Source organism: Caretta caretta, chromosome 9 (genome assembly GCF_965140235.1).
Source record: "Caretta caretta isolate rCarCar2 chromosome 9, rCarCar1.hap1, whole genome shotgun sequence".
Taxonomy (NCBI): Eukaryota; Metazoa; Chordata; order Testudines; family Cheloniidae; genus Caretta; species Caretta caretta.
The window spans coordinates 21,291,682-21,363,770 of record NC_134214.1 but is presented as its reverse complement, the minus strand read 5'-3'; the positions used below and the strand labels follow the sequence as shown (position 1 = coordinate 21,363,770).

General features: G+C 42.1%; 1 long non-coding RNA gene across 1 annotated transcript; it reads left to right on the top strand.

Annotated features, from left to right (window-relative positions):
• The first annotated feature begins 20,130 nt into the window (after window positions 1-20,130).
• Window positions 20,131-47,700, top strand: LOC125642057 (uncharacterized). The gene is made up of 3 exons (XR_007358258.2): window positions 20,131-20,317; window positions 22,852-22,923; window positions 47,595-47,700. It is a non-coding gene; the product is annotated as an uncharacterized LOC125642057 (long non-coding RNA).
• Window positions 47,701-72,089: the final 24,389 nt, after the last annotated feature.

Below are 72,089 nucleotides of genomic sequence, written 5' to 3'. Positions count from 1 at the left end.
TCTACTCATTTTTCTGAAAAGATAAATTGAGGCTCAGTTTGGTTCACATGACTTGTCCAAGGTTATACAGCAAGTCAGTGGCAGAGACATTCATAGGGTCTTGAATTACAGGCTTCGAGGCCTATGCTTTAACCACTAGAAACCTCTCTCCTGACCAAGAAAATGTGGGTGATCAGGGTCCAGTGCTTCATTCCCTGGGTCAAATGTTCACTTTATAAGCCCTCAACAACTAGATACTGGACAAATTAACCAATGATTCTGCTGGCTATAATTTCAGCCCTGTCACTTTTCTTGACAAATTCATTTTCTTACAGTTATCAGCCACTGTGGGTAAATCTGTCTAAGATTAAAGAAAGTTGCTATGAGGGGGAGTTCTTGCAGGTCAGACTGCTTTAAGGATACATATTTTCCTGCCAGTTTGCTTGGTAGGGTCAAGACTTTCCTTGGCGCTATAAAAATGTAGAAAGCAATTACGTTAACTTCATGCCATGAACAACTTGACTCCCTTTGTCATTTGGTTGCCTGTAACCATGCTTGTAAAGAGCTGACACTTGTCTGGATTTCTACTAAGAGCTTGCAACATGCAGAGCAGTTTTTTAAACACTCAGCTAGAAAGAATGAAGGTTTTTTTTAATCTTTAACTTTCCCTTTTATTTAAACATTTAAAATTTTGAATATACTTCAATGCTACTCAGATAATAAATTATGGAAGCTACATCAGCAGAAGTGACAGATGAAATAGGTGCTAAAATATTGTGTTAACAGACAGCAAATTAGCTGTGTATTCTCAGAGGCACTTCTAACATCCAGGGCTAGAGATAGAGAAAGGGAGATTTAGTGTGTCTGAGGCTCATCCAGGTACCAGGAAACTGTAGCTGTCTTCAGGGCCGGCTCCAGGCACCAGCGTTCCAAGCAGGTGCTTGGGGCGGCAGTCAGAAAGGGGCAGCAGAGTTTCCGTGGCTGTGGCAATTAAGCAGCAGCTTCTCCGTTCCGGAAAATTCGGCGGCTACAGGTATTTTCACTGCTTGGGGAGGCAAAAACGGTACAGCCGGCCCTGGCTGTCTATGTACAGATTGGAGCTAAACCAACTACCTGAGAGGAGGTTCCAGAGAGGATGGTTCTAGACTATTCTCAGTGGTAGAAGAGGACAGGACAAGGAGTAATGGTCTCAAGTTGCAGTGGGGGAGGTTTAGGTTGGATATTAGGAAAAACTTTTTCACTAGGAGGGTGGTGAAACACTGGAATGCGTTGCCTAGGGAGGTAGTGGAATCTCCTTCCTTAGAAGTTTTTAAGGTCAGGCTTGACAAAGCCCTGGCTGGGATGATTTAATTGGGTATTGGTCCTGCTTTTGAGCAGGGGGTTGGACTAGATGACCTCCTGAGGTCCCTTCCAACCCTGATATTCTATGATTCTATCTGGAGGACCTCAACACCTGAGAAGACCAGGAATAGGAGGCAGGAGGAGGGATTTAGGTGGGGATGGGTGCTGGCCATGGCTTCCCTTCATTGTCTCTTGTGTTTTAATTGGTCAGACTACCATGCTATGTGTTGTGAAGAATGTTCTGAGTCACTTTATAATGCACAACGTGGTGGTGTGCTTAATTCAAACACAACAGTCAACAGAGGGAAGGGGAGCCACTCATATAGCAGGGCCCACCAGAGAATCACAACAAGAAGCAGGGGCAGCAGAACTTCCAATACTTTATCTGAATGGAGAAAAACTATCTCTATCCTCATCTCCCAGTGCCCCATTAGTGCTGGCAATAGTAGGTAAACATAACATGAGCCATTGCCCTCGGAAGACCTTAATCTCTGTTGGAGTCCCGTCTATCTGCAAACTGATTCTGTGAACAGCCTGTCTCAAATATACTTCTTATGAACATTTGGGATCAGATTTTTAAAAGAGCTCAGCTCCCATTTATGCACCGAAATAAGTGGTCAGTTTCTTAAACAAGCAAAAAGTGCCAAGCTCTGTTTGAAAATCTGGCCATGAAGTGTCACAATGGGAGCAGCTGGGTGATGGGCACTTTTGAAAATCTGGCTCTAACTATATGACAATTTTCACTTCGAAATAAAAAACAATGACGAGTGAGTGAGTGCAAACTTATTGATGGTCAAGCTCCTGTTGTATGTTTTAACGGCTTAATGCTATGAATTCAAATATGTTTGTTTTAGCACCCTGGATCATCACATATACTGTTTTGGAAGCTCTCAGAGGCATGTTCCAGGTGTGTGCTCATATCTAAGTCAAAATGATTTTTAATCCATTCCCTGGAAATAGTATTTCTAGTTTAAATTAGTGTTACTGCCAAAAGGCCTTTTAAAATTACCCTCTCTTTCAGTCTTTTGAGAGAATATGTAGCAATGCCTTTGTTTTCATGTTCAGGAATAAATAGGTACTACCTTTTCCCCAGCAATAATATCAGTCACTCAAGCTGAATTTATAGCTCTTTTCCCACTCCCTTTAAAATATACAATGCTTTCAAGGTTCTATTCCACAATGATACAACTTCCTGGATTCTGTTATTTATATGGCACCATGTCATATCACATACTTATAGTGAAAGAGATTAGTTTCCGATCCACATGGAGAGTTCCCACACATTTATTTATTGATCTTATTTGGTCACATTATGTTATACAGCGCTACTAGATATCAGAATGTAATTCTAAAAGGATGAGCTAAGCATTACAAAACCAAGGGTATGTGCTCCAAGAAAAGCAGTATCGGAGGCCATAGAGTTTGAAGTGCAAAGAGGGTGAAATTCATCCCAGTGAAGAGAGCACACAAAAGTCCTATGGCTATCTAAATTCCACTTAAATCATCAAAATAATGCTTAAATTGGGCTTAAGTGCCTTGCAAGTGTTCCCTATGTATGAGTAAATTTCATCCTGGGTGAATATGCTGTTTAGAGAGAAATATCACTTCTGACATATAATTTGTTAATTGGATATATACAAAAACAGGTATATATTATATAGATCCAGGATCCAACTCCATCTCTCTAGCCTCTCAACAGGGCTTTTGGTAGCTGTCAGGGTAGGCGGGGCCAGAGGCTGAGACTTCTTCCTGTAACTGACTGACAGCCAATCCGCACTCTCTCTGCCACCAGCTCCTCATCCTACTCTAGGGAGAGACATGGCAGGAGCTGGGGGATGGTGTGTTGAGCAAGTGCCCTGGGGGAGAGAGAAGCAGCAGCAGCAGCTGAGTGGGAGAGCTGGGAAAGAGAGAAGGAGAGAGAAGCAGCAGCAACTGAGTGGGAGAGCTGAGCCTGTGTGTGAGGGATGAGGGAGAAGAGGTTGGCCTGGAGAGAACGGGTGGTGTTAGACTGGGAGGGGAATAACTAAGTGTAGGGACGGATAATTAATGGAATGTGGGGTTGTCATAAATATAAAGGGAAGGGTAAACCCCTTTAAAATCCCTCCTGGCCAGAGGAAAACTCCTCTCACCTGTAAAGGGTTAAGAAGCTAAAGGTAACCTCGCTGGCACCTGACCAAAATGACCAATGAGGAGACAAGATACTTTCAAAAGCTGGGAGGAGGGAGAGAAACAAAGGGTCTCTGTCTGTCTATATTGCTGCTTTTGTCGGGGATAGACTAGGAATGGAGTCTTAGAACTTTTAGTAAGTAATCTAGCTAGGTATGCATTAGATTATGATTTCTTTAAATGGCTGAGAAAAGAATTGTGCTGAATAGAATAACTATTTCTGTCTGTGTATCTTTTTTGTAACTTAAGGTTTTGCCTAGAGGGGTTCTCTATGTTTTGAATCTAATTACCCTGTAAGGTATCTACCATTCTGATTTTACAGAGGTGATTTCTTTACTTCTCTTTACTTCTATTTCTATTAAAAGTCTTCTTGTAAGAAAACTGAATGCTTTTTAATTGTTCTCAGATCCAAGGGTTTGGGTCTGTAGTCACCTAGGCAAATTGGTGAGGCTTTTTACCAAACCTTGTCGAGGAAGTGGGGTGCAAGGTTTTGGGAAGTATTTGAGGGGAAAGACGTTTCCAAACAGCTCTTCCCCAGTAACCAGTATTTGTTTGGTGGTGGTAGCGGCCAATCCAAGGACAAAGGGTGGAATATTTTGTACCTTGAGGAAGTTTTGACCTAAGCTGGTAAAGATAAGCTTAGGAGGTTTTCATGCAGGTCCCCACATCTGTACCCTAGCGTTCAGAGTGGGGAAGGAACCTTGACAGGGGTGGTTTAGAATTGATGGGGAAAAATTGGGGAGTGGGAAAAAATCAGTGGAACCAACAAGGAAGGCTGATGGGTTTGGGGAGTTTATAATGAGGCACTCACTTTGGGATGTTATGTAGTTTCTGTGCATACTGTCTGCACACTTTCCTCTGGTGTTTTAGTGCACCAGCATAGGCAGGTCTGGACTGCAGCCACTGAACTTCCTAACTCTGGCTGCGATGAGGAGGAGTGGGGCTGTCCTGAGATGAATCGCTTATGGAATGCAGCTGCTTCACACATACACCAGCTGCCCATGGAAGTCCAAGAACTCCCCTGTTTAAGGAGGGAAAAAAACAAACCAACTTAAAATAAAGAGGCAGGCACCAAATTCTAACCAGGATGAGAAGACTGTCAAATATTGTTTCTAAAAATCAAGGTTTTTTTTTTGGCTGCAGCTTGAAAGCAAATTTTTATATGCTATTAAAACAAAGACATTTATTTATTAAAGAAGAAAAGGGAATAAGGAGAAATTATTTTGGCCTGAGAACCATCTGCTATTATTTTAGCCAGATAAGAAGTAAAACTGCCAAGTTATAACCTCCCCCTCCCACCTTCACAAAGAAGAGTTGTCATAATGGCTGAAATAAGCTTGTACCAATAGCAGCACTGTTGGGTGCTGCTATAATAAATACAGCTGTTCAATTTTGACTTCAATGTTTATAATCTCCAGAGTTCTGTTTGCTGCAGTGTAAAGGGGGAGGAGAGGCAGATGCAGTTCAGAGTATAGGCTGGTGGTGTCATCCCATTACCACAGTATTGAGATGGTGCACTGCGTGTTTCTATTTGAGCATTTAATACATTATTCTGTAATTTTTGTCTTGGAAGTAATGAGGCCTGACAGCTTTGGCTTGTGCATGATAACAATCCCACACCGGTATCTTTTAAATTCTTCATTGCCAAATTCATAAAGGAAGAAATGACTTTTTCAAAATGACAGTAAACATGCTTCATTTTATAAGACATTGTGGTTAACAACCTGAAACAATGAAGTGTTTTTGGGCTATCGCTAAACTAATTTGAGCTATATTAAAAGTGCTGATCTGGAAGCTAAGCCACTTTTTGTAAAATGGCAGGAAAACATATAGGGCTTAATTCTCACAGAGTGCAGCTAAAAAAAAAATTGCCTTGATGGTTTTTTCCATGTAGGCCTCTCCTGAAAGGTATGGAACTATCAGGGATGATGATGGTTCAGGAGAGGGGCTGGTGCAGTGTAGTGCCACCATTCAGACAGTGATCATCTGCAGTTGCAGTCTGAGGCCATGAGCCGATGATGAACACAGGTTAGTGGAAATAGCCTGGTTTCAGCATTGCAATAAATTGCTTCATCACAGCAAATAAACCTTTGAAAATAACATTTTTAAATGGCCTGCACACAATTTACTGATGTTTGAGACACAATTAATGGCTCCAATTCACTGGAGCAATATTACTAGGATTTTAGTACAATGGAGTAGGGTGAGAGAACTGAAAACACTAAGGGTCAGTTCTGCTCTCACACCGAAGTAAGTGCTGAATTATATTGCTGAAGACAAATGAGTTACTCTGGACTTACGCTGATGTATGAACACAGTTTGGTTTCTTAGGGTATGTCTACACAGCAATTAAACACCTGCAACTGGCTTGGGTCAGCTGCTCCCAGGGCTTGGGCTGCAGGGCTGTAAAATTGCTGTGTAGATGTTTGGGTTCAGGTTGGAGCCCAGGCTCTGGGATCCTGTGAGGTGGAAGGGTGAAAACTGTAACTTTTGTCAAACAAAGTGGGTGAGGTAATATCTTCTATTGGACAAATCTCCTGTTGTTGAGAGAGACAAGCTTTTGAGCTACACAGAGTTTTTCCTTAAGTCTGGGAAAGGTACTTAGAGTGTCACAGCTAAATACAAGAGGGAACAGATAGTTTAACATAAGTAGTTAGCACAGCATATTTAAAGAAATCTCTAGTGATTTATTGAAAATGTCATATTCATCCCAGACACTCTGCTAGTTCAGGAGTTCTCCGGTGCTATGAATACTACCAACTTGTCCTTCGTCCTGGAACGTTCTGGCTGTGTCACAAAGCTACTGAGTCCATCAGCACCACTGCTTGTGCCATCTGGCCCACAAACTGTGGAGTAGAGGCCAGGCCTGGAACCAAAGGCTCCCTCAGAGCTGGGGCATTCTGTGGCGCTATTTTGTCTTGGCAGCAGAGCCTATCTTTGTGTTCAGTACTGGCATCTGCCAGTGCCTTTCCAAGTTCCAGGTACGCATGTGTTTCATTCAGTGCCAATTCCCCACTCGTCTTTGGCACTGATGCTACCTCCTTATTAGGCTTCAAATGAGTCTGATTGGTTGATTGGCTCCCCCGTTGTTGCTACAGAACCTTCAGGATTCCTCAAGATCCAGGTTGGAGTTATCTTCCCCCTCCTCATTGGATAGCACCAGAAATTGCCCTCAGATTGCTATCGGTACCAAGATCAGCATCTGTTCTGAAGTTGGTACAGGGGCTTGCGGCCCTGTGCCTACTTGCCACCTGGAACCTGGGCTACTCCTGAGGTAGTGGAGTTTATGCACCTAACGGCCCAATCCAGGATATAAAGCCAATTGGCTCTGAGAGAGATCTAACATCTCTTTGATGCTACCAATTTGGTATTCCATGGGAGTGTAGCACAATCAGAGCAGCCACGGAAATTCTTACTGAGCAAGTAAGCCTTCATAGAAGGAGCTTTTCTTGATGCTGAAATTTATTTTGAACCTCAGCTCGCATGCTGTTAAATCCCCATCTATTGCCCATGTTCACATTTTTCCTTGTAAAATTAGCACTCAAATTCAGAAAGTTGTTAATTACCTGCTTATGAATCTCTTTTAGAAATGTTGTGTATTAAATATGGAAGCAGTAGAATTGGGAATATGATGGACTAGGTGTGAAGGATTTGCAGAAACAAATGAAGTGTTTTATTATAAAGAATAAAGCAAAATAAAACTTGATGATTAATAATAACTATAACCATAAAATCATCAATTGGTTAAGAGTCTCTTAGTCTTATGATTAATAGTTCCCTCAGCATCTTAATGGAATGCACTGCAAAATTAATCTTTAGAAAGATTTAATACCACAGATGAACTGTTGAAAAACTGTTGCTGAAATGGCCCTCAGGAAAACTTCTGTGAGCATGTTAAAGGTTTGGGTAAATCAGATATCTTTGAGCCAAGTATTTAAGTATTTTGGCATTTAAATTTAAAACCATAGAATAGGTTGTACTAACCCCCAAAATATATGAATAGTGAATTAATAGTGAATAGTAGCTATTTCCAATCAGTAGATGCATGGATATATGAATGCTGAAAGACATGGTGCAGGTACATTTGTGAAGATCAAACATAAAGGTACACACCAAACACTGGACTGTGTTGGTACAGAAACATAGAATCATAGAAGTGTAGGACTGGAAGGGACCTCAATAGGTCATCTAGTCCAGTCCTCTGCACTCTAGGCAGGACTAAATATCTAACTATACCATTCCTGAGAGGTGTTTATCTAACCTGTTCTTAAAAACCTCCAGTGATGGAGATTCCATAACCTCTCTAGGCAATTCGTTCCGGCACTTAACTACCCTGACAGTACGGAAGTTTTTCCTAACGTCCAACCTGAAGCTCCCTTACTGCAATTTAAACCCATTGTTTCTTGTCCTATCCTCAGAGGTTAAAGAGAACAACTTTCACCCTCCTCTTTGTAACAACCTTTTATGTATTTGAAAACTGTTATCATGCCCCCAATTAGTCGTCTCTACTCCAGACTAAACAAACCCAGTTTTTTTTCAATCTTTCTTCATAGGTCATGTTTTCTAGATCTCTGATCATTTTTTTTTCTCTTCTCTGGACTTTCTCCTATTTGTCCACATCTTTCCTGGAATGTGGCAACCAAAGCTGGACACCATACTCCAGTTGAGGCCTTATCAGCGTGGAATATATTCCTTCCTGTTCCACTGTATGTCCAGATGGTGTCTCTTGCTCTTTTGTAAGGGCCTGTTTCAATTCTCATTGTCTTTACATCTTGATTCATTGATGCTATACCACTCCCGTCATTCTGGGAGTGAAATAATACTTGTTATGGAACTTCTTCATATATGATCTGATTGGTTAACATTTGTAAAACACTTGGAATTTCTCCTAATGAGAAGTGCTGTTGACATGCTAAGTGTTAAGTAGCAGAGGGGTAGCTGTGTTAGTCTAGATCTGTAAAAGTGGCAAAGAGTCCTGTGGCACCTTATAGACTAACAGACGTATTGGAGCATAAAGCTTCTTCAGATGCATGTAGTGGAAATTTCCAGAGGCAGGTATAAATATGCAAGCAAGAATCGGATAACGAGGTTAGTTCAATCAGGGAGGATGAGGCCTTCTTCTAGCAGTTGAAGTGCTAAGTGGTGTTAAATATATCCAAGCATAGGAGCATGTCCTCCAGAATTAGTCTTGGAGCTTTAAGTATCCTTTTCTGTGGAGTTTTAAGTTAGACCTTATATTTTTAATGTTTTTTCCATTCATTTTTTAATTTGTGCTAAAATTAAAATATAATTAAATAGATTTTAGCAGCAACTTTAAAAATCCTATTTGGGGAAAAATATTTTCCATTGACATGGTAGAGACACTTGCATTTATTGTCATTACAGTGTCATTGTGAAAGATGAGATTCTCCCTGTGAAATAAACCTCTTCTACTGACATCAGAATAGATGCTCAGCTCCTTTGGATCCAATAGAGCTCTTAGTGATTTATATGTTATTACTCAGAGTGAAACACACTTCCAATCTTCTCTGGGTCCTGCCATCAAGATATGATGATAATGGTAGTAAGCATTGGGCACTTCCACTGAAATCTTTTGCTGTCTACATTTATTCTAAGCCTGGTATGATACCATTCAAATACTTATGCAACCATCATATGTTAATTCTGTCATTCTCAAAAACCTCAGGAGGAAATAGTTTATATCCATATGCAGTAGCCACTTTTCACAGTTGAAACTCATCCATTTTATAACAAAACCAAATCCCATCCTCCTCCTTCCGCCTTGGACAGACAAACAAAAAACCCCAAGCAAACCCCAAACCAAACCAAAAATCCACTCCTGGAAATACAAATAACAACAAAATGTGTACAGATCCCCAAAGAACAGTGACAATTCAGTATTTAAAATTTAATCTGTGTCTTTGAGAGTTAAATCATTTTTTAAAGGAAAACCAAAGTGCATCCAGTCTGACAAGCCACATGCCAGCTTTGAGCCTGATGTAATTTAGAAAGTCAAGTTATAAAGCCTTGAAAAGAAAATTGGATGTAATGAAATGTAAGGAAGATAGCACTTGTGAGAGCGATGCTATACTTTACGCTTTCTTTCTCCCATTGGATGCTGCATAATTGTACGCTCTGCTTCTGCATTGTACCATGTGGTCTAGCATTTTCTGTAGCTGCTTTTAAGAAAGAAGCATCAGCTTTCTCTTACTCTGCCTGCAGAGCTTTGTAACTGACACACTGGGAAGCTCCCTCTGCTGCATGTGAAACTGACATAACTTAGACAGAAATAGGCTTTTATCAAGCCATTATTCAAAATAAAGCAGCTTTTACCCTTTCAAAGTCAAAGGCTGAACTTGAGGAAGAAATCGCATGTTCTTTCCCCTCCTTCAAACATTAGTTTGTTTTAAAATGCCCAGTTTGGCTAAAGTTGTGACACTTTCAAACTCAGCAGGCAGTGTCTTGGCCTGCCAGTTACAAAGTTTTCGTTGGCAGAGACAGCAATTTCATTACCAGCTTTCAGTTTCATGGAAGTAGTTATAGACCTTGGAATCCTGCTGTGTCATAAGCCTTGTCTATGGTTACGGTTACTGAAATGGTGCTGAACACAATTTGTCCTTGGTTATCCTTGCAGTTCAGCTGTGTTCAACACTGCACCCTGTTGCTGACACCCATTTCTAGTGAAAACAAGGCTGTATAGTCTGCGGTGTTTTAGGATTAACATTGTGTAATAGACTGGTTAGTCACAGTGGTCACAACACAACATTTCATCTGCCTGATGCTCCCAGTCCCAGCTGTATTCACTATTTCAGGTATAACGAATAGTTCTCAAATTGGTGGAATATTTCCAAAATGATAGAATTTTTTAAGTGTGACCATTGAATTACCTTCCTCTATACAAGGTCTGCTGAAGTGTGTGTGATTATGTTGCTCTCTAGTGACTTGGCAATAGAGGGACGTAGGACCCAGTCTTGCAGAGTCTTATTCGCATGAGTAGCTTTGCTCACATGACTAGTCCTGCTGACCTTGGACTTCTTGCCTGAGTGAGCTTTGCTTTCAGAAGCAGGCCCATAAAAGCCTCAATACTGTCATTGCTTGTGGAGAGTCTCATTTTGTTCAAGGGGTAGGGTCCTGTGTTTTTCTAGTAGAAGGTAATCACTTTCGGTTCCTCACGGTGCATAAAGTATTCATAGATTAGCTGATAATTTGCATGTCTGATGGTGGAGTTTTTTCAAACAAACTTGAAGATTTTTTTTTTTTTAAAGGAAATGTCCTCTAGTACCTTGTATTTTGTAGTTTATATATCTGGTTTCTTCATATGCTGCTGATTCTACCATCTTGTTAATTCATTTCACTTCTCAAGGCTTTGCCATCTCTTTTGCTTATATGATGTGATGCTGTTAGCACTGCAGTGTCGCTTATGTTAATCCATTTAGTAACTGTATAAAAAGATCTCGAAGGCTGGACATTTGTTCCAGCAAGCAGAATTCATAAGTCACAGTCTTAAATTATTTTAAGTAATGAAATGATATTAGAAAGCCCAGTATTCTGACTGATTAATAAGTATGGGATGAAACAGCACTTACTTTACTGAGCCACTTCACAAGCAAACTCTAGGTGCACTCTATGACATACCCCAGGTGCAATCCAGACTGAGTAGATGTGTTGCCCTTGTCTGCTAACCTGGAGTGCCCTTTACAATGCTTTGCTGCTGTAACCTCCAGTCTGGACTGGTCACAAACAGCTTCAGCATGCAAGTCACTCCTACCTATGTCTCTGTATGTGTTGCAGGCAGCCAGCCACACCTTGACTCTTACCAGCCTCGTTTATACTACAGGATGATCCCAACACACTCCTAGTCTCAGATTTCCCCCCAGAAATATGTCTGTCTTGTATTGCCCAGACCTCTCCTGGTCAATACAAATTCATATAAAATTAGTATTTCTTTAATAGAAATAGTATGCACACACCTTGTTACCCCAAATGGAGTTTCACAGACACTTCCATTTAAACACACTGGATTAGATAACACAATAAAACAAGTTTATTAACTACGAAGAGAGAGATTTTAAGTGAGTACAAGAAATGAGGCATAAAAGTCAGAAATGGTTACAAGAAAAATAAAGATAAAATGCAACTGATGCCTAACTTAACAATGAGGGGGGATTTGATAGCTGCTTTCAACTACCTGAAAGGGGGTTCCAAAGAGGATGGATCTAGACTGTTCTCAGTGGTAGCAGATGACAGAACAAGGAGTAATGGTCTCAAGTTGCAGTGGGGGAGGTTTAGGTTGGATATTAGGAAAGACTTTTTCATTAGGAGGGTGGTGAAACACTGGAATGCGTTACTTAGGGAGGTGATGGAATCTCCTTCCTTTGAAGTTTTTAAGGTCAGGCTTGACAAAGCCCTGGCTGGGATGATTTAGTTGGGGATTAGTCCTGCTTTGAGCAGGGGGTTGGACTAGATGAACTCCTGAGGTCCCTTCCAACCCTGATATTCTATGATTCATGCCAGTAAAACTCAGCCACAGCCCATACTCCACTGTTTCTCCTCTTTGTTATGTATGTATGCATGCAAGTATAATGCACACACACACTAAAGGTACTTTTCAGCCACACCCAGGCCTTGCTTTCTTTTTGGTCTGCAAAATGCTGGCCAAATATATATAGTAGGAGGGAGTTCAGATGAGAGTTGGTTTAACTGGTACCCACAAAATTTGGCCCCACATTGTGCCTGCAGTAACTCTGTGTGCAATTATTAGTGCCTAGTCAGATGAGTGCCCAATATGCATGATGTGGAAATCCTCACTTGAGGGAGATTGGTGGGTTCTTTGATGAGGCCTGTGAGACTGTGGGGCAGCGGGGAGGCTATGGGTCCTTTTCCTCCAGCAATTTGTTTCTGGTAGGTGAAAGAGATGCAGCCCCTACCTACTTTGATGGAAGGTGGGTAATGGAAAACCCAGCCCCTTAACTCAGGAATGACCAGGAAATGTGGATACAAATATAATAGGCACACATTTTTGTTTCTGCAAAAGGGAAGCAAACCAACCAGTGGAAAATTTGGGCCCACATTTGAAAAATGGCCTCTAGTTTTGTGTGCTTCATTTTCTGGATATCCAGCCAATTTTAACATCTGAGGGATCTCAAGATAGATGCTCAAACATGGAGGTACCCAACTGCAGTGGCCATTTCTGAGAATTCTGGCCACAGCAAAAGAAAAAGGGATTAATTAAAAATATTCAAAATAACATTAACATTGTTTAAAGAACTTTACCTTGCTGTCTTGCCTGATCCTGTTCTGGCTAGCGTCTCCAAGGCCTCCACTTTATGGAGTCACAGACTGTACTGCCACCTCCATTCTTTCACAGGGAGGGAGCATTTTCAGTGGTTGCACTATGCATATAAAAGTGAAAGTGGAATGTGTGTAGTTTTCTTGATTCATTTGGGCTTAGAACAAATCGAAGGGGTAGGAGGAGCTGAGTCCTCAGGGGAGTTCTGCTCAGATGTATTGCAGTGCCACTTAGAATTTATCATTTTAAAACTGTCGCCCACCATTTCCCCCTGAATATGTGTCTAAGGAAAAGGATTTTGTGTGACATATTTTAAAAAGTACTAATTATTGAATATAGTTGCATATTATATTTAAAAATATAATATTAATAAATGGTGAAATTCACTCCTTTGAAAAGGAGCAGTGCAAGGCCTATGCCTATGACTCAGATGCCATTTACGACTTCTTTTGAAGTGGTATTTCAGTGGCACGTGCGTCCTGTACTGGTCCTGTGACCAGGGATGGACATCACCACTGCAAGGTGTTCAAGTGTGTAAATTGGACAGGGATGTATCTCCATTTCTTGGGTAGTTGTGGCACTCCGCCTTTAATTTTGTACTTAATTCATCCAGTGTGTGGTGATACCTTAGCTCAGCACACTGTGTTGAATGTCAGCATTAAGCACTGCCCACTATAATTTATTTAATAGCTTGAACTGCATTCATTTGCATCCTTGGACTGCCGATAAACTTCTTTCTTTAACCCAATCCATCAGAGATTATGAATCCATTCCTCAACTCTGATCAAAGTCCATTTCTCATAGAGTATATATCTGCTCCTTTGAGTGACACAATTCATGTTTCAAGAACTAATGTAGATGCCTGACAGGTGCTAAACCTTCCTTGCAGTCATAAATATTTTTTAGGGTTGAGGATTAGAGCTATCTATGCCCTTGTGGTACAAAGTTTGTTGTGAATAGTGACAGAATTCTCCATGCTTAAACTCAGACTGGACTTGGAAAGCCACAGATGTTTTGACTTGTCCTCCATCAGACTGTTGCTTGGGCTCCAATATTCCTTCTATCCAATTTGACCAGCATAAGTGGTTTTTACTAGCAGGGTATGTGGGGACATGGCACTTCCAGGGTCTGCATCTTAGGTGCTTATATGGTTCCCATTACCATAGTATCTGAGTTCCTCATGATCTTTAATGTATTCCTCACAAAACTCCTGAATGCTATTATCCCCATTTTGCAGATGGGGGACAGAGGCACAGAGAGACTAAGTGGCTTGCATAAGGTCACACAGGTAGATTTGTCAGAACAGGGACTTGAACTCAAGCTGCCAAAGTGCTAAGGTAATACCCTGGCCACTGGGCAGTCCATGTGGAGAGTCTCCTCCATGTGCATCAGATCCTGCTTGGAAGTTGAGCTAAGAGGGTCACCTGCCTCTGCAGCACCTGTAGCTGAACCTACAGAGAGTTCCCTCTAGATCTGGGGATCCATGCATGGCAAATGAGTAGAGTGGGAGCAGAGGGTAAAGACTGGGGATAAAATTATGGCCCTGTTGAATTCCAAAGATTTCAAGGAAGGCAGGATTTATTTAATTTATTTATTTGTATTACTAGAGTGCCTAGGAAACCTACATATGGATCAGGACCCCATTGTCCTAAGTGCTATAGAAACAAAGAACAACAAAGATGGGTCAGGTCCCAGAGAGTTTATAATATAAGACAAGATACAACAGATGGACACAGACAGATGGGAGAGTACAAGGAAATAGGGAGACAATATGGGTCAGTATGACAGACAATAGCCTCAGAGCATCAGCAGCCTAGCCGTGTTTTTTGTAGGCACTGCAGAAAAGGGAGGATTGTGAAGGAGGACAATGAGGTAGCTTTGTGGATGTTTTCAGGGAGCTTTTTCCCAAGCCTGATGGGCACATGGGTGAAAGCCTGAAGGAACTTGTTTGAAAATGTAACAAGTAAGTGTTGGAGGTTGGCACCATGGGCCAACTGAAGGTAGGAGTTAATATGTCGATAGAGAATGAGAGATGATAGGCTGTGAAGGGCACTGATAGTGAAGACAAGTAGATTGGTTGATGTGATAGAGAAGGGGGAGCCAGTGGAGGAATGCAAACAGTGGGGTGACATGGTCAATGTAATGAGGTTGGAAAATGATCTTTGCAGCAGACTTCTGAATGGATATGGGTAGTGGAAGATTGCCTTTGCTAAACCCAGAGGAAAGGAAGATGTGGTGATCAAGACACAAAGTAAGGAGAGCCTGGATGAGAGTATGGATGTATAGCAAAGGTCATATTTTAGAAATGATATTAAGAAACAATCTGCAAGATTTAGCTATAACTTGGATATGAGGATCTGTACAGAGGTTCAAGTCAAAGATGACACCCAGGGTATAGGTGTGAGTGACAGGTATGATGGTAGTGTTGTCCATAGTGAACAAGAAGGAAGTAGCAGGGATGACTTGGGATGAATATTAAGAGCTCTATTTTAGTTACGTTGAGCTTGAGCTGCTGGCTAGACATGCACAAGGAGATGTCAGAAAGACAGTTTGAGATTTCAGTTTGGAGAGGTAGGTCTGTCAGTTGCCAGCAAGAGATGGTAGCTGAATTTGTGTTTGGAGACGAGATTACCCAGAGATCAGGTGTAGAGGGAGAGGAGAAGGGAACCAAGGACAGAACTCTGTGGAACCTCCATAATAATTTGATGGGGGGGATGGGGAATATCCTCCAAACAATACACTGCATGAGCAATTAGCAAGGTAGGAGGGGAACTAGGAGAGAACAGCCTCACAAAGCCAAGGGAGGACAAGATTTCAAGAAAAGGGGCACAGTTAGCTGTGTCATAGGTGGCTGACAGATCAAGGATAATGAGGATGGAGCGTTAGAAGTGGTCATTAGAGACTTCGGGGGGTGACACAGTTTTAGTGGAGTGCAAGGAGCAGAAGCTGGATTGAAGAGGGTCTAGAATAGAATTGGAGGAGAGGAACTCCAGACAGTGATTGTAAACTGTGCATTTAATGAGCTAAGAGGTGAAATAGAGAAGGTAGAATGGGATGGTAGGTGGAGAGGCAAGTGGGGTTTTGAAATGGGAAAGGCTAAAGCATTCTTGTATTGTGTGAAAAAAGACCCAGAGGAGAGCAAGAGGTTAAGGAGAAGAGTAAGTAAATGAATGAGAGTGGGTATGAGGGAGATCAGGAGATGGGTTGTAATTGGGTCACTGGGCAAGTAGAGTGATTATAGGAGAACAGATGAGAAACTTCAGTGTCTGTGACCATGGGGAAGCGGGAGAGAGTTGTAGGAGGGGAAGGGAAGGCAAGTTGGGGCAAGGGAAAGATTGTCATATTTTATGAGTTTTCTCTTGGAAGAGATCAGTGAGATCCTGTGCAGAGAGAGACGTGGAGGAGGGGCGGGTTTGAGGAGAGAATCAAAGGTGATGAAAAGGCAGGTGGGGTTCAATTAAATTGGAGTAGAGTTGCGTAGCTAGGAAGATGGCAGAATTTAAGGAGGAGAGAATTATTTTGTAGTGGAGGAAATCAGCCAGGTCACAAGATTTCCACCAGAGATGCTCTGCATCAGAAGAGCACGAGCAGAGGAAGCAGATGGTGGGAGGTGAACTGGGCTGGGGGGTGGCAGGGCAAACGACCTAGCAGTTGGAGAGAGGGACAACTGAGTCAAGGCTGCAGAAGAGTGAAGCATGGAGAGAATCAACAACTGTACCAATGGAAGACAGTGAGGAGAGGGCAGGGAGCAGATGACTGAGAGCAGATGAAAACTCAGCAATGCCGATTTCACCCAGAGATTCTGTAAAGGCCTAAGGATTCATCTTCAGAGATCCAATCGAGCACTGGTGCTATCGGACCCAATCCTGCATTTACACATGCTTAACTTTAGTCCATGGGATTATTCATGTGCTTGAAGTTAGGCACATCATAAGTGTTTGCAGGGCTGGGGCTAAAGTAAATAAATTTATTCAGGTTTGTAAATTTAAGCCTTTTCTTTAGTATCAGTATAAGTATTTTGCATCAGTTTACTCTGCTTTTCCCTCAACATTGATACATGTATTACATTTTAGCTCCTAACTTTTCATTTCACATTTTAAATTTTTTAACTGAGAGAGAGCATAGATAAAGGAATTTTTAAATATTTTCCTCTGGAGATCTCAGGAGTGTATGTGTAGCATTTGGGACTTAAGTTACGGATAGGAAAGCATTCAGATGATGAAATCAATTCATATGCAAAATGATGACTAATTTATCAATACAGGTGACTATAACTATATCATAGTGATGTATTTTGTAATAATAGGCTGAGAAAATTAATTTTAAAGTAATAGTTATGAGAGATGTATCAAACCTGTTTGGAAAAGTTTAGACACATCTGATTTTCTTCAGTATTCTCAGCCTCACTTTATATTAAAGTTTCATTTATAAATATTTTATAAAGGGCTAATAAAAGATTAATAGTTATTTTAATAAACATGTCTGACTGTTCTTAGTAGGACCACTCGCCCACCTAGTATATCTCTTGTCCCGGTTCACAAAATATCCCCTTGAGCTAAGCTCTGATACAGCAAAATATATAAGTATATGCTTAACTATAAACATGTGAGTGTTCCTGTTGACTTCAACTCAGACACTTAATATGAAGTATGTGCTTAAGTGTTTTCTTAAAATGGGACCTCTGGCAATGGCCTATACGTGATTCTTCAGTAAAAGGCAAAAAGCCTTTATAGCTCATCTAGGCAGTAATCTGATCCTCATAGGTAATCAGTTTATCCCTTGAAGCATTATGTGATTTGGCCACCCTTATCAGTATCTTAACTTCTGCTCTATTTTCTTTAGGTACTTCTACCATGATTAAATGCTTTGCTGAATTATGGTCTCACTTACAACCGTGCAAAGAGATCCTCTGTACCTTCAATTGTTTTCCTAGGATCTGATAGGGATAGGGAGTGAATTTACAGAAAGTAATGCTGAGCTTTTTATGGTGTAAGATAATTATAATTACTGACGTTTGAGGTGTATATCATTATGATTCTGTTTTATGTTTACAGCATCTTTAAACACAAGAGTTTGCCTGCCTGCTAGGGGACTGAACTGTGATTACTTTCAGGATGATTGTGAGTGAGAAGGACACATTCAAGTAGGTACCGCTGCACACTGATGGGGTGGAAAATGTAAAATGGAGCCCAGCTGGGGTCACTGCTCTCAGTCAGCACCTTCCAAACACAGAACAGTGCAGGAGAGATTTCCCCTCCCCAAACTCTAGGACCCCCTGGCATGGTCCCCACCCCTCAGCCTAAATAACAAAAATGTATCAAAAAAGTGTAGAACTAACATGATATATACCACCCTCACATTGTTCACTCTGCTTGTGTGTTCTATCCCTTTCCTCTTCTCTGTGTCTGTCTTGATTATTTAGATGTAAACTCTTTAGAAGGAGGGACTCTCTCTTAATCTATTGTTTTACAACAGTGGTCACCAACCGATAGATTGTGATTGACCGGTTGATCCTAGAGCCTCTGCCAGTCGATTGCAATCTCCAGCCGCTAAAAGTCCAGTGGGGCAGCGGAGCTAAGGCAGGCTTCCTGTCTGCCTTGGCCCCGTGCCATTCCCAGAAGTGGGCAGCACACCCCTGTACTGCAGCCCCTGGGGGGGGCAGCGGTAGAGGTCTCTGTGCCCTGCTCCTGCCTGCAAGAACTGCCCCCACAGCTCCCATTGGCCAGGAATGCTCCCATTGGCTGGGGAACTGCGGCCAATGAGAGTTGTGGGGGTGTGTGTGCCTGCAGGGAGGGGCAGCGTGCAGAGCCTTGTGCCCCCGCCAAGGGCTGCAGGGGCGTGCTGGCCGCTTCCGGTAGCGGCGTGGGGCTGGGGCAGGCAGGGAGCCTGCCTTAGCCTCGCTGCAGCATCGACTGGGAGCCGCCCAAAGTAAGTGCCGCCTAGTGGGAGGCTGCACCCCAATGCCCAGCCCTGAGTCCCCTCCTGGAGCCAGCACCCCATATCCCCTCTGCCCCCCTGCCCCAGCCCTGAGCCTCCTCCCAGAGCCAGCACCCCGCACCCTTCCTGCACCCCACACCCCTACTTCACCCCTGAGCCTCCTCCTAGAGCCAGCACCCCGCACCCCAACACTCTGCCCCAGCCCGGAGCCCACTCCTGCACCCAAACTCCCTCCCACAGCTTGCACCTCTCACCTCCTCCTGCACCCCAACTCTCTGCCCTGGCCCAGTGAAAGTGAGTGAGGGTGGGGGAAAGCAAGGAACAGAGGGACGGGGGATGGAGTGAGCGGGGAGGGCCAGGGTAGATCCTGGGTTGCACTTACATTCAAAAAGTGATCTTGTGCGTAAAAAGGTTGGAGACCATTGTTTTACAGTGACTAGCACAGTGGTTCTTAACCTATTTACCATTGTGGGCTACATATGCAGCTCTTTGTGTTACGTGGTCTACATCCGCACAATATATATACTACCTGTATGGCCCTGAAGATGTCTCATGGGCCACAGCTGTGTGATGATTGGGCTGCAAGTGGGCTGCAGGTTGAGAACCACTGGTACAATGAGGGCCCATTCTCAGTTGGTCCCTAGGGGCTACCTTAATAAACACAATAATATTCTACTTTCTCTCTTTCCTAGAGATTCATTTTCTTTAAAGAAAAACTCATATAGATTGAAAGTACATGTGTATGGAAACACCATATGAGTGAGCTGTAGCTCACGAAAGCTCATGCTCAAATAAATTGGTTAGTCTCTAAGGTGCCACAAGTCCTCCTTTTCTTTTTGCGAATACAGACTAACACGGCTGTTCCTCTGAAACCTGTCATATGAGATGGTATTTCATAAAAACCTAACAGCACTCTATCTGCACAATTCTTTCTCAGTTCAAGAACACAGGAAATTCTCCCCCTTTTCCACAAAAAATATAACTGTTGTTGGCTAGATAAAATGAAATCTGTGTGTGCTAGACCTGCAGTTGTTTTTACCTACTCCCTGTGCCCTGATGCTGATATATCTGTAATCTATACCACGTATGAGCTTGCTTAATTAGGTAGGACTAAGACTTCAGTAGAGAATTCATTATAAGTCCACATCTCTACAAACATTGTGGCAGACAATATTTCTAGCACAGTACAATAAATATAGTATATGCAGTAGAGGCTAGTGGCACTATGTAGACAATACTGAGCTTTTTGTATGGCTTAAACCTGCTCATTAGTGACTTGCTTATGTTTTACCATAACACAGAAACTACCAATGATTTCATATTTCCTCCAGTTACAGCTACTGCACATGGCTGGATAGATGTTCCTATAAACAAAAACCAATGCCATTAGCACCTGCCCTCTGTCTCCACAGCACAGTTGAGAAAGATGTCTTTCTGTCCTTGGTCTACATTCATCTTTCCTCCTTCTCACCTCTGTGTTTCTGATCCTCTCCATTATGCTACAACAATGGTGCTGAATGCCAACGAGAAGGAGACTTAATGAAACCCAAGACTCATTTTTAGGCACTTACCTGAGATACTGACCATCCAACCTGCAATCTTTGGGTGAGCAAAGAGTTTTGGGTCTGGAAGGAATTTTCCCATGCATTTGAGTTGAGGTTTAATGTGCTTCTGTCAGGGACTGGACACTGCTGGAGGAAGGATACTAGCCTAGATAGATCAATGTTCTGATCTGGTATAGCAAATCCTGTGTTTCCTGTATTAGTTGCTGGTATGTTATTGGTACCCACAAACTCTGGCCACTGTCAGTGTCAGTCTATCTCCATACCCTGTTTTCAGAGAATGGGAGCACCCACATATTTCTGGAAAACAATGATCTATTTGGATTGTCCCAACCTTATTTATTTTCATGAGATATTAGCACCTGAATTTATGTCAGTAGAAAAATCTCTAGCTATACTTGGTGTTAATCCATAATTAAAGTTTTCAGTGGGTCTTTTTTACTAAATCCAATGAGATTAGTGATTCTTCACTTGCTTGCTTTGGTTTCTATAAATATTTTTTAGTTTGTTTGTTAGCTAATTAACACCAAATGCAAGTATTGTGGAATTAGATATTTCAAAGGTGGATTTTAATTAAGCAGAATGGTAAATGGGACATTTCACTGTTGAGATGCTTTGATGAGCCACATGTAAAGTAGTTATTCTAATATATGGGGATTCATTTCTTAAAAAGCATTTCCTTAGGAAAAAACATTGGAAACCTGCAGTCTTCTGAATACTAGCCAGGCAACATCTAGTCTGCTGTACATGCCTCTCAGAGCTAATTAAGCAACTAGATTTTTGTCTATACAAACATCATAATAGCTTTGTGTAAACAGATTCTCAATATGTGTAATACTTTTGTAGCTGAAACAGCTGTTAACTTCTGGATCCCCATTTTTTAAAAAGAAAATTTGAAAAATGTAGATGATAATCACACGGGCAAAGGGTTAGCTGCTTGGGATGCACAATTTTACTGTTAAGATCTGTTCTTAATGAAGTGTGTGGAACATTATTTGAATGGACACCTACAAAAATAATGTTTTAAAAGCTCGTGAGGAGGATACATGTTAATAGTCTACCCTTCCAACTGCTCCAAACTGAAACATTAAAGCCATTATGCAAGGAAAGAAAAATCCCACAGAATTGAGGGGCTAAAAATTCAGCAAAGGAAATGTCAATTAATCAACTTCTCTAAGGCTGAGACAGGTTGATTTCCTGTACAAGTGCCTGCACTTAAATCAAAGCTGAAACATGTAGCCGCATATATCAAAATAAAATGTACTCTCTTATCAATAGAAATTGAGTTTTTGAAGCACTGTGCTGGGATTATGCACAAAAATAGTAAATATGAAAAACTCATCTCTCTTGCACCCTGGAAAGCTGCTTTGTTGTTTAGTCCTTCACAAAGTACTGCTGAAAACCAGCGCTAGACTGACCTTTTCACTGAACATTCTAGCATGTCAAAAGTAGAACTGGTTGGAAATTTTCAAGCTGAATGGCTTTTCACTGGAAAATTCAATTCATCAAAACAGAAATGTTCAGTGGGAATGTGATGATTTTGATGAATCTTTCAATGGAAACCATGAAGGTTCCCATCAGAAACCTGCCAGGTTTCCTGCTAGCTCATGTCCCTGCCTACCTGGCTCATTGGCAGCCTACAGAACTGAGAAGCTTCAGCTCCCCAGCGGCCTGCCAGGTGGGCTTCCATGGAGTCCAGAAGCTTGGGGACTCCTGAGCTTTATTTTGTTTTGGATACATATTCCTAGGGTGGGAATGTTTGGATGTTTCCAAAATTAAATATTGTGGATTTCCGTGTCTGTGACCATTCTGAAATATTGGATTTTGCCTCAATTTGGCACAAAAGGATTCCAAAAGCTTGAAATTTTTTTCCTGGACTTGAAAATCTATTTCTTGGCTAACACTAGTCAAAAGATCTTCTTGGCTACATCATCAACTGCTGTAAATCAGCATAGCTCCATAAGAGTCAGTGGGGCGACACTGACTTATACCAGCTGGGGATTTGAACCTGTCCCAGCTTGGGTGGCCTTTTAGGTTAAGCTTAGCTACCACCTAAGTTTAATCTTTTATTGCTACCCACATGACTATTACATAACAAGAGCAGAAAGACTATAATCAAGGTTTTGTACAGCTAGACAGGAGTGAGAGGAACCCGGCTCAGAAATTTACAGACTAAACTTCAAACACAAAGATAAAAATTCCCAAATCTTCCTGAAATGCTGAGATGACCATGTCAGATAATATAGAATCTGCACAGCTGTTACCAGTGCTACACCTGCACTGATGAGCACAAGACACGATGGCCCTCTAAGGGATGTAGTCTTAACCCTACCTGTAACTGATTAGCCGCCTCCCAAGTGATGGGTTTGGGGCCAGGAATTGGATGATAATCTTCAGGTCACTTGATCCTCAGATAATAAACCAGCAAGCAGCTCTGTGTGTGGGGGTGGGATGGGGTGGGGTGGTGGGAGAGTGGTTTTTAAAGAAAGCTGGGTTAGGAGAAAGGATCTGGAAAACTGCCAGGTAGCAGGAGCTGGTTTATTTGTTTGACTAATGTTGGACTGTTTTGATTGTCAGAAATCAACATATCCCTGAAGAAACAAACTGAATTTCTGCTGCTGATGGGAGATTCATTTCATGCCCTGGCTGGTGAGTTGGCCCACTGGTTCACAGAACCCTTATCCATGGGACACTATGGGTCAAGTGTTTAGCACTCCACTAATTCATCCACAGTAACCTGCAAAAATGAGCATTTACACAAGGAAAACATGTTATTGTACCTTGGTCCTTTTGTGTGCCTGTGTAATTATGCAGTTGTGTTCATGAAGGTGGGTTGTTTGCTCCATAAAATGTTTTGGGTTTACTTGCATAGTCCCAGTGAAAATTTAACCCTATATAATATGCTGAAACTTAATACAAAATGGATGTAAAATACAGTATTGTTAAAAACTATGTTTAAATAGATTTGGCTTCAAAACACACACACCACCAACTTCTGTGTAAAATTTTCTGCTGGTATGTATATAAAACTAAATGCCCTCTCGTCACAACATTCTGAGTAATGGCTTATGTAGTTGGGGTTACTGTCACTGTTTGAAAGGATGAAAACAGCTATTGTAAAGTATTAATGCCACAGCAGAGTAACTTGGGTGCAAAATCTCTGATGATCAAAAAGAAATAACAGAACTGAAAATATTGCACAAGTTTCTTCAGCTTGCTACTGTACTAATAAAAGCCAGCATTATAATGCACCATTGCCTCCAATACCCATAGCAGCTGCATACTGTATTATTCTGGGCCTTATTCTGGAGCCTGTGCTTGCACTGAATAGACTTGAATGTGAATTCTCAGAATGGTACTCAGTATAAGTGGTGTGAAATCTAGCCCTTTGTTAATAAAGTGAAATCTGAGGTGTCAGTAACATCATGCAAGCCAAGGGGCCGGAAGGGAGGAATACAACAAAATAAACTAACAGGAGCCTGTGAGAATGTGAAAATTAAACTAGGCAATTTCTTGCCTTCTTCCAGCTCTTTGGCATGTACGTTACACTAACTTAGGCTGCCTTACACTACACATTGCTAAGTGGGAGTGTACAGCTCTGAGCAAGTGTAAGGAGTTTTAATTCATATCACATCACACATTGCCTTTGCCTAGTGTCTCCAGAGTGTAATTGTGTACCTAACATCATCTGCTACCTGTTAATATTCTGCAGCTGCAGCCATCCTCATTTTATACCCTGTATTAGCATGAAAAACAAAGGAAATATTAAATAAAAGAAAATAATGTGTGCCACAGCTTTCTGACCACTAGTTGTCCTTCAGGAGAGAACCTGAGCTATGAGGAAAGAATTACAAGGCCAGATCTGCTATCCTTACTCAAGCAAAACTAAAATGGGAAGAAGGCCTAAAAGCTGAGAGAATCACAGGATCTGATGGTTTCCTCATATAAGCTGGCTTCATAATGTTGTAACTACATTCACTTCATTAGAAACACCACTGATTTACACTGATGGAAGTGACAGCTGAATCAGTGTGACATGCTTTGTTTTCTGTTTGCAATTTGAGTTGCAGGTAAACCCTTTGTTCCCCAGTTCAGTGTGTATTTTGGTACCTGTTGCACACTTATTTGCTTCAGGTAACTTGGGTAGAATTTTGCACAAGTCTTCATAGAGGAAATACACTTGAAATGCTTCTGAATGTTCCTCTTGTTTTAAGGTAGGGGAGTCTTCTCATTTGAGGAGACCCCAAACAAACAGTAACCTAAAAGCTCATTCTATCATATTTATCATTCTCTGCCAGCGTGCTCTTCTCTCAGGAAAATGAGAAACTGATGACATGTTTAATTCAGGTATTGCCCTTGGTTCATCTATTTCATTTTTTGATGGAAGATTCCTTTTTCAAAACAAAGAAGATCTAACTGATGAAACATTGGCCAAAAACATCATTCTCAGCTCTAAGCAGTTTAGTAAAACTCTGTGCTAATGTCAGCATTTACATTAAAACAGTTAATCATTTTTTCCCCAAAGAAGCCTCAAAGGACCTTCACCCTTGCTTCTCATTAAGTGTACGTTCAGCTTGACACTGCATATGAACAGCTTTGTCTTGAGGTATCCTATGGCTGTTCTCTACTGTTGTTGTGCATTTTAATATGCTTTCGCAATGACCTTTTCCAACACAAAATAATCCTCTCTTATCCCTTTACCTCTTGATTCTCTATTCGTTTGCCACACTTTATGTTCAGCTGCTTTCCTGCATCTGCTAAATCTCCAAAGAAATCACCTTTGAACTGTAGCCTACAGCAAATATTGCTGGAGAAGACTAGGGCCAGTGTACAGTAGCTGTAAGTTTTTCCTCAAGACTATAAATATGTCTAGCCTAAGCAGCTATCAAATTGGCTATATCTGTCCCCAGGGGAATTATATGTAAGAAGTACAGAAAACTTTCAGTCTGGAAACAGCTTAGCATTACTATGTGGCTTATTGTAGCTCATTCAACGGAATCACATTAGCAAAACACATTAAAAAAAACTTAATTAAGAACCCCTTGGGCCTGATTTTTCTCTCACTAGCACCTGTGTATATCAGGGATAGCTCCTATTGTCAAATAAGTAACCTTGGTGTATAGCCAATGTGAGTGTGAAATGATCACCCTTTATTTTGCCTGAAGGTATTTTAAACTATGTGGCATATTTCATATGCTCTTGTTCTGAGCTGTAGTCTAATTGGAGCTAAGTCATCCCTTTTTATCAGTCAAGGAATAATGCCACATTATTTTTCACAGTTGTTCATCCACAAGGCAGCACAGGTGCCCCTGAATGTTAGAAGAGTTCAGTTCTTTTACCTTCCCTTTGGATTCCAGGAATCTGCAATGGGGCTGGTAATCTTCACCCACTGCAAAATCTTCAGACGCTCCCCAGGGATGCTTCATGTGAAAATTAGTGAAGTAAAATACATGGAGTTTTCTTGTTTCTGTCTTCCGGATTCTGTATGATAAAGTTGATCTGGGCCCCTGGTAAGCATCAGAAAGTACTAAATCCCATTACTGGAAATTTAAAAAAATATTTTCCCATCGCCCCAATGATGAATTTGTCAAAATATCAGTGGAATAAAATGTTTCCAGTTGGTCTCTCTTGCCGCAAGATACATGATGAAGAAAAAACCAAGCCATTTATTTTCTAAGATGGGAACAGAGTTCCTGTGAGAAAGATTAAAACAACTGAATTGTATTATGACAAAACATTGATATAGATGCAACTCAATCATTTATTATTGTGGGCATACGTGAGTAGGTGGTGTTCACCTTCACAATTATTGAGTTGCTATGCTTAGGTGGTTTAGGAAGCGGGATTGTTTTGGTCTGCCAACATAGATGACTCTGTCTATAGAAAAACCAAACAAACCCAGAATTGTTTGTAAAAAAATATAGTATAGTATTGGGCCTGATCCAAAGCCCTCGGAAATCAATTGGAGTGTCTCCATTGACTTAAAGAGATTTGGATTGGACCATTATGAATAGTGTGGTTGTTCACAAGCTGAAGTTTTACTATTTGAAGATGATCAGTAAAGAAGGGTTAGCTGTACAGCAACCTGACCACCTGGCAGATTTTAATGTGGTTCTCATCAAAATGGATATAATTTAAATAGTAATTTAAAAATCACCTTTTTGGCAGAGACCACATGTAAAAAGTTTCAGGCCACAAGGAGAATTTGAGCTTATGAAATGGAAGTTATAATGGATATTGAGTTGGAGCCACAACTATGGGACAGATTCTATTTTATCTAATAGAGCCCCATTGTTGGAGGTTTTTAAGAATAGGTTAGACAAATATCTGTCAGGGATGGTCTAGGTATAGTTAATCCTGCCTCAATGCAGGGGGATGGACTAGATGATCTATTGAGATCCCTTCTAGCCCTAAATTTCTATGATTCTATTTTAGGGGTTTATACTGTTGTCCACCATCATAAGTATCTGAGCACCTTCCATGCAAGAACAATCGCATCAGTGAAGTCCCTAGTGGGCTCCATGAAGTCTTTGGCACTTCTTCCTTTTGGGGTTCAAAACTCTGCTTGGGGTAGGTTTTTTCTGTATTATTTTTTTTGGGGGGGAGATGGGATTAGTAGTGGAGGGGATGGTGAATGGGGAGGGAATTGGAAATAAAAGAGGGTGCTGGAATTCTGAGCTTTCTCAAAGAGGAAGGTTTTTGTAACATTTCCTAAAGACAGACTCTGGGTTCATCTTTATCTCCTCTGGAAGATCATTCCATAGTTGGGTCCCCTCAACAGAATTATTTGTCCCAAGCGCTCTCATACCTCATCCTGGGCTTTGTGATCTGCATTGTCCCCAAGGAACTGAGTTGTCAGGGTGGTTCATATATTGAAATTTACTCTTTGATGTAGCTGGGGCTTGATCCATCAGTTGCATGGGTCCCCAGTACAGGGCTGTGCTAAATCCCACAACCTAGCCATGTGTCTCACTGATCCAGATGCTTATCACTGATATGAATGCTGTGATGATACACACGTGTCATAAGAGTCTGAAAAAAACAAACAATTTTCTTTGAGAAACCCTAGAAAAGTTTATGGTTAAAAGAAGCTAGTGATGCTTCCCCTTGAATGAAGTGGTTAATTGCACTCTATTTTGTATAACTAGTAAATTGTAATTCTTCTATTATGCTTCCCTTCACCGGAATACGTGTGTGTGTGTGTGTGTATGTCAGTTTTTGAGGCAAATTGTGCATCTTGGTGTTCTTAAATTAATCATATTTTCTCCACTAGGATAATGTCTATGGAATAGAACGTTGTCACAGGGTAATGGTCCTGCTGCCAGACACCTACTGAGGCAAAGCTGGTATGCTTATCAAAAATAAGCATCAGGGTGAAGCAGACACATTTATTTTCAAAGCAGGAGGCATTTATCCTGTCATAACCTTCTATTCCTTTAGCTTTCCCCCCACTCCTTCTAAACCAAATGATTAATGACATGGAATTGGATGGGTTTTTTTTCACTATGGATGCTAATGCAGTTGGTACAACCCTTTCCTATATGTTATTGAAAAGCTGCATTCTGATTGGATTAAGAGGATAGAAACGTTCTACAGCATGGAAGGTGATAAATACAAGTTATTTAGATCTTCTAGATAGTGAGTACCTGGTGGGTTTTGCCATCTACTAGTGAAAGTCATGATGTCATGATGATCTGATACTTTTCATGAGCTTGAGCTAAGGTCATAACTCATGGAGACCATCAACCCATCATATTGTGTACATACAGTAGAGTATATACTGTACTTTGTTTATGCACATTGTTTATACTTTGTGTTTGTTATTATTGGTATGTCCTTTTATAGGACAAGAGTCTCCTTTTGGTGCCCTCAGGCATGCTGCGGAGAGTGCTGAGGGGCTGTGTTATGGGTGGCGCCATCAGCACAAATTGTACATGAATCATCCAGAAATCCTCCTAGGGAATGATGCCAGAAAGTAGCTCTACTATCCTTGAAAAGAGTCCAGCTTGCTGCTCTTTCTGTGCCTAGACCTTTCTGCATCCATCCTCTTCCCAGGACAGCTAGTGCCCAGAGGGGTGCTAAGCAGGAGTGGGGACTGCATTCCCCAGTGGGATCCTGACCAAGATCCTGCAAGATGGGGAGAAGCTCCTTGTTCCTCCTCGCATCATGTGCACCTAAGCAGGGGCTGCCCTGAATCTGGCAAACTGATGATCAATTTGAGGTATGGCCATGTTTTAAAAACTTATTCCAAATACTGCAGACCAGTATTTTCAAGTTAAAGGTAGGCACCTAAATCAAAGTGACCTACTTTTCAGTGAGGCTGAGCACCCAGTGCTTCAGGGAGAGTTTTGCGTGCTCAGCCTTTCTGGTTACCAGGCCACTTTGATTCAGTGTCTAAATATGGATCTAGCTGTCTAACTTGGAAATTTTGACCTAAGCTAGGAAGGGCAGAAGAATGGCCTAGTGCTTTAGGCATTTGATTGGGACTTAGTTGATCTGAGTTCAAGGATTCCCATGTAACCTTGACAAATCACTTTGGGCTAAATTTTGATCTTCATATCAGGTATGGAAATGGAAATTTGTAGAGGAAGATGCTACTCACTGTTATAAGAGAATTAGAATCGGCCTTTAAGGCCTGATTATTGTTTACTGAGAATGAGTAGTACATTACTCCACGAGTAATTCCTGTCAAGGAAGACACTATTCAACATGAATAAGGGTAGCAGTAGAGGCCACAATCTGTGCCTTTGGCCCTTCCTGTAAAATGAGGATTACAATAGTTCCCTAACTCATGGGGGTTTTGTGTGACTAACTTTTGTAAAAACTGGGAGATGCTCAGGCAGTAGGGCACATATAAAATACACAGAACTCTCGTCTTAGTGACATGGGTGTAAATCCTATGTTTAATCGTTATTCACATTTTTCCAGATTGAGATTTCACCATTCTAAATCCTTCTTGTAAAAGTAGATACACATACAAATTATATCAAAATCAGACATAATAGAAATGCAATAAAACCCCCTGACTGCCAATCAGAAAGCATGATAACAGTATATATTTAAAAAAAAATTAGTTCTTTTATGAATATACTACTTGCTGATTGGCTGAAGATTTTTAAAAAATAAAACAAAACAACAAACCTTTTCTTCATATGGAAAGGTTCTGTCTTGAAACCTGACAAACCTTTTCACTTGGTCAGAATAAATATCTCAAACTTCTGAAGTTTCACCAGAAACTGATCAACTGAGAAGTCTCTGCTTATGAAACAAGTAGCTCTCAAGACATATGTTTTATTTTCCACCTGTGATGAAGAAAGTAGGAACTTTCCCCCCCGTACCTCCATGTTGTGGATTAGGCTACTTAATCCCTTGGTCGAGGAGTTAGGATTTCCCAAAGATAAGTATTAATGCATTATTCATTATGCAGTGTCAAATCTATGTAAATTTGCTCTTTATTCAGTGCTTTTTCCTCTTTATTTTTAATAAAAAATTCAATGAAAATAACTAATATTTTTTCCTCATCTCTAAGCAGTTGAAATGAAAATAAGCATTCATGTGATACAGGAATTTTCAGCATGTTGCAGTATATAAATTGTATACAGTGAACCATGCATTAGGTATGTCCTAAACTTTTCCAGATTTAGATTTTCTACCATCTTTTAAAATCAGAACTGTGGACAGCCTTATTTCAACCTAAACAGTTTTTTCCTAGCAATAACAGGAGCTAGGTTTTCAAAATTAGTTGGGCAAATGGCCAGATGCATTTGAAAATGTGCATGAATATGTCTGGCAGCAAATGATTAATTTCAAGTGTTTGCTGTATTTCAGGTTCAATCTTCTTTCAGATTTGCATTCACGGTTTGGGTCCATTTCAGAAATGAGCAGGCCTGTCTTTATTTTGATTTGGATTTTGACTGTCTCTGTTGAATGTGAGGCACACTGCACACAGCAAAAGCACAGACCAAGATTTTCAAAAGTGACCAGGGATTTTGCATGCCTCATTTTGGGGTGCCAAATTTGGGACACATTAAAGATATTTTCAGAAAGTGCTAAGCACCCACCTCCTGCGAATCAAGCCCATGTAAGAAGTCTCATGCTGGCCATGCAAAATCAATAGTCGTGTTTGAAACTCTTGTCAATCCTCAGTAAAATACAAAGGATTACTGATAAACCATAATAACCAGACACCCTAATAACACACAGCATGATCTCTTTAATAGCCTCCATCATAACCTCTCTTACAATTCCCTATTCACTTGCCCATAATGCATACCTGACTTAATGATTCTTATACTACATCTACAGAGTATCTAGTCCTATAAATCCTGTTAGAAAGATAAACCTTTCTACATCGACTCTGCTGGCATTATCACAGCAGTATTTCTCCTAGTGTCCCAAGGTGTGCTCTGTCTTTTAAGCCCAAAATGGGGCAAATCAAATCAAACTAATAATTGCTAAGCTTTGTCTAGTAATGAGAACGCATTTTGGTAATTACCCTCATGAGTTCTCAGTAACAAAAACCAAATGTAACTGTATATGCGGTGAATTCTTCATTCCACCCCCCCCCCTTTTTTTTTTGCTGGTGCACAAAATTTAATGCAAATTTACCACCTAGTTTGAAACCAGCATGTATATCTAAGTTCTGTGTGTGACTGTCAGAGCATCCACTTATGTGCTTGTTTCCTGGGGTTTTGTTTGTTTTTAAATTGTTTCATGTGAATTTCCAGCTCAAACTAGAGAGTTTGTATTCTGGATTGACAGCTGCGGAGACTTAAATCCTTTGTTTATCCACAGAACAGACACTCCACAGGCAGCAGCGCTGCAAGTTCCCCATGTTACTCTGCCAGTGTGCCTCACTTTTAATCTAGAGGGACCATCTCTAGGGGCCAGAAGATAGCTTATTCACCATGCCCCTTCACCCTGACAGGCATGGTGAGGCAACTGAACCATTAAAACCAAAATATCCCCCATTTCTTGACACATATTTAGCACACTGTTTTTGGAAAAAGACACCACCCATGTCTTTTTTTTTTTTAATGTAACTTGTGTGCAAGCTGGACTGCCGGATTTAGTCCAGTGCCTTGGAATGGGAGTGATGCAGAGGTGCCCAGACCTCCCTGATGATGTATAGCAGCACAATCTGCTACATCCTTTTACAGGAAGTAGCATATTTACTCCCCTCCAAGCAGCAGGCATTAAGGTGTAGGTAAGGTCTATTTGAAAAATACCAATTGCTCTCTGATGACACAAAGAAGCTTAGTGCCTCAATTTTTTGAAGCCTTTTTCTAATTAGAATATCCAGACTGTGTGAAAGCTTCACCTATGTACTTAATCAAAAGTAATTTGCGCCTAAAAGATGTACAACAGTATAGATATGATATGCTGTCACTAGCTTCAGAATAATGGCACCACTGAAAATCGGCACACCAGAATGAGCAGGGAGAATGGCCTTGTCTTCCAAAGTTACACACATGGAAAAACTTAGTGTCATGGTTGATGAGATGTCTCAGAAATACTTACAGTATCAGGCAAATAGCATTCAGTTCCTGTGGTGGGTAATGATGGAGACAACTCAGTGCTGCAACAGCAGAAGTTGGTCCATTTGTTGTTGGAAGTTCAGTTTCCTTCTTTTTAACCAGCCATGTTTTAAGTTATTTCATTTTAGCACCTTGAAAATATACACTTAGGTTTTGTGCTTCACTTAGTCAGGAAGGGCATAAAATGGCAGACTTAAAACCCTCACTCTATACTTTTTAACAAACTGAAACATTTAGCTGGCCTTTAGTTTACTATAGTCATGGCATTATTTGTAGAACAGTCTAGGATGTGACAGAATGAAGAAAGGGAACAGGTTATACCTGATCTGTTGATTGTACTAGAAAACAATTTTTTTTTGTTTTGCTTATGTAACTGCCTAGGTTTCTCTCTCATCCAGAGACTCTGACATGGAAAAGACTACAAATAAGATGACAGCTGGAGGCCCTTTGACCTTCTGCCCCCAGACATAATGGGAATGAGATTAGAGGCTATAGAAGGACAGCAAAGAAACAAGGGATCTAGGATGTCTGACCTCCCCCTGTCCTTTGTGAAAAGAGGACATGCAACTTGGGAGGTGATGGGTGTGGTTGGGGGGAGGGGAGGAGGAAGAGAGAGCGAATCAGAAGGCTTGGGGAATCAGTCCAGGAAAGTCACAGCTGGCTGGATCTATCCCAGAGAGAGGTATGTCTACACTAGAGCTGGAGGTGTAAATTCCAGCTTGAGGAGAGATATGATCGCTAACTCTGATTGAGCTAGCATGCTAAAAACAGAGCAGCAGGAAGGGCTAGCTGCCCTGAGTATGTACCTAGCATCTTGGATGGGTACGGGCTTGGAGTGGCTAGCTCATGCTGCCTCAGCTATGCTATTTTTATTGAGGTAGCTCATACTCAGAAAGAGGATCAGTAGTCCTCATGAGAGATGGAAGATAATTGCCAGCGTGGCTGCAGAAAGAGTGGGAGAAGCATAGCCAGGTGAGCCTCACTCAGGCACACAGAATTCCCACAAGAAGGCTTGCTGAGCCATTTCTCAGCAGGAAAGAAAGGAGACTGAGTCAGCTGAAGAAGAGACCTTCAAACCATGATGAAAGAGATGGACTTCAAGTGGCTAACACCATAAGAGTGTTGTACCACTCTTGGGCTGAAGAGAACAAATGGAGTTATCAGGGGAATATTAATTTGAGCTTTGTTTAAAGAGTGGTAAATTGTATTAATTGCTAGTGTGAAACTAACTGATTAAAGCCAATTATAACTGTCATTTTTGTAAATAGGAAAAAATACGTGTCATTAAAGATACGCAAATTCTTAGAGTGGGCCATGCTGCTTTCACACACAATCTCAAGCTGGTCATTTGGTATTTTTATTGGATGACTAATGAATACACTCTAGCACAATGCCTGGTAAATTCTGTACAACAGATTTCCCCCCATGTTCATGTGGAAAAAAGGAATGCAAGAGAACCAAAGACAGGACAATAGTCACAGAGAAAGCTCCTGACATTTTCGTCTTCTAATGGATGAGCAAAAATAAATAATCAAAGTATACTTCTGAAACTGTTAGCCAATGGGGGACGAAGAAGAAGAGAAGATGACTTATATTTGACATAGACTTAAAAAGGCATAAAGGCTGATAGCTCTGGGTGAAAAGAAGCTCTCTGGAGTTTTGGAAAACAGTGAGTTAAATGGAAATGAGAAGACTGGAGACAGCATGGGGGCAGTGTGTTCTGTGGGGTTCTTTGTGTTCTGAGATCCAAACAGCCCTTACAGTAGCACTGCAAAGGCTGGCAAAGAGCCAGTTTTGGACTCACTCTTTCAGAAGCCAGCAGCTGTAGCACAGGTATAAGTCCATAAATATTTCATTCTGAGATTGCCTACGGTAGTTAAGCCATTAACTCGGGTGACCCAACATCTCCCCTGCCCTCCCGCTTTTCACACTACATAACAGCATGCTACGGACCCAGGCCATGAAGCCTCTTGTTGTTGCATTTATTCCACCTGTTGCCAGGACTTTATAATCTTTTGTTTTGAATTCTCCTGACTCCCTCACATTAGGTCTCCCTCTCAGCAAATTTTGGCACGTCACACCCATAGGCTTTATCTACACCAGGATTTACTGCCACTAGTTCAGCTCAACTGCTGGTAACTTTGGGGAGTTGCAGGGGGTGGGGGAGGTGAGAGGAGAGAGAAGAGTGTAACTAGGACTCCAGGCAGCCCCCAGCATTTTCAACACTGTTTTGTCTATCTCAGTTTTCCCGTGTCTTCACCCATCTCTACAGCTTGGTTCCCTCTTCTATGGGAAATCCCAAGGGAGGAGGATAAAGAGGGTGGAAAACTCTGCTAGGTTCTCCTCATGGAGATTTCTCCCAGAGCATTCCATTGGGGCCAGGGTGTACTGTCCTGTGGAACAGGCAGTGGGGACTGCCCCCGAAATCCTGTAGATGCCTGAAATCCACACAGGTTCTGGGAGGTCAGGACCATTTGCACTGAGGTCCTTTGCCTCCACACCAGCTCTGTGAAACCCAGTGACATTTCTCAGCTCCCTGGCAATGTGGTTCTAATCGTTTCTGTTGGGGGAATACTGCAAAGGGGAATTGATGCCTCGGGCTATGGAGAAGAAGTAGAAATAGAATATAGTGTGAAGCTGTGTTACATTACAGCCTTTGAATAACCAGTGGGAGGTGCTGATGCACATATTCCGCAGCCTTGGTCCACTCAGTCTACTCCCAGCCTAGCCTCCTGTCTGCAAGAGGTGGCTGACTCCCTCTTCCTCTAGCAGTGTGATTGGATAAATGAGGTTCTAGTGTAGACTATTCATGTTGGAGCATGTTATATGTTTTCTTTTATATGTATCCATTTCTCATTCCATTATCCTTTCTTAGTATCTCTTAAATCTTAATCTTTGATAATCCACTTATGATTGTTTCACTATAAATATATCTCCATGCTGTGAGGTTATAAAGGACCCGATCCTGAGTAGTACCAATCTAGCTGTGTGTATATTGTTCCTTTGGGAACAGCAAACCTTGTCATTTCTGTAAGTGACAGGGGCTGGATATTATATAGAGATGCTTGAAAGGGGTTCAGGCAATGGGTGCACCTACTGTTAACCTGTGCAGCAAAGTAAGGGCTTGCACTGGAGATTGATTGGGTGGCTAAGAGACTGATAGTGTCAGTGAGCTAACTTAGCTAGAAAAATAAAATCTGTACTTCCATGAAGCAATTTAGGAAGAAAAAAAATAGATTTTTAGGAACTAAAAAGTATATTGATCATGCATTTTTGAGGACCCCAGTACAGTACAGTGCAGGATAACTACAGCATCTAACTTATCATCTTCAAAGAAAACATGCCAGAAAATACTGGCAAAATAGAAAATACTTTTTCATTAATGAAATATTAATCATGTGTTTATATTCGGTTGACCTAAAGTGAATATTAGTGTGCACATGAATAAAACATTGCCATCTTCAACATGGGATAGGGCTTTCTCGCACCCATCTTAAATGATCTGATTATGGGGGAGAAAGCAATAAATATTTAATATCACGGTATGCTAATGAGCTGCTTGCTCATGAATTCAAAGTATTTACCATAGTTTTCTCTCCCCTTCAAACATGTTATATAGTGCAAACACTTTGAATTATTTAATCACTAAGATCTGTAAACACTGTAATTCAGTGTTTAAAAACTCAGAGTCACACAAGTAATTAATGGCAGAGCCTTCTAAAACTGATTATAATTTCTAGAACAATTTTAACCTCGGAGAACCATATAATAACTGTGAAAGATCAGTATGTCAGCAGGTTATTTGTTTTTTATTCTGAGTTATTCTGAAGGGCTTACTTGCAGCCCCAAGGAAAAAGTAGCTATCTTAAAGAAAGCAGCATATATACGTGGTAAGCACATAAAGTATTATCCCAGAAGACAAATGCAAAAATTTACTCTTAGTTGCAGCTGGTGACCTTTTTGACAGATAAGGTCAATATCAAGAAGTCTCATGAATTCCAATATATGTCTTCTAAGTAGTCCTGGCCAGGGGTCTCTTCTCTGCTCTGCCCTGCATGGACCACAGCCTCCCCACTGCACCTTGCGGCTGCAGGGATCCAGTGTCACTGACCTGTGGCTGTGAAGAGAGCCCTCTGCAGCTCCACTGTCATGGCCCTGCTCCTTCACTCACCAGCCAGGAATGTGGGAGTCATCCTTGGACAGGATCTGTTCAGCAGTGGTGTGGCCTCCCCTGAATCTGGGGACTTGTCCTCCTCCTTGCAGTCCTAGCTGGGGTCTTTGTTCCACCGCTCAAGGACGACTGCAGCCTTCCTCACATCTTGCACCCTGGTGCCTTGGGCCCTGGGCTGTGCAGGGACCCTCCTCAAGCCCCTCGCTGTCAGAACTGGCCTTAATTGGCTGCAATCCTCTTGTGGACTCACCAAGCTGTGGTGACCACAGCAAAACCCTTATAAAGTCACTCCTGGGAATGGTAAGGCAGCTTTCTGAGGCAACTATTACTTATGCCACTAGTTAAGCCTCACCTGCTGCACTACATTTTCTGGCATTGCGCTGTATGGAGAAGGAGACTGAGTGATGTGACAGATTTAAATCTAATCTCACCTGGTTCTTATAGATGACTCATGTTACTAATTTAATATGTACATGCTTAAGTGTCTTTAAAAATATGTATATATACAAATAATTTGCTTTTGGGGATTACCTTTTGAATTCTTTGGTTAGGGATGCCTCAGTTGCACAGGCTGATAAGCTGCTGCTGTTTATTCCACTAGTTGGAATTTTAGCCAATGTAGATAAACAGAAGTATTTTAATATATGTATAATCAGCCGTTTGCAGATTCAGTATACTGCAGAGAATTGAAATGCAGAGTTATTGGCAGTATTTGGGGGGAAGCTTTAGTTTTAAGATAAAAGAAGTTAACTCCCTAATCAACCTGGAATTTGCAGGACTGGTACACACGCAAGCTCCACAAGCCTTCTGGAGAACATAAAAGTGCATTCAACTCACACAATTTTTCTTACCACAGGAGAAAATTACAATCTGCTCCTTTCTGGGCACACACTTTGTTCAACACCGGTGTCTCTAGGTTGCTCTTACTGCCTTTTTACCTTTATAATTGTCCTCTCAGGGCATTTGCTTGTGAATATCAGGTGATCCTGGCTGCTTTTATTAACACTTGAGCCCCCTTTGAAGTCTCTTCAAAACCCAATGATTGACAAACCCTGACACTTAGGTTTGAAAAACTGCTTACCTTTTATGTAATGAGTAAACACAACATAGGAGTAGTGTTCAGTGACATTTCTACTTTCTCCCAGGTAGGAGCCCAGCAGTGCTTCCCTTCCTGATCAGTCTAGCTCCATTAACCCTTCTGTGGTCCTGCTCCCTCTCTCCTCAGGAGCCAGCCAATGGTCCTTCAAATTCTAAACCTCCAAAGTAGGAAATCTGCAATCTGGGTGGAGCTCCTTCTGGGTGGTCCAAGAGTCCAAACCTTTATGTCTCCGTGCACCTGGTGGCAAATTTTATTTTTAATCTTCATCTCGCAATGTACCCCATCATACAGTTTTGCTTAATGTTTATCCTATGATAACATCTCACAGGTAGGGATTTCATGTTAACGTAGCCCCTTTTCCACAAATCCCCTTTCAGGCAGCTGCAGAATAACGATACCTTGTACTTCTATCCATCTTTTCTTCCAAGTATCTCAAACTGGTACATAACAGATAGCTAATTATGCTACGTTAGGCATTCTTTACCTGGTAGTGACCACTATAGGAATTGTCTAACTTCTGTGGCCTGCATGTCCCTGACTGGAGAGGTGGACTGTTCTGGGAATTGGGACTATCTGAATGTTGGAAACAGGAAAGTCATTCATGTAGAGCTTTTTCTCTTCTGGGCATATCTACTTCTTCCCACTGCAGAACTATTGGGATTTGGATTTTATGGGGCAACCTTTCTCTTACTTGACTATCCTCACCTGGAGCCAGGCCTTGGGCCTGGTGAGAATCATTCCAATTGTATCCAGTCACGTTCATAGAATCATAGAATCATAGAATATCAGGGTTGGAAGGGACCTCAGGAGGTCATCTAGTCCAACCCCCTGCTCAAAAGCAGGACCCATACCCAATTTAAATTAACATTGTTAATTACCAAGTGAATTACCAAGTGGTAATTAACGTTGTTAATTACCAAGTGAAAGAAATGGCCTACAATATTCATCAGCCTATCAGCTTGCTGGATTTCTTTGGCCAATTTAAATCACACTATAAATTACACTTTTTGCATCTTTCCAATTTATCTACATGACAGTCAACTAATTGAAATGTGTTCTGCTTCTTGCACATCCATGAAAACTTTTGAGATAAATACCAAGCTGCTAAAAAAGGGGGAGAGAAATGTTGTGGAGACACCAAATACACAGATGGGAAAGTCGACACTCCGCAAGAAGCAGTTTTCTTCACACTCAGTTTGCAGTTACTTGTCAGACATAAAGCATGGAAGAGCGATTGTAGTCATTTCATCAATGGATTAAAGCAGAAAGCAGATGCTATTTTTTTTATACAGATATAAATAAAAACTGGCTCCTTGAAAAGATATCAAAAGCTCTAGAGATTTGAGAAAACAAAACCAAATGCAAATGACTGTTTTTATTAGTTTGTTGGCTTCTAGCAGGAGGTTTGAAGATGAGGTGTCAAGTTGTCACAAAACCCTATATTTATATTCATTGGAAAAGAGGAGATTTGGGAGCATATATTACCTTCAATATGTGCAACTCCTGTTGCTCTCAGCGGAACTTGTTGCACTCAAGTATTGAGAGAACAGCAGGTCACCTTAGTCTGACATACTATAGAAAGGCATACACAGAAGACTCATTCAGCCAGGAATATAGTCCAAAAGAGAATTAATCAAAACATAAGAAAGTTCCAAGTGTTAAATGAAACAGTGACTGGGCAGAGATGGCCCATGTGTCTTGTCCCAATTCTGGTAAGTAATTATGCTACTAATTTGCATGATTCTATGCCATGAAGAGTAAACTCAGGTCTGTTTTAAATTAATTTTATAAATTAACTGGTGTCACAGGGTCCAATTTTCAAATTCTGATGACTAAGTTCTGAATTTTGAGACATGAATTAGCCATTTTGGTCAACTAAGTGCCAATTTGACTGCTCGGATAAGGACTTTGGTGCCATAATACCAGCAAAGTCCTGAAAAGGCCTGCATGTCTTCAACTCTTATTGAAGTATTTGGGACCTGAGGGCACTCAGGACCGGGCCTAGAGTGTGAAAATGGGACTGCCCTTTAAAAGGATTCTGCATTATATACTATAAAATCTTTTCTCCATTCATAATAAAGTGTAGAGCATATTTTCCTCAAATTTTCTTTCAAAATACCAGATAATGCTTAGAACTTTTATTTTGAACTGATTTTCCCCTGAGTTTCCTTGCTTTCTTGATGAACCATTATGTCTGTATGGAGGAGCAAGTAGGGCAGGTGAATTTAGAGATTATATTCTTATTAGTCCTTTCCTTTGGAGTTCTCAACATCTTAGTAGTTAGACATGCAGCAGAGCCTATTGAGGCTCAAACCCTTAAAAATGGGATGTTATTCTCAAAAGGGAGACAGACTGTAGGTTGCACAGACCATAAGCCAGCACAGAGGGACTATAAGAGCTATCCTGTATGGACTGTAGTTTTTGAGTTGCTGCTGTTAAAACATCTTGGAAGGAATAGACAGAGAGATTTGCCAAACTGATGTCTATTTGAGTTACACCAAAACCTCTGCAACCCTATTTAGAGAAGGAGATTTGTGTTCACACCAGAGCCTTCAATGAACATTGTGTTATCTTGTTATTTGTCCCTTGCTAAGTCTGCACTAGCAGTATGGGCTCAATGAAAGAGGCTGAGAACGCCAAAGGAAAGGACAAGAGAGAATGTGATCTCTGAATTCCTCCATACAGACATAGTGTGTCAGCAACCTGCCTCTGGACTTTGGCTGAGAACTAACTCCTAAAACATCATGCTGTTGTCTGGATTAGTAGTGCTTTCTCCTGTGGACACCATTGGCGTAAGATAAAGCAAGACTTTTTGGTCACCTACAATGGTCCCCATTGCAGCAGGGATATCATTTCCTAACAGAGTACATATGAGATGTCAAACTTATAGCACACTTGGATCAAAGAGCTGACTGAAATTTTTGAAATTTCATAAATTGGAAAACAATAACCAAACAACCCCTCCTCCCAGGAAATTTTCAATGAATCGTTGAGTCCCCAAATTCCCCATTTTTTTGAATAACTGTACAGTTAATTGAAAATTTTCAAAATTTCACTGAAATTTCAAATTCCAAATTTGAAAAAGGGGAAACATTGAAAAAATGAATTTTCCCCCTTGATTTCACCACCACTGCGTACTCATAAACAAAATCACCAAGAAGATGTAATGCTTGGTGTGCCCATTCCATTGTAATACTTCTGTTTGAATTATAGAAAGCAATAGGTGGTGGTTATGGTCATAGTATGCTACTGAACTTTGAGTAAAGGGATGTGAGGATGTGTTTGACAAAAAGAACAGAAGAGTAACAAGTGTATCAGGAATTGCAAGAGGTCACTATGGTCTAGAGGTGAATCCACAACTCTGAGGTCATTAGCTATCACAATGAAACCTGGTTGTTATTAATTATTTTTAGCAATGTGGATCCAGGTGTTCAAGTGTTTCTTTAATGGGGATAAATAACTACATTTCTGACCTTGCTCTCAGGATCAGAAAACCAAATGGAGAAATGAATATCAAGCCTTTCCCTTCTCCAATGTCAGTAAAATAACTATGGGCCAGATTCTATCTTACTTACTCAAGTTGAGTTGTACTTTATTCTGAGAGGCATCTCATTGAAACCAATGAGACCATTGTAAAGTCAGATGCTACTCAGGCAAAGAGAGGCTAAACTTCCCTAAAGGAGTGCTATAGTAGCCTGTACTGGCTGCCCCATTCCCACTTCTGCACCTGACTTCTAAAATTACAGTGGGCACAAGGAGTGCCAGATGGTTAGTCCTGGCATGCCCCAAATCTTCCATCTTGAAATCTATTGGGGAAAAGTCATGAAAGGCTGGAGTTCCTGGTTCCCACATTTAAGGTTCTCTGTGTGGCTGGTTTTGAAAGGTTTGTGAGAAATTCACCCATTCCAGCAGGACTAAGATATTTAGATGCTAAGAGTTAAATAAATCAGGCTCAATCTAGAGAATTTATCAGAACAAAAACCAAACTATATTCCAGTTTTAATTATAGGTAGGTAGCAAACACTTTTAAAAAAAGATATAATATTAAGCAGTTTGTATTCTTCAGTGATCCTGGCAGGCAAATAGTATTTCTTCTTGAAGTAAGAATCAGAGAACTAATTGCTTTCAGCTTTAATTTAATGATGATACAGTTTAGCTATAATTAAATTGAAATGCTAGAGCTAAACATTCTAGATAACAAAATTTACTTAATTTAAGATATCAACCTGTTTTTTTTCCACTTGTCTTTTCCATATAATTAATTTATGTATTGGATCATAAAGTGTCTCCAGCCCTAGTTGTCTTAATAGCCAGACAAACAAAAGTCCATAAATTGCAGTCCACTGTTTATAACTTATATGACATTACTTAATTGTTTAAATGAGATCTTAGTAAAGGGCCATGACAGTTAGTAATCTGCCACTCCAAAAGATCAACTCAATAAACAATATTCAAATTCCTTTAGCAAGATCAGCAATCCATATATCTTTATATATGTGCACATGCGTGTACATGTACACAAAGAAGAATTAACTTATGAAAGTATTGACGTTTATCTCAGGGAGCGTTCTGCATGTAGCTGGATAATTTGAATATGTCAATATTGATACATACTATGCAGTTGTTGCTAATCCCTTTGGGTAGTGGAATCTTTCAGTAATATTAGTTGAACAGATGTTGTTTGTTGGTTTTACATTTTTATTCTTCATGCTTTCATTTTTCCCAGAAGCGGGAGACATTTCCTTGAAATCCTACACATAGGAAGAAATACAAGTGACAGTTAAAAAATAAATAAATCTGATTTTCTGTCCTTCTGTGGCTGTCTCAGAATGCATACAATGTTGTTTAGAAGGGAGGATAAGTATGGTTGCATGTATCCCTTTATCAGTATTCTTTAAAAAAAATACACCCAAGTAAGAGGAGACTTACCGTATATAAAATAGTTATGATTACATCGCCATTAGATAGATCTGATATTTCTTTTATTCAGTAAGACTATGAGAGGGCTGGTTGAATAGTCAGAGGAAAAATTACAGTCTTCAGAGACGAGCTTGCCCCTCTCATATTTCTGAAGCAATCTTTCCTTTTTGTTATCATTTTGTTTAAGGGTCATTTTGTTTAACTCTCAATGGCTAGAGTGCGTCACAATGTCAGATTCCCAACTTTAATAATTTAAGATGGTTTAACAATGCTTTCACAATGAAATGCTCTTTTGTATTTGCAGTAAGTTTCAGGTCTTAGATTTCTTTTAAGTAAGAAGGAATATATACTATGGTTTTGTTGAATAAAATAGTCAATGCCACTCCCATTTTTTTGGTTAATACATTTTAATCTCCATGGGCAGATTCACTTCCACCGAACAAGGGGTCTGTGTGTGGAAATTTCATACTGTGTGCCTATCAGGGCCATCCCTGGCCAGGAGAAAGGGAGGCAGCAGTCAGTACCACTGTTGCCTTTGCTGTGGGATTCCACAAGGTAGTTTCCAGAAGGTAGCTTTTCAAAATGGCTGGGACTCCACAGGAACCCTGCCATTGGGGCCTGCCTGAACAGCATGAGGACAGAACCAGTGCATGTCACAGCGAGCCTGACCCTGGCCCTCTTTGGGTTAGATGGGTCTGTGCTTTTCTAGTAGACTTGGGCAGTGGGCAGCATCTTTGCTTCTGGCAGACTTTGTCATAACAGAGCGATACAGGTTGGATTCCTGTGTAGGCTAAAGGGTGAATTCAGCACTGTGACTTTTCAGAACATGATGGGTGGATGGTAGTGTATCCAGAAAAAGCATTCCACAGTCTAGTCAGGGGTGATATGTTCAGCAGTAAGTTTGTGTCTCTGACCAACAAAATTTCATGGTAAGAAATAGACAGTAAGCACTGATAAAACCAGATAAAGGAGTGCGTGTGTCCCCACTTTGAATAATAGTATTTCCTAGAATTAGACTAGTTGAAAGAGCAGGACAACACTTTATTATGGGGGTGATGTTTGTCTAACAAGAAGAGGAAGGAATGTGGGAAACAGAAGGTTCTATAAGGGTGTTCCTTATTTGAGAGAGTAGTACTGCTAGGTGTGAAAACAGGAAGCAGTGGATTTGGAACTCATGTTTCACTTGGGTACCAATTAGCACAAGGCCAGATAATGAACTCTCTGATCATTTTAATAAGCACCTACCCCCATAAGTAACCACAGTGAAGTCAATAATGAGTTAATGCGATCATTCATATGAATCATCAGTATGACTAAGAGGGTACAATCTGGCCCCAAATACTTAAAACTAGAGAAATAAATTACCAGAAGGTAAATGTATGTTCTCTCTAAAATCAAAACATTATTAAGAATAGAAACTCCTTTCCTTTGTTGTCTGTAACGTAATCTGGGGGTGGAAGCACCTTGACCAGTAATTGAGGTTTTTTGAAATCATGACTTGTGTAATGGTAGGTATTCTGGTGTGGGTGTCTCAGCATTGCTGCACCAAATTTTTAGGTGCCCTGCTACTGAGTGGAATTCACAGCTCTGGGTTAGGTGACCATCTCTCCCTTTACACTGTATAGGGAACTTAGGTGCTTCAGAATGGGATTCACAAAAGCCAGAATGCTGAGAGGCCAAAGCTAGCGAGTAGAAAATGCCAAGGAGAGGGCTGTGGCCTAAGCCCTGCATCTCACTGTGACTTGGCTGGAGGGAAGAGCCTATCTCCATTTGGGATTCTCAGCCATGAACTCTCTCCTGGAGTCAGGTGCCTAAGTCATTTTTTTTGGCAAGAAAAACAGGAGTAGCCTCCCTTACAACTTTTAGTTCTGTAGTTAGAGCACTCAGCTGGGATGTAGGCAACCCGACTTCAGTTCCCTCTCTGCCTGATGTGGAGAAAGGATTTGAACTCAAGTCCCCCATTCTCCAAGGAGAATGCCCCAACCACTGGGATATTCTGGGGTGGGTCTCTCTTTACTGTTGAAACAAGTCCACTTTTGATAAATATTGAAATAGCCAGTGGTGCAGGGGGACTGGATGCTGGGTCTCCCTCCTCCCAGGTAAGTACTCTTACCCCTGGGCCATAGAATCACTCTCATGCTCTTTCTGCCCTAATGACTTGTGACAGGCTGGACCCCTGGGATGTCACCTGGTTTGCTGGAACGCCACTGAGTCAGACTATTCTGCCAATCTGGGCCCCCTTTTACCTGGTCTTTCTGGGCTAGGCTCCCCTGCCTTTTCCAGCCAAGCACACAGGCAGGGCCACATCCAGCTGCACAGAGAGACAGAGATCCACTCTGGGAAGGCTCAGCTTAAGGGACTTGCTCCAGCACTCAGATGTCCACCTCGCTGCCTGCCCCCGCCCCCTTTGGAGTACAAACCCAAAATTATATGAAATTCGCCTCTTCCCTCAATGTGGAGGAGGGTATCCACAACTCCTTACCCCCCCCCAGTTAGAAATCACATAAAGTTGGTTATATTATAAACCAGAAATAAATTTATTAACTATAATAGGTGTATTTTAAGTAGTTAAGGAGGTAGCAGACAGAACAAGGCAGATTACTAAGAAAATAGAACAGAGCATGCAAACTAAGCTTAATACACTAAAGAAACTGGTTACATATAAGTTCTCACCCTAAATGTGGTTCTAAAAATCATCTTCACAGGCCAGATCCCTTCCAGCCTGGGTCCAGTTCTTTCCCCCGGTTAAGTCTTAGTTGTTTTCAGCAGTCATCTTGGGGGTAGCAGGGGAGAACTGATGACCAGGATTACCTCACTCCCCACCCTTAAATAGGATTTGCATAAGGTAGGAGTCCTTTGTTTCCTAGTTTGACACCCCCCCCCGGCTTCTCGTGGAAAAGTACAGAATTCAAGATGAGTTCCAGTATCAGGTGACATGGTCACATGCCTCTGTAGGGCCCCTGTAGCCATTCTTCAAAGGCTGACCCACACATTCACAGGAAGCTCTTTTACAGTCCATTGTCTCTTGCTGATGGTCCATCAGCAATATTAGGCTTTTTCACTGTTGTACCTGAAGTGTTAGCAAGGGGGCATCACACAAAGTAACATAACTGAAATATAGATACATAGTCAATACTCCTAATTTCAGATACAGAAATGATACATGCATACAAATAGGATAATCATATTCAGTAAATCATAATCTTTCCAATGATATCTTACAAGAGTTATCTTGCATAAACATATCTGAGTTATGTCATATTCCTACCAGAAGCATATTTTCATAAAGAATATGTTGTATAATGTCACATGACTATTTAGTTATTTTTGCACAGTGGAACACTTTCAACAGGAAAGATTGAGAGCCCTGCATCAGAATATTCAACATTCCAGTGGTCAGGGCAGTCTCCTGGAAGGGGGGAGACTGAAGCTGAAATTCTTTCTCATCATCGCTTAAAACAGGGAATTGAACCCAGGTCACTCACATCCCAGGAGACTACCCTTACCATGAGTCTATCATCACCTCCTTTGGCTGGGGCTTAGGTGTGAGATAGTGTTTGGGAACCTAGACTGAGGCAGCTATGCACAAGCTTACTGGTAGAAACATAGGTGACATGGTGAACACCTACCGAGTTAAGTGGCCGCTGAGTAGGTGTTTTGAGGATCTCAGTAATGCCTAGATCTTGGACTTGAGCACCAAGTCCCTTTGTCGATCTATCCCATAAGTCCATTGTATGGTATTGCACCAGTCTTGTTGATAAATGATCTTCTAATCATTTTGTTCATGTGTGTATATCTTGAAGTCTGGCATTTTGTTCCAGTTCATGAAGCTGCTGTTAGAACAGATGTAGTTTCTAATCAACCAATCAAAAGACATTTTGAAAATGCAGAATCACTAGTTTGTTGTTGTTGAGCTGTTCTTTGGATATTATTAAGTACTCTTATTACAAATGCAGATTCCAACTTGGTCATCTTTTTTCTCTCTTTTGAATTTATATTTTCATGGTCTTGTCAACTTAAAATAGCAACAACAGATCTCACAGACAAAATAATAGAAAACCAGGAGACCTTTGGCACACATATACATGGGAAAAGAAAGTGAAAAACAACCAGATAATGCATGTGGGCCTAATTTCTCATTGCATTATTCTAGTTTTATGCCAGTGCAATTCCATTAGAGTTACTGACTTACTCCAGTGGCATAAAATCAAAGTAACACAGTAGTGGATCAGCCTCATATAGTCCTCTAATTATACTCTATGGGCCAAATTCACCAGGAGCACTCTGCCTACTTAGTACCCTTCCGGTCCACAAAGCAGCAGTATACCAAGCTTAACCGGCTGGTGAAACTGAGTTTACAGCTGCTTTGTGTTGCTAGAGCACACTGGTGAATCTGGGCCAGTATAAGTGCATCAGCTTGATCTTAAAGAGTGAATTCCTAATTCCCTTATCTGACTGGTATAACAGTATCAAGGTCTATGGGTTTATTAACAGTTTACCATGGTGTAAGTCAGAAGAGAATGAGGCCCTAAATAGTCTTAGCAGGATAATGGCTACATTAGTCTAAAAGACAATGTTTGACCTCATGTCTTTTCAGATCTTTATTCTAGTGTCTCTAAATTATTTGATACTTAGTGTAGAAATCTGTCTTCTAGAGTTCTTCTGAAGAAATTCCCCTTCAGTGTCTATGTTTTTATTGCCGGGTTACTTCATACCTTTAATTTACTATTCTTTATATTTCATTTCCAATTCTCCACCCTTCAGAAATCTTTATAAATGGCTACATAACAAGTGCAAATTTGCCTCCTTGTTCAGTGGAAAGTACCAATCAGCCTGTGATGAGTGTGACATCTCTTACTAAGAGAGAACAAAGAAAACAGGCAACTCTAAATAATCATCAAAGTCTAACTTGTCAGAGCTACAGTATGTGGTCTATTAAGCTTTATTGAGGGCACTTTGAGATGGCAGTGGTGCCTAAATAACTATATAGGTCTTTATCTGACTAGTTATGCATATGGCACAATGATCTTGTCTAAAATCAATTTTATTGCAAGAAAACAAACAAACAAATCTACAATAAAACTATAATCATGCATAAAATCAAGCACTGATTCTTTAGAAACTTAAATTGATTTGCTCTTGCCTCTGTGTTTTATAAACACAAAGCTAATACAACACGATACTTTATTTCGTGCATCAAACTGTATCCCAAAATGCTTTACAGAGTTAAATAATAGTTATAAAGCTAAAATCACAACTGATAGCAGATGGAGAGTGAGATTTAAAGAGAGATAGTCAAGAGGAAAGAGACATGTTTTCAGATGAGGTTTGAAAATAGCTGGATAGTCAATGAGGCAAAGATATAGTGTACAGGAAAGTAGAGTAGGGAATATATATTCCCCGCTAAGCCATCTGCTGGCCAGTCTGCACAAAAGTATATCATTCCTGATATTATTAGCATGTCAGATGGTGGGTAGTTCCTGCAATACTGAAAATATGGCCCTGCCATTTTCTTCTCATATCCACAATTATCCTTGAATGTTTCCTCTACCCCTGTAAAATCATCATAGCTAACTGGTTTATCTTTCTTTAGGCAAGCAGTATCACTGTGGATGCAGTTGTGTGGGAACAGACATCTCAGGAGGAAAGTGGGCATCCATTGTTTAGAGAAGAAGATGGAAGGAGATGTCAAGGCATGTCACAGAGTGAGTAGGGTCTATTGTTGGGCCTGCTTCTGGTGTGGTATATTCCAAAAATGAATGGCAACTAACTTGTCCCTGGCCTTCAAACCTCCACTGGTTAAATTAAATTGCTAAATATGGTCTGTGGTGCAGGACTCTCTATCTCACTATGTGAACCCCCTGGAATCTAAGTCATGGCTTTTCTCGATGAGTAACTACTGCCTCCCATTCTGCCTCTCTTGTAAATTGTAGTGTACAGGGCAGCTCTTTGCCTCTGGATTCTGGGAGCACAAGGATACAGAGCGAAAGTGTCAATGCACCATTCTGAACAGAGGCATTACAGATGTGGTCATGTCTCCCTTAATACAGTCTCCATGCTTTGAGACGAGTTATAGCTTTGTGCCAACACTGTCTTCAGTTACAAAGGCCAGAACCCTCCCATAGAAGGATATCACCTGTATTTACTTAAAGTACAGTATATGCACTGCAAAGTTAGCCTTTTGCCTAAGTGATCCTTTTCAAGCAAATCTACTCACCCACTTTTCTAATGTGTGTATTGGTAAAAGGTGAAAAATGTTACCTTTTTGGAGAACTATATACTCGTCAAGTTGAGCTGCATCATTGTCTGTTCCTTGCTTTCTCCTGTAAAGAATGGTTGACCAGTGCTCGAATATTGTGATGAAACGTCTATGCTTATCCAAGTGCTCTCGTTTTAAAAGAATTGTCGCCCCTGAGGCCAAGTCTCAGGAACAGCCAAATCCCAGCCAAAGTTTAGGATTCATCTCTTCAGGGAGCAAATCCACTTGCAAAGCTTTGTAAGTCTGGAAGAGGGTCACATAGCGTGGTTCTGGCTTAAAGGGACACGATGATATGTGAATGAGATTGTTACTCCTTTGTATATTGGGATTTGGAAAATAAATATACACACAAAGAAAAATCCCAAAAGATTTCTGAAGTACCGCATTGGGTTAGGTTGTGAGCTGGACTAGATGCCCATGTAGGAGAAGTAAGAGCTTCCACTTACCCTCCTGCATGGACTTTGTGGGCCTTAGTTCCAATGGTAAACAGGTGCTGTGTACCTGTTACTCCCCACGATCCGGTGGTCACAATCCTTTATATATTTTTATGGTCCCCATTACAATAGTATCTGAGGATACCACAGACATCAAAGGTTTTTATCCACAAAATATTCCTGCAAGGTAGAGAAGGATTATTATTCTATCAGTTCTCCTGTCTTGTATTCCAAAAACCAGGACAGTAATTATCTAGGGTTAGGTTCTTATATAGCATTTGAGTGCCTCACAGGCATTAATAAGCTTATCCTCACTACACCCTTGTGAGGTAGTCCTCAGTCCTGTTGAAATCCTGTTTATCTGAAATCAGTGGAACTTCTGTGGAGAAAGGCAGGCAAGGATGGAAGAATTGCCCCTTAAAGCAGAAAAGGAGCAACTTCAACTGAGCAAGTGAAGTGCAACCAAAGTGAATCATCCTGTAAAATACTTTGATTTGGCTAGTTCTTAAGATAGGTTTCAGTTCATTGGGATGCCTGGTCAATGTTTCTTGGGCTCCCCAGATTTTTTGGTATAACCTGAAACATGAACTTCTAGTTCTCTCTGTCCCACACAAAATAAATAAATACACACCAGAAAATTGGTCAGGCAGGCGGTATTCACCTTTGTACAAGAATAGCAGTATTCAGCATGCAACCTCGTTCTTATTCCCATGAGCCTGGCTAATATTGCTCTGGGACAGGGGCAGTCTTTGGTGGCTGCATCTACAGCCAGAATTATGCAGCTGTTAACATATTTCTCTGAATAAGTAGTAATTCTCAGGCACTTTCTCTGCAGTGGATAGTCATTTTGTTTATTTTAATTTATTACACGGCTTGTTATAGTCTCTCTTTGTTTGATTTCTCACTTGAAATCCTTCTTTCTAATAATCTATTCTTCCCCTTTCAAACTCAATTGCAAATACCTCAGCCTCTATCATATGACTTCTCTTGATGGTGCTGTCCATCGATCTATATTCTTATTCCCATCTAACAAGAATGTTCAATCTCTTTTTCTGTCTTGTTCAAAGTGACTTGTACAACATGATTTCCTATGTCATTGTTTAGTTCTCTGCCATTCATGTCACTCCTTTACTACATGGACAATGGGTCAGATCCTCTGCTGATGTAAATCACCATAGCATCATTCCTTATTTCATAAATGGGAATGTCCCCCAAAGATATTTTCTCTTTTAAAATCCATGTAGTACACTCTTGTCATCTCATTCAAGGGGCATTCAATGCTGAGTGTACCCCCTTTTAGTTATGATGCTACCCCCTGTTCTTCTGTGATATACCATTGTATGTGTTTGAGTGAAATGCAAAAGTCAGCTGTTTTGACTGAGTCTTTCCATCTGGCAAATTTACAGTAAATTATTGCTGACTTTCCTCCGATGGATCAGTGATAACTGCTGTAGAATGATTCTCTAGTAACTTAAAGGCTGAGCTCAAATATTTTCTGTAGTGTGAAATTTGAAAACTTTGAATGGGTCATTTTCACAGTTTATTACAGGGCTTTTACTTTTTCAATTTTCATAGAGGCATCTTCAACTGGCATGATTTATGCAAAGTACTGGTGATATGGTTCTAAAAAGACACTTACAGACCTAGGATTTTAGAAGCAGAGCATTAAAGATTGATACTTGTAACTTACAGAAATGCTAACAAAGAAAAATAGTTCCATAACAATAAATTCGAATAAGTACTTAAGCTCTTTGCTACCTGAAACTTGCTAGAATTTGCAACTGCCTTTGTTCTTGGAGAGATTTTGCTGACAGTTGCTGTAATCAGAAAGATGAGAAATCACATCCTTACTCAAGAGTCTGATCCTGCAGTCCTTACTCAGGTAAAACACCTGTTGAATCTGAGGTAAAGGACCATTGGCACAGTGAATTATCTTGGCTTTCTCATGTAGGTGGCTAGGAAAATCCATGACTTCTGAAGGACAGAGTTTTCAATCCTCTTCTAGGGGATGTTTAGGGATTTGACCTCTTACAAAACTGGCCAGTGCACCTGTAGAGCACCCTTGGCTCTTCTATCAAATGGCAGAATGGCTTCCTAAATAGACAGTGGATGCGCCAAAAGCCCCTTTCAGCCACTGAAAGAGGGTGGAGTAGTTCCCAAATATGCTTCTGATTGGAACTTCATCCAGATCCAAATGGAGCAGGCTTCAGAGAAGAGGTGTCCTTTCCTCACCTTCCAGAGCCACAATGCTCAGAGCAGTTTCTGTGGTATCTGGGAGCATAGAGAAGAATGCGGCATGGCCAACAAAATTATGTTGAAATGTTGTTCCATCACAGTTTGCTGATTCAGCAAAATTGAAATGTTTTACAGAACTACTTTGATTTCACCAACGTTTCAATGGAACCCAGGAGCACTCTGGTGGGACCTTGCCTAGTTTCCAGCAGGTTTGTCAACATGGCACGAGAACTACTCTGGAATTGGGGACCACCAGGCAGTGGCGTTGAAACAATTCTTATTGTGTGGGGTGCTAAAGCCACTGAACAAAACTGTAAACCCTGTATATGATGGAAACCACTTCAAGCCAGAGGGTGCTCCCACAACCCCAGCACCCATGTCACCAGGCAGACTGCCTCGGAATTGGAGACCCCAGGACTGCAAGTGTTTGCTGGTGTAAAACTAGTATTGGAAGAATCAAGCCCAGGATTTGCACCATGCTAATGACTTTTCATTCTGAATTACTGGAATATTACAATCGCCTCACAACTTTTGGTTTATGAATAGGTAGATGAGGCACCAAGGAACCCAATCCTAAATCTCTCTTATTATCATGTATGCTTGCTCAGCAACAGCTGACCAACACATAGGATGGTCAGCCCAGAGTGAAAAGATGTACAGATTGGCCTTCTGAGTCATGATGGACCTGCCTAGGAGTTCTGACTCACCCTGAACAGCTTACCATGGATTTCACAGACTATGGCAACCTGGAGGCTTTCCCCCAGAGCTACTCCATGGGGAAGAAAGAGAGACCAGAAAAAGCTCCTTTCAAAACAGGAAGGAGTTGTCTCCATCTCTGTGCATGTGAATGGCTTCCTAATGTTCTCCCATTAACATGCAAAAGCAGAGAGTTGGATTCCCCTTATCTCCCAAAGGTCAGAATTAGGCAGGAGTGTAGGCCCTACATAGCTGCCAGTGAGGAGTTACTTTCTCTTAATATTGTGCTTATGTTCCCTCAGATCTACTCAGACCACAGAGTTTGGATTACCTGGCATCACAGGTTTCAGAGGAACAGCCGTGTTAGTCTGTATTCGCAAAAAGAAAAGGAGTACTTGTGGCACCTTAGAGACTAACCAATTTATTTGAGCATGAGCTTTCGTAGCTCACGAAAGCTCATGCTCAAATAAATTGGTTAGTCTCTAAGGTGCCACAAGTACTCCTTTTCTTCTGGCATCACAGAATCTTTCCATTGATTCCAGTGATTTGGGATCAAGCCTTTAAGTGGTGAAAGAGGTAGTTTGGATTGAGGTTGGGGGAGTGACAGGGATGTTGTTATATCTGTATAGTCGGCTATTGATTAGAAGGAAATTAGCAGAGCTCTCAGCTCAGCATGGCTGGGGGAGGGAGTGGCATCTCCCCAACACACTGGCCACTTCCCCTCCCTTCAGGGTAGCCGCTTGGTCTCCACTCTGCTCTCTGGATCCCCTTGTCCTCCCTGGGGCTGTGTGTACAGGGGCACCCAGGCAGCATGTTCTGTGAGGGTGGTGAGTGGGAGCCAGCCCCCAAACCTCCCTGCAGCCTCCTGTAGCAGCGGCTTGGGCTCCGCCTCACTGCAGTGCAGAGCTTGCCTGGAGCAGGGAGCAAAGCTCACAGGTGGGAGGTGGTTCCCGGCTGCCAGGTTGTTGGGGGTCATCCCTCCTCTGGCCATGCTCCCCCTCTCTAGAGGACAGCTGCTTGGTCCTGTTCCACTCTTTGTCCTGTGCTCCTGGCCCTACCCACCATCCCGGGGGCTGCGTGTGCAGAGGTGCCCAGGCTGTGTGCATTGTGGGAGCCAGCCCCAAAACTTCCCTGCATCCCCCCTGGGATCCCTTATCCTTGCTTCCTGGGGTCTGGCAGGGGCCAGGACAAGGGATGCTGGAGCACACTACACCCCAAGCCCTGGGGATGCACTTCACCACTCTGCCACTGGAAACAGCCAGGGTGGGGTGTGTGTTTTTTCTCTGTAACCTACATTTTATGTCAAACTTCAAAACTAATGGACAAAAATAAAGAAATAAGAAAAAATCAATCAAAGATACCTTCATTGAACATCGCATTTTAAAAATTAAGAATTGCAAAATTTCATTTTAATAATTTGACAGCCCTGGAGACTGATGTCCTATTTATCCTGAGAACAGGTGCACGTGGGCATTGTCTTGCCAATGTGACTCAGCCTAGAGATGGAAAGCCCAATTCTCAGATTAGATGGTGTCAAGGTTCCTCCCCCACTCTGAACTCTAGGGTACAGATGTGGGGACCTGCATGAAAAAACCCCCTAAGCTTATCTTTACCAGCTTAGGTCAAAACTTCCCCAAGGTACAAAATATTACACCCGTTATACTTGGAATGGCCGCTACCACCACCAAACTAATACTGGTTACTGGGGAAGAGCTGTTTGGACGCGTCTTTCCCCCCAAAATACTTCCCAAAACCTTGCACCCCACTTCCTGGACAAGGTTTGGTAAAAAGCCTCACCAATTTGCATAGGTGACCACAGACCCAAACCCTTGGATCTGAGAACAATGAAAAAGCATTCAGTTTTTACAAGAAGACTTTTAATAAGAAATAGAAGTAAATAGAAATAAAGAAATCCCCCCTGTAAAATCAGGATGGTAGATATCTTACAGGGTAATTAGATTCAAAAACATAGAGAACCCCTCTAGGCAAAACCTTAAGTTACAAAAAAGATGCACAGACAGAAATAGTTATTCTATTCAGCACAATGCTTTTCTCAGCCATTTAAAGGAATCATAATCTAACACATACCTAGCTAGATTACTTATTAAAAGTTCTAAGACTCCATTCCTGTTCTGTCTCTGGCAAGAGCAGCATACAGACAGACACAGACCCTTTGTTCCTCTCCCTCCTCCCAGCTTTTGAAAGTATCTTGTCTCCTCATTGGTCATTTTGGTCAGGTGCCAGCGAGGTTACCTTTAGCTTCTTAACCCTTTACAGGTGAGAGGAGCTTTCCCCTGGCCAGGAGGGATTTCAAAGGGGTTTACCCTTCCCTTTATATTTATGACACGCCCCCCAAATCTCAGCTAGGGTGAAACACTGGCTGGGATTTCTTCCTGGAGCTCTAGGAAAACAGAGTTAATAAGACACATGCATCTCTAAATATACTACCAAGTACATAAAGACTAACAATATTTTCCACATCTCAAGGACGATTTTAACCAGTTGATTCTGGGAAACTTTCACGGGAGAGTGCATCAGCCACTTTGTTAGAAGCTCCTGAGATGTGTTGGATGTCGAAATCAAAATCTTGGAGAGCTAAACTCCACCGAAGAAGTTTTTTGTTAGTTTCTTTGACGGTGTGAAGCCACTTTAGTGCAGCATGGTCGGTTTGCAGGTGGAAACGCCGTCCCCAAACATATGGGCGTAGCTTTTCCAGAGCGTAGACAATGGCATAACATTCTTTTTCAGTGACTGACCAGTTGCTTTCCCTCTCAGACAGTTTTTTGCTGAGAAACACTACAGGGTGGAATTCTTGATCAGGTCCTTTCTGCATTAAAACTGCTCCCACACCACGCTCGGATGCATCTGTGGTTACTAGGAATGGTTTGTCAAAGTCTGGGGCCCTTAGTACAGGGTCAGACATGAGTGTCGCTTTAAGCTTGTTAAAGGCCTTCTGACACTTTCCGGTCCACTGAACAGCATTTGGCTGTTTCTTTTTGGTTAGGTCTGTCAGTGGCGCAGCGATTTGGCTGTAGTGCGGTACAAATAGTCTGTAATAACCAGCCAAGCCTAAGAAGGATTGAACCTGTTTCTTTGACTTTGGGACAGGCCACTTTTGGATAGCATCCACTTTGGCCTGTAGGGGGCTGATAGTTCCTTGACCCACCTGGTGTCCAAGGTAAGTCACTCTGTTTAGGCCTATTTGACACTTCTTAGCCTTAACAGTTAGTCCTGCCTCCCTTATGCGCTCAAGGACTTTTTGTAGATGTTCCAGGTGGTCTGCCCAGGAATCCGAAAATATGGCCACATCGTCAAGGTAGGCGACTGCATATTCTCCTAATCCCGCTAGGAGACCATCTACAAGTCTTTGGAAAGTGGCGGGGGCATTTCGCAGCCCGAAAGGGAGTACATTAAATTCATACAGCCCGAGATGTGTGATGAAGGCTGACCTTTCCTTGGCAGATTCATCTAGCGGTACCTGCCAGTACCCCTTGGTTAAGTCCAAGGTAGAGATGAACTGGGCCCGTCCCAGTTTCTCTAATAGTTCATCTGTGCGTGGCATGGGATAGTTGTCTGGGCGAGTTACAGCATTTAGCTTACGGTAGTCCACACAAAAACGTATTTCCCCATCTGGTTTGGGAACTAGAACCACTGGAGATGCCCATGCACTTTCAGAGGGGCGGATTACACCCATCTGTAACATATCCTGGATCTCCCGTTCTATAGCAGTTTTAGCTTGAGGAGACACCCGGTAAGGTTGAACCCTAATTGGGTGAGCATTACCTGTGTCAATGGAGTGGTATGCCCGTTCAGTCAGTCCTGGGGTGGCTGAGAACGTTGGCGCGTAGCTAGTGTACAGCTCCTGGATCTGCTGTCGCTGCATACGCCCAAGGGTCATGGAGAGGTTCACCTCTTCCACACCACCACCACATTTCCCTTCGTAGTAGACACCTTCGGGCCACTCAGCGTCGTCTCCTCCCTGGGCTGTAAACTGACAAACCTTTAATTCTCTGGAATAAAAGGGCTTTAGAGAATTAATATGGTACACCTTAGGCTTTCGGTTGGAGGTGGGGAATGCTATGAGATAATTAACAGCTCCCAGGCGCTCCTGGACCGTGAATGGCCCTTCCCACGATGCTTCCATTTTATGGGCCTGGAGCGCCTTTAAGACCATGACCTGGTCTCCTACTTTGAAGGAACGCTCTCTGGCATGTTTATCATACCAGGCTTTTTGCTCTTTTTGAGCATCCTGTAAGTTTTCTCTAGCAAGGGCTAAAGAGGTTCGGAGGGTGTTCTGTAGGTTGGTTACAAAGTCCAGAATGTTAGTTCCTGGAGAAGGTGTAAATCCCTCCCATTGCTGCTTCACCAACTGCAATGGCCCCTTAACCTCACGGCCATATACAAGTTCAAATGGGGAAAACCCTAAACTGGGATGTGGTACAGCTCTGTAGGCAAAGAGCAACTGCTGCAACACTAGGTCCCAATCATTGGAGTGCTCATTTACGAATTTACGTATCATGGCCCCCAAAGTTCCATTAAACTTCTCCACCATGCCATTTGTTTGATGGTGGTAAGGAGTGGCAACCAAGTGATTTACCCCATGAGCTTCCCAAAGGTTTTTCATAGTTCCTGCCAGGAAATTAGTCCCTGCATCTGTGAGGATGTCGGAGGGCCAACCTACCCTGGCAAAAATGTCTGCTAGTGCCTGGCACACACTTTTAGCCCTGGTGTTGCTTAGAGCTACTGCTTCCGGCCATCGGGTGGCAAAATCCATGAAAGTCAGTATGTACTGCTTTCCTCTGGGTGTCTTTTTCGGAAAAGGACCCAGAATATCCACAGCTACTCGCTGAAATGGAACTTCAATGATGGGGAGTGGCTGGAGAGGGGCTTTGACCTGGTCTTGGGGTTTTCCCACTCTTTGGCACACCTCACAAGACTGGACATAGGTAGAAACATCCTTGCCCATTCCCTCCCAGTGGAATGACCCCCCCAAACGGTCTTTGGTCCTGTTCACCCCAGCATGGCCACTAGGGTGATCATGGGCTAAGCTCAAGAGCTTGGCCCGGTATTTAGTTGGAACTACCAACTGTCTCTGAGGATGCCAGTCTTCCTGGTGTCCACCAGAAAGAGTTTCCTTGTATAAAAGTCCTCTTTCTACAACCAACCTGGATCGATTAGAAGAGCTGAGAGGCGGTGGGTTGCTCCGTGCCGCCGTCCAAGCTCTCTGGAGGCTTTCATCTGCTTCCTGTTCGGTCTGGAACTGTTCCCTTGATGCTGGAGACATCAGTCCCTCATGGGATTGTGGACCTAGGCTTCGTCCCTCTGGAAGCGATATAGGGGATGGAGCTGTTTCTGTTGACTGTGAACCGCTCTCCGCTGGTGCACTATGTTGGGATTCAGGCTCCGGCTGAGCCTCTTGGGTCGGGTTATCGGCTGCTGCCAGTTCAGGTTCGGTGGGGCCCTCTGTTGTTGAGGTTGCAAGTACTGGATTCAGTGCTGACACGGGGTCTGGTGTTGGTTGTTCGGCTGGTTCCGGTTCTGGGACTGGTTCCGTCTGGGTCTCTGGGACTGGATCCACTACTGCTGTTGCAGACATTGGCCTGGGGTCCAGGTCCATCACCTCTGACTGGGTCCTGATAGAAGTTTCCGGAACAGAGCTAGGCCTCACGGCTTGTTTAGCCTGGCTGCGGGTGACCATTCCCACCCTCTTGGCCTGCTTCACATGATTGGCCAAGTCTTCCCCCAACAGCATGGGGATGGGATAATCATCATAGACTGCAAAAGTCCACATTCCTGACCAGCCCTTGTACTGGACAGGCAACTTGGCTGTAGGCAAATTGAAAGAGTTGGACTTGAAGGGTTGAATCGTCACTTGGATCTCTGGGTTGATTAAATTGGGGTCCACTAAGGAAGCATGGATAGCTGACACTTGTGCTCCGGTGTCCCTCCACGCGGTGACCTTCTTCCCGCCCACACTCACAGTTTCCCTCCGCTCCAAGGGTATCTGGGAGGTATCTGGGCCTGTGGACCTCTGGTGTGATTCCGGTGCAATGAACTGTAATCTGTTGGGGTTCTTGGGGCAGTTGGCCTTTACATGCCCCAGCTCGTTACACTTAAAACATCGTCCAGCTGACGGGTCACTGGGGCGAGGAGGGTTGCTGGAGAACGGGGTGGTGGGACGATAAGGGGTCTGGAGGGTTCTTTGGGAGGTAGGTGGGGCTTTGGGCGGCCCCCGGTAATAGGGTGTGGTCTGGGGTGGTCCCTTCTGGTCTCCGCTCCAACTGCGACCAGTTTTCTTCTTCTCTGCCACCTCCACCCATCTGGCTCCAATCTCTCCTGCCTCGATTACAGTTTTGGGCTTCCCGTCTAGGATGTATCTTTCTATTTCCTCAGGAACACCCTCTAAGAATTGTTCCATTTGCATTAGGAAGGGCAAATTTACTGGAGATTCAACACTTGCTCCTGATATCCAGGCATCCCAATGTTTCACAATGTGGTAGGCATGTCGGGTAAATGACATGTCTGGTTTCCACCTTAGGGCTCTGAACCTCCGACGAGACTGCTCGGGTGTTATCCCCATTCTGACTCTCGCCTTGGATTTAAACAGTTCATACTTGTTCATGTGTTCTTTAGGCATTTCAGCTGCCACCTCAGCTAAGGGTCCACTGAGCTGCGGCCTCAGCTCTACCATGTATTGGTCAGTAGAGATGTTGTACCCAAGGCAGGCCCTTTCGAAGTTCTCTAAGAAGGCCTCAGTATCATCACCTGCCTTGTAGGTGGGGAACTTTCTGGGATGGGAAGTGGTACCTGGAGAAGGATTGCTAGGGTTTGTTGGTATATTCTGCTGGGCCTTTATCTTCTCCACCTCCTCCACATGCTTCCTCTCTTTTTCCTTCTCCTCCAGTTCTTTGGCCCTTGCTTCCATTTCTTTGTCCCTTGCTTCCATTTCCCTCTTGTGGGCAGCCTCTTGGTGTTGTTCTGCCTCCCTTTCTTGTTCCTTCTTCAGCTGCATGAGTTCTATCTGTCTTTCATGTTCCCTTTGTCTTTCCTCAGCCTGAAATTTGGCTAATTCGAGCTGTAGTCGAGCCGCAGATTTTGCCATTCTAACCTCTCTGTTTTTACTAACTTTACACCCGAGGTTTAGAAATAAACAAACAAAACTTGGCTGTAAAATTTTGCTGTGCTGGAATAGAATACCTATTCTCTGATAGTGACTGTCAGCCTACAGAAAAAAACAATTCCCTTGTCTCTGCTCTGGGCCCAAATTAAAGCAAAAAACCTCCAACTACTTGGAAACCTGCTTACCCAGCCCAAAGAAAAAGCAAATGGGTAGAACACACACCCCCTATTTACTTTTAGGAAGAAAAGAAAAAAAAACCTCTGGGTTGGAAGATTTCCCTGCAGGAGTTAAGTACCCTGCCTCCAGGCAAAGAAAACCTGCAATTCACAAGATAATCCCCTTTTGTCTCTGCTTGGCCACAAAGCAGAGAGAAACCAAGCTGCTTTCAGTTTCAAAGCTGCTTTCTGGACTTCCTAAAAATTCCTTTTTAAAATCTGTATTTCTAGTTCAAAAAATCTCAACTGGATTTCAAAATGATTTCAGGTTAATCCCACCACTGTGCCACCATGTCAAGGTTCCTCCCCCACTCTGAACTCTAGGGTACAGATGTGGGGACCTGCATGAAAAAACCCCCTAAGCTTATCTTTACCAGCTTAGGTCAAAACTTCCCCAAGGTACAAAATATTACACCCGTTATACTTGGAATGGCCGCTACCACCACCAAACTAATACTGGTTACTGGGGAAGAGCTGTTTGGACGCGTCTTTCCCCCCAAAATACTTCCCAAAACCTTGCACCCCACTTCCTGGACAAGGTTTGGTAAAAAGCCTCACCAATTTGCATAGGTGACCACAGACCCAAACCCTTGGATCTGAGAACAATGAAAAAGCATTCAGTTTTTACAAGAAGACTTTTAATAAGAAATAGAAGTAAATAGAAATAAAGAAATCCCCCCTGTAAAATCAGGATGGTAGATATCTTACAGGGTAATTAGATTCAAAAACATAGAGAACCCCTCTAGGCAAAACCTTAAGTTACAAAAAAGATGCACAGACAGAAATAGTTATTCTATTCAGCACAATGCTTTTCTCAGCCATTTAAAGGAATCATAATCTAACACATACCTAGCTAGATTACTTACTAAAAGTTCTAAGACTCCATTCCTGTTCTGTCTCTGGCAAGAGCAGCATACAGACAGACACAGACCCTTTGTTCCTCTCCCTCCTCCCAGCTTTTGAAAGTATCTTGTCTCCTCATTGGTCATTTTGGTCAGGTGCCAGCGAGGTTACCTTTAGCTTCTTAACCCTTTACAGGTGAGAGGAGCTTTCCCCTGGCCAGGAGGGATTTCAAAGGGGTTTACCCTTCCCTTTATATTTATGACAGATGGTAGTTCAGTATAAAGCCTTCTCAAACTATAGTCATTCTACTGAGACAGCCAGCAAAGGAGCTAAGTGTGCAGTTTATGTACTCATGTGCTCCTTATGGGCACCTTAGTCCCATCAATAGCATTGTCACTGTTAGGAAACAAGGTGGGCAGTAGAGTTTTCTCACAGTGCAACATATTCGTCGGACTAGAGTGTAGACACAGGGGGTGGGGAGGGCATTAGTTTCTCTGAGATAGGGTTACTTTGACTCAGGTGGTCTGTGCATTACAGCGTGGACTCCAGAGCCCTCAGTTCAAATACAGGTCAAAAAATCCTTAACCTAGAGTTAAAATCCAGTAGTAGATGCTCAAACCCATGGCCCTTGATGCAGTTCGGCTAACTCAAGTCCCCCTAACCCTAGGCTTACATTGCTGTGTAGATAGACCCCTTGTACTGTACATGGCAGAAGTTGAGGACAGTGATTTCCAAAGTGGGAGAGCAGTCTCAGACTAGTTCTTTCACACTGCTGCAACAGAGTGAGTTAAATGCCATCTGAAATATATCACCTGACCTTAGTCACCAAGCACTGGCTTTAGATTTTAAGATCTCCATAACTGTGATACTACTGGCAGCTTTCAGTGTTCAGATATTCCCTACTTTGCTGAAATATAGTTTGCTCTCGCTTTTGAGCACTGTACCTTTTTGCTCCCCTTCCTATTGCTCTTCTTTTTTACTTTAATGGAATGTTTAAACAGAAAAGGCGTTGGAGTGGGGAGGGGTATAAGAGAAAAATGGAGACACAAACTGCTAGAAGACATTGAGCTCATCCAGGAATATTGAAACTCCTGTATATCATGAAGTCACAACATATTTAAAACGTAAAAAGCATTTTTTAGGATGCATTGTATTTGCATTTTCAAAATCATAAGATGCATTGCGAACTAAAAAATTTGAAATGGGGGCAAAAAACAAAACAAAAAACCATCCCAACGTATTGCCAGTTCCTATTGGGAAACCCAATTAGGCAGACAAATGACACAGATAACTTCACTAATTTATATTCTCTGTGATTGTTGTGATGAAATACAACACACATGCTATTAGCTGCATTCCTTTGAGCTTTGAATAGTTTACTGTTTGTAATTGTAAAGACACAATAAGGAATACCTTAACATATGCCAGAACTAAACTGTATGACGAACAGCTGTATATAATCTGAGAGACATAAAATGGATCTTCTTGAAGTGTTTTTGTAGAAAAAAGCCTATTCCGACTCCATATTCTAAAACCTATTGCAATACATTGAATCACACTCTATCTTCTCTTTTAAAATGTATAAATTATCATCAACCTATATCCTTACTTGTTGGTGCATTAAAATACCTTTCCACTTGATTAGAACAGTTATTAGATGAAGGCCAGTTGCCAGACAGACTGCTACTCCACTGACCACAGAGGAGTTTGGTCATTTTACAGCTTCATTTGTCTCAGTGTTTGAGAAGGAGAAAAGAGAATGGTGCAGCCCTTACAGCAGTTCCCTAAAAATAACCATTTACAGTTTTAGCCCCCAGTTCAGCAAAGCATTTAAGCTCATCCTTTACTCCATCCCTATTCAGCAAGTCCCCAATAACACTTAAGTATGAACCTAAATTAAGCATGTGCATAAGAGCTTTGTTGAATAGAGGTGGATTGCTGAAACGAGGCCCAACTGAAGTAGTCAGTTAGGTGAGTTATTAGAAAAAATAGGCCTTAGCTATGAAAACTGGTCATGTAATAGAGACGGGCCTGAATTTTATGCTTTAGATCTGGATTAAGTTTAGAAGTGTGAGCAATAAGAGTGTTGTAGTGGTGGGAGTCTGCTATAGACCACCGGACCAGGGGGATGAGGTGGATGCGGCTTTCTTCCAGCAGCTCGCGGAAGCTACTAGATTGCATGCCCTGGTTCTCATGGGTGACTTTAATTTTCCTGATATCTGCTGGGAGAGCAATACAGTGGTGCATAGACAATCCAGGAAGTTTTTGGAAAGCGTAGGGGACAATTTCCTGGTGCAAGTGCTAGAGGAGCCAACTAGGGGGGGAGCTTTTCTTGACCTGCTGCTCACAAACCGGGAAGAATTAGTAGGGGAAGCAAAAGTGGATGGGAATCTGGGAGGCAGTGACCATGAGTTGGTTGAGTTCAGGATCCTGACACAGGGAAGAAAGGTAAGCAGCAGGATACGGACCCTGGACTTCAGGAAAGCAGACTTCGACTCCCTCAGGGAACGGATGGGTAGGATCCCCTGGGGGACTAACATGAAGGGGAAAGGAGTCCAGGAGAGCTGGCTGTATTTCAAGGAATCCCTGTTGAGGTTACAGGGACAAACCATCCTGATGTGTCGAAAGAATAGTAAATATGGCAGGCGACCAGCTTGGCTTAACGGTGAAATCCTAGCGGATCTTAAGCATAAAAAAGAAGCTTACAAGAAGTGGAAGGTTGGACATATGACCAGGGAAGAGTATAAAAATATTGCTCGGGCATGTAGGAATGAAATTAGGAGGGCCAAATCGCACCTGGAGCTGCAGCTAGCGAGAGATGTTAAGAGTAACAAGAAAGGTTTCTTCAGGTATGTTGGCAACAAGAAGAAAGCCAAGGAAAGTGTGGGCCCCTTAATGAATGAGGGAGGCAACCTAGTGACAGAGGATGTGGAAAAAGCTAATGTACTCAATGCTTTTTTTGCCTCTGTCTTCACGAACAAGGTCAGCTCCCAGACTGCTGCGCTGGGCATCACAACATGGGGAATAGATGGCCAGCCCTCTGTGGAGATAGAGGTGGTTAGGGACTATTTAGAAAAGCTGGACGTGCACAAGTCCATGGGGCCGGACGAGTTGCATCCGAGAGTGCTAAAGGAACTGGCGGCTGTGATTGCAGAGCCATTGGCCATTATCTTTGAAAACTCGTGGCGAATGGGGGAAGTCCCGGATGACTGGAAAAAGGCTAATGTAGTGCCAATCTTTAAAAAAGGGAAGAAGGAGGATCCTGAGAACTACAGGCCAGTCAGCCTCACTTCAGTCCCCGGAAAAATCATGGAGCAGGTCCTCAAAGAATCAATCCTGAAGCACTTACATGAGAGGAAAGTGATCAGGAACAGTCAGCATGGATTCACCAAGGGAAGGTCATGCCTGACTAATCTAATCGCCTTCTATGATGAGATTACTGGTTCTGTGGATGAAGGGAAAGCAGTGGATGTATTGTATCTTGACTTTAGCTTTTGACACGGTCTCCCACAGTATTCTTGTCAGCAAGTTAAAGAAGTATGGGCTGGATGATTGCACTATAAGGTGGGTAGAAAGTTGGCTAGATTGGCTAGATTGTCCGGCTCAACGGGTAGTGATCAATGGCTCCATGTCTAGCTGGCAGCCGGTGTCAAGTGGAGTGCCCCAGCAGTCGGTCCTGGGGCCGGTTTTGTTCAATATCTTCATAAATGATCTGGAGGATGGTCTGGATTGCACTCTCAGCAAATTTGCGGATGATACTAAACTGGGAGGAGTGGTAGATACGCTGGAGGGCAGGGATAGGATACAGAGGGACCTAGACAAATTGGAGGATTGGGCCAAAAGAAATCTGATGAGGTTCAATAAGGATACGTGCAGGGTCCTGCACTTAGGACGGAAGAACCCAATGCACAGCTACAGACTAGGGACCGAATGGCTAGGCAGCAGTTCTGCGGAAAAGGACCTGGGGTGACAGTGGACGAGAAGCTGGATATGAGTCAGCAGTGTGCCCTTGTTGCCAAGAAGGCCAATGGCATTTTGGGATGTATAAGTAGGGGCATAGTGAGCAGATCGAGGGACGTGATCGTCCCCCTCTATTCGACATTGGTGAGGCCTCATCTGGAGTACTGTGTCCAGTTTTGGGCCCCACACTACAAGAAGGATGTGGATAAATTGGAAAGAGTCCAGCGAAGGGCAACAAAAATGATTAGAGGTCTGGAACACATGACTTATGAGGAGAGGCTGAGGGAACTGGGATTGTTTAGTCTGCGGAAGAGAAGAATGAGGGGGGATTTGATAGCTGCTTTCAACTACCTGAGAGGTGGTTCCAGAGAGGATGGTTCTAGACTATTCTCAGTGGTAGAAGAGGACAGGACAAGGAGTAATGGTCTCAAGTTGCAGTGGGGGAGGTTTAGGTTGGATATTAGGAAAAACTTTTTCACTAGGAGGGTGGTGAAACACTGGAATGCGTTACCTAGGGAGGTGGTGGAATCTCCTTCCTTGGAAGTTTTTAAGGTCAGGCTTGACAAAGCCCTGGCTGGGATGATTTAATTGGGGATGGGTCCTGCTTTTGAGCAGGGGGTTGGACTAGATGACCTCCTGAGGTCCCTTCCAACCCTGATATTCTATGATTCTAGGATTCTAGGATTTAGAACCAAAACTACCCTTAGTTCAAGGGGCTTTGGGTCTGGATTCTGTTTCAGGTCTTTCCTAGTTATTTATAAGGGTGGGTGAATCACTTTGAGCAACTCATTATTATTATTTTTATGTGTTTGCCATAGTGTTCACCAAGTGCAAAGCACTGTACAAACAGAAAAAAGCACAGTCCCTGACCTGAAGAGCTTGCATTCTAAAAAGCCAATAACAATCACTCCTCACTGCCACCTATAGAGATATACTAAGATCCTAAGACTGGCTAAATGTTTAATAAATTTTGAATTTTGGCTGGGTGAGAACCAGAACTGAAGGTGCTGAAATAACCTGTATTTAAACAAGAAATGTAAGCAGAACTGTCTGAAATCTCAGAAGAAATCTAATTCTTGACATCTTTGAGGACAGCGATACAACCAGCAGTGATTTTCTCATTCCTCCCTCTCTGGCACAGATTATTTCACTTCCTCAGCACTTGGGAAGCAATAACCTGGGACAAGTGGGTCCTATAAAGTACAGGACTAAGAGATTCAATCCAGTTCCTCTCCATCCCTCCTCCTTCCCTGTCCTTTTTGAGGGATGTATCTCATGAATCTGTACTCCTAAAAGAAGTTTGCGCTCTGCTTACCTTGGGGGCTATAACGAAAGTTCCCCTGCAGTTTCACGGGTGGGATTTGTACTCCCACCATTTCCTGATCCCCCACGTCCAAGGGAGATTTGAGACCTATATTGAACCATCAGACTCTTAACAAGTTCATCAAGCAAATGAGATTCCACATTGTTACCCTAGCAATAATGCTTCTTTGTCTAGATCACAAGAATTGGTTTGCTGCTCTTGATCTTCAAAATTCATACTTTCATGTGAAAATGTTGCCCACAGGAAATTCCTCAGATTTATGATAGGGGTGGGGTAGGGTATGTACTTCTTATCAGTATATGGCACATCCCTTCAGCTTGTCATTGGTGTCTCGTGTATTCACCAAACACATGGTGATTGCGGTCTTCTTAAGAAAGAATAGAATCCATGTCTTCCCTTCTTCAGTGATTGGCTGGTTTGAGGGTCATCCAAGGACCAGGTTCATGGCCACATCAGGTTAATCATCCATCTTTTCGGTCATCTGAACAAGGAAAAGTCAACATTTATTCCTACTCAGAGACTCAAGTTCATTGGAGGCCTGCTCGACTCTGAGTTTGACCAATTTTCTTCCCCAACAGAGATTTCAAATGATCCTTGACTTATGCATGTCTCTCAGGGCTCACCTATCCATCATGGCTCAGACCTCTCTGAGTTTGCTAGGCCACATGGGCTCTTGTACTGATGTAACCAACACAAGACTGTGTCTTTGCACGCTTTAGGCATTGCTGAAATTGGTCCATCATCCAAGCAAGCACCATTTGGACAAGTTGGTCTGACTCACACTTACAGTATTACATTCTCTAGAGGTGTGGGTTAATTGGGACAATATATGTATGGGCTTTCCCTTTTCTCGCCCTGTCCCACCATGACAATTATAACAGATGTCTCTGTGCTACAGGGGAGCTGATCTAGAAGGGTCATTGTGGTGGGGTATACAGACCTCACACTGGGCTGGAAGGGATTAAAGGGTAGTCTTGGGCCCAGTTCTGCAGAACATATTCCAACTGGAGGAAGGGTTGAAAAGGGACCAACCCAGCTCAGAAGGGGGAGGCTGGGGAGGAGGACAGACCGACCCTGAAGGTTCCTGAGACGGACACTGGAAAAGTCTCTCCCAGGGTCTAAGACTGCATGCTGAGCTTCTATTTGGACTGGAAGTTGGGGGAGGACAGCTGATGGTAGGAAACCCCTGGGGGGGGGAACTTGGAGAGTTCAGGGGACCAGAAACTTTTGACTCTTCTTAAGCCCTAGGATGGAGGCTGGTGGAATGCGCGGGGCTTGGGCTCCCCTACCACTGCCTAACTCATTACACCACTGATTAAAAGAGGGCCTAGACTGCAAGACGTGCCCACTGGGTGGCAATAGGTGTGGTAATAATTAGGCTACCTAATCTTGCCAAGGAGTCTATTACAGTCATAGACTCAAGCTCTCCGGAAAGAGCAGGAGTTGAATATTCTTATGAATGTCCTTGAGTTCTGGGCAATTCACAGAGCTTGCTGAACTTTCCTCCCTTGCATTTCTTCAGTGACTTGTTTGCTACAAAAGGCAACAAGAAGTTTTTCATGAGTTTTGCTCTTGGACAGTCCACAGTCTGGGCTTGCTAACCAATACCTTGATGTTGGACTGTAGGATGGGGCTAATGTATGCATTTCCCCCAATCCTTCTGACCTCACAGGTCATTCACAAACTTAAATGAAACCGTTCAAGGTTAATACTCAGAGCCCTGGCCTGGCTGAGACAGTGCTGGTTGTTGGACCATTAGTTTCACAGTTCAACTTCCTCACCATCAGCCTCTCCTCCCAGACCTACCATTGCAGCAGAATGGTGAAAGTCTACATCAAGACCTGAGCAGCCTCCATCTGATGGCATGGCTTGTGAGTGGCTAGACCAGGAGGAAAAGACATGCTTCTTAGCGGCTCAAGAGATTTTACTCAATAGGAGGAAGCAATCAATGAGATTGACTTACCTAGGTAAATGGAAATGGTTTTCCGTTTGGTCTACCACTCGTGGGATACAGCCTTCTGAAATGAAGAGCCAAAGACATTTTAGAGTATCTTCTGAATTTGAAATCCTCAGGCCTTTCTGAGTTCTCTGAAGGTACACGGTGCAGCAATCTCTGCTATTCACCCTCCCATTCAAGGGACCTCAGCATTCTCCAGCCCCATGATGACTAGGTTTTTCAAGGGAGTGGTATGTCTTTTCCCACTGATTAAGGACCCAGTACCTCCTTGGGATTTCAAAACATAGTGTTAGCAGCGCTTATGGGCCTGCTGTTTGAGCTCATGGACTTACTTAACCAAAAGATCACTGTCCTCATAGCTATTAGCCAGGAGAGTGTATGAACTGCAAGCTTTCATGGTAAGGCCTCCTTACCCAGTATTTTTCAAAGACAAGGAAGCCCTGTGGCCACACCCAAGTAGTATTAGCTTTTTACTTAACTCAGACAGTGTATCTCCCAGTTTTTTCCCCCAAAACTGCATTCTGGTAAGGAAAAGGAATGCCTACATACCTTATATGACAAGAGGTGCTGGCCTTCTATCTAGACAGGTCTAAGTCTTCAGAAAGTCTCCTTATCTTTTTGTCTCCTATGCTGATTGCCTGAAAGGTCAGGCAGTGTTAGCGTAGATGGTGTCTAGATGGATTACTTCTTGCATTACAACAGTATATGGAGTAGCTCAGTACTCCTCCACAGAAACTCTTGGTCCACTTGACAAGGGCCCAGGCTACATCAGTCACCTGCCTAAAAGGTGTTCCTATACTGGAGATTTGTAGGGCTGCCACTTGGTCCTCAGTACATATGTTCACTCATCATTACACAAACACCACTTCATCCAGATCTGATGTGAACTTTGGCCATGATGTTAAAATCATTATTTTAAAATAGACTCTGTATCCCCCACCATACTGTACCACATGTGAGTCACCTGAAAATACGCCTGCAACCACTCGAAGAAGACAAAACAGCTACTTACCAGTTCTGTAACTGTTCTTTGTGATGTGTGTGCAGGCATGTATTCCATGACCTACCGTTCATCCTCCATGCATCTGAGTCTTGGGCCATCTTCTCTGTTATAAAGGCCACCTATATATAGCCTCAGGAGGTGTCATGAGGATGAGTAGGTGCATGCGCTGCCCTGAGTGGTACTGCTACAGGAAATACATCTCTGGCTCTGATATGCTAGGCACGAACACAGCTGAGTGGAATACATTCCTGGACCCACATTTTGAACAACAACAGTTATAAAACAGGCAAAGAACCATTTTTTCTATTTGAATTTTCAACTTAGTTTTATCAGCTTAAGAAATTTGGGTAAGCTTTAGCTTCAGAGTTTGGAATGCTTATCTGAACTCAACCTGAGCTCTGAACTGTTTGTGGTTTTCTCATCACTAGGGCCACACCATGTTATTTAAACAGAACTGATTTAATGATTAGCAGTCCTAAAAAAACAATATTTTTGGTCCCACATGCATCTTTTAAAAATATTTTAGTTAATTTCCTTTTGCACTGAGATTCAGTGGCATTGTGTTTGTATTTTACTCACTGCCATGAGATGTTAAGAATGATGGAGCAAGATTATATGCCACTTCCCTTCTTTGACATTGATTCAGTTGCTTACATCAGGCAGAAGATGATACTTACAGATTATTTCCCCGCATTGGCAGTCTAAAGTTACTGAGTAATTTCTTTTTCCTTCAAATGCTATTCATTGTAAAGATACATTTTACCAGCATTACAACTCGATGACTATAGTTATCAGTAAAGGCTCTACACAGATATTAAAGCTAATTGACTGATTCTAGCATTTGACTATGTAGTATAATATTTATGGAATCATCTGTTCCACTGAGGTTTATAATTTTCATCTTTACAAAGTTTTTTGTATTAATACAATTTTTCTAAGTTTCTGAATGCAGCTGCAATGTAAAGTACAACATTGTTAAGGTATTATAGTCTGGAGACCCTGGTATGCTAGTGGAATTTTACTTCAATTTCCTGTCTATCCAGATATTCTCATAATTTAGATTATTTTATTGTTTTTGTGAATGTTTGCACCAAAAGTATGATGAAAAATAATCACATAAGACCAAATGCTGTGTTCAATTATGCATGGATTGCACGAGTTGCACTTAGATATGTGAGTGCAGAATAATAATGGGATTCCCTTCTACATTTCAAAGACAGTATATGGCTCTGAGGTTTTTAAAGCATACAGTTTTTCTTTAGAAAAAGAAAAAAATAAAGATAAAAAAGCAGCAGTCTGAGACACTGTTAATAAGCAAAGGGATTGATACTGATGTTAATCATCCCAATAGCAAACTTCTCAGGTAGCACGGAGCATCGTGTACAAACTGGTGCAGTAACCAGATACTGTGGTAGAAATGGAAACCAATAGCAAGCTACATCAACAACAAAACACATCAAGAGCAAACAGTTCCAGCAGAGAAAAGCTGAGCAAACCTTATCAACAATAAACTTCTCTTGTACGCTTTAGTAAATTGCAATCATAGTTCACTTCTACAGAGATGGCTGGGAGAAGGCTGATTTTTTTTCTAGATGTTTACACTAGAAACCCTTTCCAGCCTGAAATTTAGAGCAGCCTTGCCTATCAAATTGCTAGGTATGGTGCATCCATTTAAATTTGACTAGAGGACAGAACTGATGAATTTCAACTTTGACGCTATAGGGAGAAATGCAAGAGAGATTTTTTTTTCAGTCACCCGTAGTTCAAAACTACTTATAGGTATACACTCTTACTGCATAAGTCATCCTCATTTGCAATTCATCAGTCCCCCTTAACTCTTGTATAAGTAGTTACCTTCCATTTAGACACCACAGGGGTGTTATAATCAAAAAGGATAAAGTAAGCCAAAAAAATCACTTGAGTTAATGCAGAAATGAGGGCAATGTTTTAATGGAACAACAGGACATCTTGCCTTTTATATTTGAAGTAAGTGTCTAAAATTATAAGTGTAAAAGGAAATGTACAGAGATCAACTGTACCTTTATTAAAGAATAAAATGAACCTTTGCAGCGTTCTTTCTGCAGTTCTTTCTGCATAACGAAATACAGTACACATTACATGGGGATGTGTGCTTTACAAATATATATAGTAATAATTATGATAGTTTTGGATTTTATCATGGTAAATAAAATGAATTCTGAAGGCAGGTTTCTTTTATTTCAGTCCTGACAGAGAGACTTTCACGAAGAGGTTTTCAGTTACCAAATGGTGCAACAAAAACATCCATGCCTGTCAAATGGTGAAGGCACTTTGGCTCCCTTGGTTTCTCTTCTCCTCAGTTCTGCTTTGTAGGTTGAGCCAGCAGTGTAATGACTCCACCTAGAGACATGTTCAAAGGCAAACTTCATTTTTGCATTGGAGAGTCTGACTTTTCCCTGGTGATCCTCTTTCTCTTCTTGGTTGGTGTGTGTGTGTGTGTGTGGTGGGGGTGCGCGTAGAGGAGGAGAAAAGAAGGAACTTAGAGCTTGTGACCACAGTAACTGAGAGTAGCATTTAAAGGATTAAAATAAAATCCCTTCCCTCAAAGAGTATCTCAGAGTAATTTATACCCATCAAGAACAGTAGAAATGAGAACAAAAACATTTTAGGGTCTAGATCCTGACTTTGCCATCTGCCCTGATAAAGAGGCAGTGCATAACTGTGCTGTCCAGGAGCAACCTGGGAAGCAGATAGTGGTTTGAATTAACACAGTCTGTCTGCCATTTTTTTCCTGCTCCAGGGACTAAAGTAAACTTCAATGAGTCTATGCATGGCACAGCCTACATTGCCTGCTATTGCTTTGGAGTCGGAGTCAAGGCTCTGCTCACTCCACCACATCCCACCCATCTCCATGGGGGAAAAGAGCATCTCTACAGGTCCTGCTTCCCCTTCCATACTGCAACCCGAGGTACTGGTAGCTGGCACAGAAAGGGAAGGGAGCACCTTTCATCCCCTTACTCCTTTGCGCAGCCGCATAATGCTAATGATGAGCAGGAGTGTTTGGAAACCTCCTCAGATATAAAGTAGAAACCCACCTAAATGAAAATACCAGAAAGAAAAATGCTTTTAAAGGAAGTCTAGATTACCAGAGTCTAAATTAACACTGGCTTTGGATCCACTGTGTTACGTTTTCATTTACCCACCAGGGTGCAGTGATGATTGCCCCATTTTGGAAATGATCCCTGGTGTAACACCATTATGCTGGTCCTGTAATGTCATATCAGCACTTTCTGGAGGTGACTTTTCAAGGACTGATATCCATTTGTGGTGAGATAGAGGGTAATAGAGGTGAATGAAAAGGTCATTGGTGTAAGCAGGTGCAACTCCATGGAGTTGTACTCTCGTCAGTAAGCCAGTGGGAATTTGGTCCAGGTTGTATGTAATGCAATATCACCTTTACTTTGGTAGATTGCTGCTCTGCCACGAGCCCTGGGTATGGGGCAGTACAAGGAAGAAATTGTGTATCTGCGTGGCTCAGTTCCTTCCCTGCTTTCCCTTGTTCAGGGAGAAGGTAGCAATTTGCAGCAGCACTATACCAGCAGCAAACTACAATACCCCATTTCCACCTCCAATGTGAGATCATCTGTGGTGCCAACATGAGGCATAGCGGGAGGTGGTGTTCTACCCCCTTCCTTAACTCCTTGCCACCTGCTCCCAGGACAAGGGCTAGCAGTCACACAGAGTCCACTTATCCCCAGGCGCACAGAGTCAAAGTGTGTGTAGTGCATTAAGGGAACAAAGTGGAGTGACTTGCCCTTATGCCCCTGTGTGGAAGCATAGTCCAAGGGACAACTGAGACCACAGAGTATAGTGTATCTGCTACAATAATTTTCTATAAACATCAATTTATACATTCAGAATGTTCCCATCTCCCCCGTGATTTTCCGCAGCACATATTAGTATGTCATTAAACCTTCTTAAAACATTTTTGTTTTTCTTCTAATACATTTTCCATCACTGCCTTTAGACAATAATTCCCTAGGTAGGGAATAATTTTCTTCAT